General features: G+C 37.4%; 5 protein-coding genes and 1 long non-coding RNA gene across 10 annotated transcripts; 3 read left to right on the top strand and 3 right to left on the bottom strand.

Annotated features, from left to right (window-relative positions):
- The first annotated feature begins 20,950 nt into the window (after positions 1-20,950).
- LOC112285343 (uncharacterized) lies at positions 20,951-23,261 on the top strand. Its single transcript, XM_024526065.3, has 5 exons — positions 20,951-21,465; positions 21,689-21,749; positions 21,908-22,015; positions 22,327-22,684; positions 22,874-23,261. Exons 1-5 carry the CDS (start codon positions 21,325-21,327, stop codon positions 22,893-22,895), a joined length of 690 nt encoding a protein of 229 aa, XP_024381833.1. The 5' UTR covers positions 20,951-21,324; the 3' UTR covers positions 22,896-23,261.
- Positions 23,262-24,543: 1,282 nt separating this feature from the next.
- Positions 24,544-27,507, bottom strand: LOC112285884 (uncharacterized). Its single transcript, XM_024527215.3, has 4 exons — positions 26,806-27,507; positions 26,412-26,703; positions 25,920-26,269; positions 24,544-25,535 (listed from the first exon to the last, which is right to left on the bottom strand). Exons 2-4 carry the CDS (start codon positions 26,651-26,653, stop codon positions 24,928-24,930), a joined length of 1,200 nt encoding a protein of 399 aa, XP_024382983.1. The 5' UTR covers positions 26,654-26,703; positions 26,806-27,507; the 3' UTR covers positions 24,544-24,927.
- Positions 27,508-28,779: 1,272 nt separating this feature from the next.
- LOC112285883 (E3 ubiquitin-protein ligase PRT6) lies at positions 28,780-42,416 on the bottom strand. 4 transcript variants are annotated; one of them, XM_024527212.3, is made up of 20 exons: positions 41,647-42,331; positions 41,189-41,250; positions 39,022-40,158; positions 37,448-38,658; positions 37,079-37,219; positions 36,587-36,830; positions 35,570-36,385; positions 34,896-35,108; positions 34,140-34,560; positions 33,521-33,857; positions 33,201-33,252; positions 32,357-32,978; positions 31,821-32,029; positions 31,006-31,571; positions 30,655-30,762; positions 30,246-30,312; positions 29,991-30,068; positions 29,771-29,839; positions 29,279-29,490; positions 28,780-29,060 (listed from the first exon to the last, which is right to left on the bottom strand). In XM_024527212.3, exons 3-19 carry the CDS (start codon positions 40,036-40,038, stop codon positions 29,422-29,424), a joined length of 6,240 nt encoding a protein of 2,079 aa, XP_024382980.1. In that variant the 5' UTR covers positions 40,039-40,158; positions 41,189-41,250; positions 41,647-42,331; the 3' UTR covers positions 28,780-29,060; positions 29,279-29,421. The 4 variants fall into 4 exon arrangements, with proteins under 4 accessions (XP_024382980.1, XP_024382979.1, XP_024382981.1 ...); XM_024527211.3 differs by lacking the exon at positions 41,189-41,250 and having other exon boundaries at positions 41,647-42,416; XM_024527213.3 differs by lacking the exon at positions 41,189-41,250 and having other exon boundaries at positions 41,992-42,118.
- An 8,064-nt stretch (positions 42,417-50,480) lies between these two features.
- LOC112285826 (separase) lies at positions 50,481-60,356 on the top strand. 2 transcript variants are annotated; one of them, XR_002970841.3, is made up of 6 exons: positions 50,483-51,569; positions 52,147-52,578; positions 52,873-55,489; positions 55,821-58,946; positions 59,069-59,681; positions 59,825-60,356. XR_002970841.3 is itself a non-coding variant. In XM_024527057.3 (5 exons), the coding sequence occupies exons 1-5, from the start codon at positions 50,988-50,990 to the stop codon at positions 59,590-59,592; spliced, it is 7,281 nt and encodes a 2,426-aa protein (XP_024382825.1). In that variant the 5' UTR covers positions 50,481-50,987; the 3' UTR covers positions 59,593-59,784. The 2 variants fall into 2 exon arrangements, 1 of the variants encoding a protein (XP_024382825.1); XM_024527057.3 differs by lacking the exon at positions 59,825-60,356 and having other exon boundaries at positions 50,481-51,569; positions 59,069-59,784.
- A 4,294-nt stretch (positions 60,357-64,650) lies between these two features.
- Positions 64,651-65,217, top strand: LOC112285668 (uncharacterized). The gene is made up of 2 exons (XM_024526648.3): positions 64,651-64,927; positions 65,086-65,217. The coding sequence occupies exons 1-2, from the start codon at positions 64,651-64,653 to the stop codon at positions 65,208-65,210; spliced, it is 402 nt and encodes a 133-aa protein (XP_024382416.2). The 3' UTR covers positions 65,211-65,217.
- LOC149988416 (uncharacterized) lies at positions 64,730-65,160 on the bottom strand. Its single transcript, XR_016504372.1, has 2 exons — positions 65,019-65,160; positions 64,730-64,903 (listed from the first exon to the last, which is right to left on the bottom strand). It is a non-coding gene; the product is annotated as an uncharacterized LOC149988416 (long non-coding RNA).
- Positions 65,218-71,490: the final 6,273 nt, after the last annotated feature.

The raw sequence follows: 71,490 nt of genomic DNA, 5'->3' as shown, positions 1-71,490 counted from the left end.
ACGTATTTTTCATTTGAACTTGATTGACTTCCCACTAAGTTGGTGGGATCATGGTTTGATTACTGAATTATTGTTGCCTTTGTAAATGCCAACAGTTTTGGGTAGGGTGCTTTCTTCCATGAAATATACATTAAACACCCGTTTGTCTAGGTGATGGACATTCCATATCAAAATGACCTTGTCTCGTATAATTATTACACCATATATTAGGTCTCGTATTAGAAGGCTTGTGTTATTTTTTTTTATCTTTAGCTAAATTTACGGCCAATTCTTCCATCTTCTTTGTTAGATTTAATAACAAGGCTTCATTTGGATCTTTAATAGTCGCATTTGTAGACAACTCTAGTTGTTCATAGGTTGGCGATATAAAATAAGGTGTCATCATTATTGGCGCTATTGCTTGGAGTGGTGTAGCATTAATTGGTTATTGCAACATAACATTCTTCACATTGGAGGCAGTCATTTGTGGATAATTATCCATCGACATATTCCTCGATTGTATTTGTTGGCTTCCTGAACTTAGAATCATCGTGGCCCCCATTGTTAAGAATTGGTTATAATGACATTCTTCCCATACCTTTGCTCATGCCAACAATGCCTCTACCATAGCAGATCGAGCCTCTTTTACAAACATTTTCAATTCTGGTGGATGCAAATCGTTAATTAATATTTACAATATAAACGCATCTGGTATTTGATTATTTGACCATTTATGAAGTATATCTGTAATCCAGCCATAATAAGATTCTACGGATTCCTCTGCAAATAACTTATTATTTATAAAACTTTTTCAAAGCCGATCTTCAAATCCAATTGGTCTAAAATGAATTAAGAAGGCATTCCTTAAGGCTTCCCAATTTGGAAATCTATCCACTGGTTGTCAAATATACCATTCAAAAGCTGTATCTTTTAAAGTTGCTCGCAACTATCTCAACCAAATGTCTTCAGTTCTATCATTATTAGCCACGCAGGCTGTCAAGAATTGAGTTATATGGTGATTGGGAACAGAGCACAGCCAACCACTAAAAGTAGATAATGGTACCACACTTGTAGTTCGGTCTCCTACTGCTCCCATTTGTATTACAATTGGTACTTCTGGCACTCCCACGGCCATTGGTGTTATCACTGGTCTTCTTACTATTTGAATCTGAATTTTTCTTCTTTTAGTTTTTCTTGGACATGCAATTCTTTTTTGTCATTCTCATAGGATATTTCATATGCATAATCGCTCTTGTCTTTCTTTTGTTTGTCGATTATATCTTTGATAATCCTCCCTTCCTATGATTATTACTCATAATCTTTCATTCTTCTTTATAAAATCAATACTGCCTTGAATTAAAACTTACATATTTGTAATCCTAAAACTTGTTCTTCTCACGTTCTCATTCAACATATAATTCCATCTCCCATACAATCAATTTCTAACATTTCATATTATTATCATTTCCTTGACACTGGTGCCAAAATGTTGTTCTCGTTGCGTTCAAGCTTTAGTAGACCAAAGCAATTGAACTAATAGAAGTGGATTCGAATACGGGGAAAGACTGGTTATATGAATTGGGTCTATTAGTGTCATAATTGACTGTACTCTGGCTATCTGAAATCAATTATCAAACTATAAAACACCAAGGCTTATTACTTTTGTCTTAATTCAATCTATAATCCATTCTATGATTATCAATTCAACAATATTTCTCTCAATCACAATTCTTCATAAGCAAATAATAAAGAAAACAAAGAGGTAGTACCAAGCATACCCCAACTTACGACTTTCATAGTCTAGCTCTTAGTTTACTTTCCTCAACCTATTTATCCTACCAAAAAGATGATCCGTCGGCCAATGGATTCCAAAGGTTATGACCCTTTGAATTCTTAACCATTTATTCCACTAACAACCTATTGTTATTAACTAAATTGCCTAACCATCAGTCTAATTCTCAAAGTTATGAATAACCAACTAATAACTTACCACAAAGTTTATTTACCTATTCTACAGTGCTTAAAAAATTTTAGCCCAATCCAACTTACAGATTGTGAGAGAACTTCTTAAAACTACATTGATGTCACTTGGCTAGTAACTTGAAAGGTGAAGCAAAAGTTTCAATAGTGATTTTTCCTTCTCCAACTATTAACTTTAATTCAAATTTGATATGCACCTTGATCTTTAAGTCTTTCAACACTATGCCAAATTTTACCTTGATCCAAATAATAGATCTTTAGATATCTCAAAAATCCTATCCGATTTCAAATTGCCAACTTCAAAAATCTTCTTGTCCTAAAAACTAGATATCTCTAAACCACACCATTAGATTATCATAAAATTTTGTATACACTTAGCACATCTAATAATCCAAATAGTATCAAATTTTGAACTATAGATATTACACCAATTGCACGAATTAGCCAAAATTGCAAGTCCTAGTTATATTATATAAAATCCAAATGACCAATACAAATCCTAATTTTGAACAATAATTGCTCAGTCTTCAAAAATCCTACAAAAATAATTTTTAGGCCTTTGGAAAGAACTTCAAACTAGCTCTCTAATCCTAATCTTTGATCTTTAAATGCATCCCTAATTTTTCCTAGGCAGTCATTTTAGTAATCAAAGATCTGATTTTGATCTTGCCTCACAAATGGTCGACCTCCAGATATCAATCCAAACTATCCTGAGGATTTTTTAGCCTAATCTTATCCTCAATTTGACTCTAGTATCAACCATATCAACCATTTATCTCTTCTACCTTGATTTTAATAATTTATGGCCATACTAACTTTTATCTACTTGCAATTAAGAGAAGAAAATAGGCTAAGAGGCTTTCATAAAAGCCTTATTAAAATATTTTGAATTCTTGTTGAACTAATATAATAAAGTATTAATTAAAAAAATATTTTTAATCATATTTTCACCATATAATTATATCATAACACCACAACGTTAGACTTTGCTATGGATGATGTGTTATCATAAATGAGTACAGATGACAAACTCTACATAGTAGCTTTTTATTCTAAGAAATTTTAAGCAAACCAAATTAATTATGTAATCCATGATAAAGAGCTCTTTGCAATTGTGGATTCATTTCAAAAATGGCGTCATTATTTAGAAGGCACTTTAAGTCTAGTCACCATATATATGAATCATAAGAACCTCAAGTACTTCATGTCAACACATGTTTTGAATCGTTGTAAAGCTTTTTGGAGCATGTCTTTATCCAAATTCAATTTCAAGTTTACTTATTGACCTAAAAAATCACAAGGTCTATCAAACGCCTTTTCTACACTTTTTTATCTTGCACCAAAAGAAGGAGATGCATCTTTTGATCAACAAAGAATGATTATCTTGAAGCTCGAGAATTTTCATCTTTAAGCAATAAAATCAACATTGATTGTTGATTCAATCTTTGTCAAGCAAATTCAATTAAGTATGTCCTATGATCCTCTTATTCATAATATCAAAAATACTTCTTTTAAGTCCTATGTTACTTCAAAGTTTGAGTTCAAGAACAACCTATTATATTTCAAAGATCAACTATATAATCCAGAAGGTGAGGCACGATTACGTGTCCTTCAAATTCATCATGATTTTTCAATAATCAGATATTTTGGATACAACAAGACTTTAAAGCTAATATCAAGAAATTTTTGGTGGCTTCAAATCTAGAAGGATCTTTATACAATCATGCAATCCTTGTTTGAGATCCAAAATTCCTCGCTATTGAGTTTATAGACTTTTTCAAGCATTACTAATTCTAAAACAATCATGGTCCATTTCTATGGATTTTATCACAAATCTTCCAATCTCATATTCATATGACTTTATATTCGTAATTGTAGATCACTTTATGAAAATGGCACATTTTGTAGCATATAAAAAATCTATTTCAGGTGAAGAAATAGCTAAGCTTTTTATTGTTAATATCTATCGCTATCATGGATTGCCAAAGGATATTATATTAAAAAAGGAGAATCAATTTATATCAAGATTCTAGAGAACCCTATTTAAGATTTTAAATGTGGATATAAAGCTTTTTTTGGCTTTTCATCCTCAAATTGATGGACAAATAGAACGGATGAATCAAGTTCTGGAGCAATATTTGAGGTGTAGCTCAACTATCATCAAGATGATTGGACAATTCTTTTACCATTGGTAGAGTTTGCACATAATAATTTGGTATATTCTTCTACTCAATAAATATCTTTCTTTGCCAATTATGGTTATCATCCACATCTTGATACTTTTAACTTTTTAAAAGTTGATAATTTTACAACAAAAGATTTAGCAAATCATTTGTCAGAGCTATATGCAATAATGAAGACACAATTAAAAGAAGTTCAAGAATGACAAAAGATGAACATAGATGCCTATCGTAAGGAGCAACCGCAATTTAATATATATAACAAGGTATGGTTACTTTGTCACAATACCAAGACTACTTGTCCTTGTAATAAGTTGGGCTATTATAGGCTAGGATCTTTTCTATTTGTGAATAAATTAATCTTTTTGCTTATCAATTACATCTAATAGAGTCTATGAAGATCCACTTTGTATTTCACGTGGTCCTTCTTGAGCTGTATAAGATAGTAAATATCTTAAGAAGAATCTTGCAAATGCACAAAAGACAGTTGAAGCTTTCATCAACAACATCTATCAAAACCAAGATGAAGAATAGTAAATCTTTACTATAAAAGAAACAAGATCAAAAGAAGATAACATTCTATCTTCTATCTTTCTTTATAGCTTCTATGTATTTGTGATGCTAAAGAGATGGAGAACCAACAACGAGAAGATTCAACTCAAGAGCTTTCATTTGTAGACTTATCAGACAAAATATTTCAATTGTTATAACCTTCAAGGTGATGAAATCAAAATAAAGATCCTGAAGAATGATATTTTTTTTTTTTAATAGATGGCAAGAAACAATGTTTTTGATATCATAACTTTGAAAGAGGCTTCTGATGTTTGGTGATTTTATTAGAGGTATGAACAACTCCTAATGGTATTTCAAATATTTTATTTGAAGGAAGTTACGACGACCTCAACAATGACCAAATAACATGGTGGTCTTCTCACCTTGGTATAAAACACTATCAATGGATGTGAGGGCCTATCAACCATCTTCGAAGAGAGCAAAGATTGGAGTATGTAGCAAATACAATTTGCTACATCTTAGACTTCCTCAACATATGAAGACCACTCCTCATAGAACTTATCTCTAGAAAAGGAGATAATATCACGGGCATATATATTTACTCCAATAGTTACTTATGTGACTAGGTAGAAGTAGGTAAATATATATTAATTTTATAAAGTCTTCTAGAGAAGCTTTCTAAAAGCTTCATAGATGCTGTTTTAACTATAGGTATATTTGTAGGATAGAAACTTAGCCAACAAGTTAATCACATATTGGTAGCTTGTGGAAGAAGTTAACTCCATGTAGTAGCTTGTTGTATTACATATTGTCTTGCTCGAGAATGCACTGGGCACCTAGCTGTGAAAGGTGAGGTTGTATTTCACAAGTATTCAAAAAATCCTAATAGGTTTCATCCATACAAGAAGAATATAATCTGAATTTCAATTCAAAAGTACTAAAAACACTCTTTTTAGTAGCCTTAACCATACATAAATTCCAATTATCTTGTTACTTTCATATTTAAGTAATTTAGATTTTTTTTATAAGCCCCAATCCTAATCAGTGAGCTTTAACAAGTTGTAACATCCAATCCAACTGTCCACTTGATGTAAAATTTTGCATACAACTGTCAATGTAAGTCTTTTATATGCTCAAGAATTTTAGCCCAATTCAACTTACAAATTGTGGAAAAACCTCTAAAAACTGCACTAATGTCACTCACCCACCAACTTGAAAAGTGAAGTAGAAATCTCAATGGTGATTTCTCCCTTTTTAACTGTTAACTTTGACTCAAAGTTGGTGTGCAGCTTGATCTTCAAGTCTTTCAATACCATGCCAAATTTCACCTTGATCCAACTAATAGATCTCTAGATATCACAAAAATCCTATATAACCTTATACTATCAACTACCGAAATCCTCTTGTGCTAAAAACTAGATATCTCTAAACCGGTGTCGTATTATGTACTTTCCTGCTCGAGAACACGCCGGACGTCTGGCTGTAGAAGGTAGTATGGAGATTCGCCAATAGTCAAGCAGTCTATCAGTTTTTGACTACTGGAATATAAACAACTGCAAGAATACACCGTAAATCCATACGGATGCCCTTCGACTGCTTGTCGAAGTCCTTTTTGCCCCAGCCGGTAGGTCTCTAGACATTACAGAGAACCCCGAACAATCCAATCTGCTAATCTCCGATATCGCTTTGTACTTATGATCTTGTATCCACTGACTGTCTTGTTAGATTAACCTAATAAATTTCATTCACTCCGCATACTCAATCCTATAGACACCCTTTTAATTCTTCAATCACAGACGTAACTCGATTTCACAAAACAGTCAAGAGTAATCAAATCCACTTCATTAAAAAATCCCGATTCACGATTACAACACTGACTTCAGCAACGATTGCCTCAGTCTTTTCAAAACTCTATGAAGAAGAAAAATCCAATTCTCCGTCTTTTCTTCCCCAACCCAAAGCATGAAGCTCCTCTCCAATCCCCTTTGATCTTCAAAAACCTCCAATGAAACTGAATTAATAACCTTGAAAAAAAACTTGAAGCTAGCTCTTCGATCTAAACCCCCCCCCCTGATCTCATTCTTCCCCTAACCTTATCCTCTGAATTTCTTCAATCTTTTGTCTTGGATCTGGAATTTGCTCCCCCCGTCAGAGCTTAGATCCGAAATTGGCTCTCGTCATCAGAGCTTCTTCCTCCGTTTTTACCTTTAAGAGATCCATTTACCGAAAACAATGTTCCCTAAAATGGCACAAAGAATAAGACAGCCTGAAACAGAATCGAAACCCCGTACTCGGGTCCACATTGAGTCGCCCGACCAATTCAGATCTCATATTGGGTAAGATGCCCGTAGTAACTTGGATATTCTCGTAATTAGACTGCATTGGGTTGCCCGACCAATGCAGATCTCATATTGGGTAAGAGGACCGGATTGGATTCTTGAAATTGGATCCAATTGGCTCTTCGCGTCAGACTGGCTGAGGCTCGTAGTAAGACCTGGATTTTCCCGTAATTAGACTGCATTGGGTTGTCCGACCAATGCAGGTTTCATATTGGATAAGATGCCCATAGTAACCTGGATGTTCTCGTAATTAGACTGCATTGGGTTGCCCGACCAATGCAAGTCTCATATTGAGTAAGATGCCCGTAGTAACCTGGATGTTCGCGTAATTGGGTCAAGTTGGTCCTTCGCGTCAGACTGGCTGAGGCCCGTAGTAAGACCTGGATTTTTCGGTAATTAGATTGCATAGGGTTGGCCGACCAATGCAGGTCTCATAGTGGGTAAGATGCCCGTAGTAACCTGGATGTTCCCGTAATTAGACTGCATTGGGTTGCCCGACCAATGCAGGTCTCATATTGGGTAAGATGCCCGTAGTAACCTGACCACTCAGTATTTGCACAGGAATTGGTCGTTGCTCCCAATATTCGAGGTAACTAAACATTAATAAAAGTCCCTTTTCTTTATATTTTTACGGTATACTTGTGTTACAACACGACATCCACCCCCTCTGAACTTGTGCATCCTCCGATATGCACGAATTTACCCAATTGCTGTTTGATTCAGAATATATCCTCTACGTCTTTGCCTAATTCGTCTTCGTCACCTTCATTATCCAAATCACTTTCATCTTCTTGCTGCGGAATCTCTATACCTTCATTAAGGTCTTCCATATTCATCTCCGCATGTCTTCGTTTAAATATTTTTATTCGCTTCCTTGCAATTGGTATTTTCAATTTTGTACCATCTAACTCCCATAATGAGTAAGTCGCATTATCATGAACAGTTGTTACTACATATGGTCCAAACCAACGTTTTGAAAATTTCCGCAAAGTACTATGTTGATTATCTAGACTATTGTCATAAACAAGTACCCAGTCACCTTCCTCGATTGCTTTTGGTCTCAATTGATGTTGCTTATCGAATCGCGCCTTGTTTTGTAACCTTGCTCTTTTTAACCTTCCCAATGCTATCTGGACATCTTCCGTTCTTTGCTCCAATTGTCGAATCCTAATAGCCAGAAGTTCTTCTCTTGTCAATCCATCTTTCTATGGTAGCATACTCCAAGTAAGTACCTTTTCTTCAATCGGCATAATTGGTTTTTGACCTGTCATAAGTTCTACTGGCATATATCCTGTCACCGAACTATGTGTTGTTCGATCAGCCCATAATGCAAATGAAAAAAGCCGTGGCCACTCTTTAACTTTCCCATTACAAGCTTTAACTAATGCTTTCCCAATCGGTGGGTGACCGCGTTCACTTTTTGCATTCCCTTCTGGATTATAAGCAGTAGTCAGTGATAGTTTAACTCCACATCTTTCAAAGAACTTACGAGCTTCTTGTGCATTTAATTCTCCACAATCTGCAGTGATTTTTCCTACACATCCATAGCGACAAATGACATCTTCAAGCAAAAACCTACAAATCCCCTTTGTAGATTTTGTCCTCAATGCTCTTCCTTCTACTTGATTTGATAAATCTTCACGAGCTAAAATCAAATATCTCATCTGCCATAACCCAACCGACATAATAACCAAATCAACAACTTATTTAAAATGAATAGCCAGAGGATACGTAGGATGAAGACCATCTCGATGTCGGATATTAGAATACGATTGACAGATTTCACATGACTCTACAAATGAGAGCACATCTCGATACATATTTTTCCACCAATATCGTTCCTTGAGTTTAGCAAAAGTAGCCCAGATTCCTCTATGCCCTGTCCATAAACTATCATGAAATTCCTTTAATAATTATAGTCTTTCTTCCTTTTTGCCTATCACTCGTTGTGGCATCCCAATTCCTTTCTTCGGTCTCTTCCATAAGAATCCATCTCGAAATAAAAATCCATATGTTTTTTTTCTTATTTGTTTGAATTTTTCTGTAGACCAATTCCCCTGCTTAGTCAAGGTATTCAAGTAATGACCAATATCCAATAATTCTCCTTCATAAGATTCTTCAAGAAATAGCTTGTCTTCTCTGTTGAGATTTGATATTGAATAGAATTTCAATCCGATGTCATCAATGTCTTCAACCATTTCATCCTCCCTCTCGTATCTTGCTCGAGATAGCATGTCTGCTACTAAATTGTCCTTCCCGGTAATATGCTTAAATTCTGGATTTAGTGACTTAATATAAGCAATCCATCTTAACATTGCAATATCTGGCGTTGAACAGTTAATAATCATTCCAAGCAATGGCAAGCAATCTGTTTCAATTACTACTACTGCCCCAATCAAATAGTCCTTTTCAGCTTTCATAGTCGAAACGACTCCCCAAAGTTCTCTTTTGACTTGCGAATATGCACGCTGACGAATACTTAAAACTTTAGCCCCAAATCGAACTGCAAATCTACTGCCATTTGAATCATCTTCACCCACAGCCCATCCAATGGCAATTGGACTAGCGTCCACAATAAGAATCACTGGTCTATTGCACTTATAATCAACCTTCCTCAATATTGGAGGTGACATCAATAATTTCTTCAATCTTTGCATTGCCTGAATATGCCTTTCTTCCCATTCAAATCGGTAACCCTTGCGTAACAGTTCATATAATGGATCCGCTATGTAAGCAAAATGAGGGATCCAAATTCGATAAAATACACATGCACCCAAAAACCTGCGAACCTCTGTTAAAGAACCACAATCCTCTTTCATCCTTCCAATTGCATCAACTTTAGTCGGATCTGGTTTTCTTCCGTAAGATCCACATAAATGTCCAACAATTACAACCTCTCATACTCCAAATACGGACTTCATACCCGATAATATAAGATGAACTTCTCCAAGCCGAGTTAAAATCTTTTCACAATCTTGTATATGATCAACAACATATTTGCGACACCCCCTCGTATCTAAAGATTCATCCTTGTCTCCTTCTCTACACCCTTTTATAGGAACATCATCCAGAAAAGGCATAGTCTTTTCCAGAATAAAATCTCTCAATACCTTATTCATCCCATTCATCATATGCGCAACTGAGTTGGTCGTGCCTTGAGGAAGAGTGCACATTCTAACCAATCCAAGTGGTGTCCTCATTGTTGTCATATCTCTACTTCCTTCGGCAAGTTGAAATTGATCATAACCTGAATACAAGTCACCCGTTGAATAGATCGCCCTTCCAGCAAACGCCTCAGCAAATTCATCCACAATAGGCCCAATTCCTGCATTCCTGACAGTTACTGCATTCACCGGTTGCATATCTTGAATAAACCGTAGTGACCCATTCTTCTTAGGTACCGTAAATCATCGACTAGAATACGGCGCAAATGAAGGTTTCAATATTTTCATCTTTATCTTTTCTTTTAATAGTTCAACCAATTTAGGTAAATGTGCCCTCGGTACTGGAATCGGTCTTAGATTCCAAGGTACATGTGGTACAGTGAAGATAACCATAGGTGTTACAATATTTGGATCCACACACCCAATCTCATGAGATTCGAAGGCAAACGATCTACCTTATTTAGCCAACATCTTTTTGAAGCAAGTAATTTCCTCCGGTAATAAAGAACCATCAGAACCAATCTTCAATTCTTCAAAAGTTTCTCTAGTAAACTGGTATTCAATACTCATTAGATCTCTTAAACTTGCTTCTTTTGATGCTTCTCCCATTTGTTCTTTAGAATCTTCTGGTAATGGTCCAGCAACAGGCTTTTCCTTCTTATCTGCCGTTTTATATCTCGTCTCTATAGTGACTTCTGGTGCTTGAAAAGATTCAAGTATGGTATAAACCTCTCTTGAATGAATCTCAACAATCTTATCATTATCCCCTAACCCAATAGATGTAATCAATTCCAATGAATCTTCCAGTCCATTTTCTTCATAAACACCTAAAATCCTCTCATCATCTTACAATGTACCTAACTTATGTAATTGTCCTTCAATATCATATAATCTTTTTCTTTCTTTTCTTTTAAAATCATCAACTTTCTTATACATAATATTTCCATTCTCCAATATACCAATAAAACTCGCATCAAAGGCACCTTCATCTCGCGAGAGTACCTCCTCTTTTGTACCTCCATAATCTCGCTTTACAGTGGTACCTCCCCAAAATCCTTAAATCCTTCAACAATCTTTGGCAATGGTTTCTCCCTCAATCTATCTCGATTCCGTTCATGGTTAGGAGGTACTATTAGAAATTGTACAGCTTTCCTCCCATCTTCGCTCCGTACCCTTGCATAAGCGGAACCATTGTCAAGTACTTTTGTTTCCATCCGTGTTGCCGTGATATAAGGTTGTCCTAAAATCAACGGATAAGACGTTATATCTTGAACAAAGAAATGTTACTCCGTCGCAACATCCCCAATCCGAATTTTGACATTTGGACAAGCTCCATATAATTCGCCCCGTGTATTATTAGCTGCTCGAATTGCCCATCCATGTTCCATATCAATTGGCCATTTTTGTTTCTTATAAAGATCTTTAGACATGATATTTATTTCAAAACCATGGTCGACTAAAGCAATTATTGGTTCTTTTATATCTCTTACTTTCACCAATACCTCAGTAGTTGCCCTTGCCCAATGCTTTCGAGTATAATGGCTCAAAGTTTTTATTTCCTTGTCACTAGAATCTTCGAAATGTACTCGTTGATTATACCCATTCTTTTCATTTGTTGGTTGCTTGTAACTAATATCAACTTCTTCTTCATCTTTATTTATTCTTGCATCAATAGCATGACTCATCCCAGTTTCGCCCATTAATTGCCTCTTTCGCTTAATGCTGTCAATGATGACATCATGAAACTCCTTCTTTGCAATTCCCAAGACTTCTTTCAATGTGAATTCCACCTTAGCATTTAATATACGTTCTTCCAACACCCCTTTCAAATTTGTTGCCGCTTCAATGTCAGAAAGTAGCTTATAAGCAATTGATTTGCCCTTATCTTTTGTCTCCTTTGTTTTTTCTCCCAATGATGCTGAGATATCCTTTACAGGCAATTCTTGTGAAGCTGCCTCCCGAGCCTTGTCTCCTCGAGTTTGCCTCTTAGAAGAATTTCCTTCTCTAGTATCATCAAAATTTTCTCGTCTCTTTTCTTCCATCAAAGCTTCATGTTGGCTCTTAGCAATATATGCATGAACTGAAAGAGACTCAACAGGATCCTCCCAACCTGTTCTACTTCGTATTGTAGCTGCAGTTCTCAATAACGCTTCTCGAGGTAATTTTCCTTCTTGCGTTGTAAAAACAGCAGAAGCCCAAAACTCACTAGTTTCCGTACTTCCACCAAATTTATCATCTACTCTAGCACCATAACTTGCACTTTCTCATGCTGTTGTTTCATGCTCTTTTAGGTAATCTTGAACTAATGCTCTCATTTCTCCCTTACCAAAATTGGTTTGAAGAAGATCCTCTCTATTTTTCAATGCTATCTTCCCATCTTTCCAGCAAATAATTCCCTGCCGTATCATATTATTAAATTCATTGCAATCTTTTCTAGTGTATGAAGCATCATCACACCAAATGCATCTTTGTACATATCCTTATTTTGAAACATTCTTCAAATTATTTATAGAAGTATTCTCTTCAAGTCTTGCCAATTTGATTTGAAGATCTCGCATTCCTCGTATAATTTCTTCCATCCCCATATCTGCTTTCTTTGATAAGGATGTCGAAGGTTGAACTATAGGCATTGTTGGTGGTGTTGTACGTAATGGAGCTTTGGGTGCTTGTACTGTTTTCTGAATATTGCTCCTATCCTTCCTCCTTTCTCTTTTTGTAAGCAATCCCATGACATCTTCAACGTTCTTCTACTTTGTTGTCAATCCTTCATCTTTTTCTTTATCTTCAAGAAGAAGTTCTAATTTCCCTTGCAATTCTCCATCAGCAGCTTGAAGAAATAAATCAACTTTATTCGGCTCCAATGTCAATTTTTCTACATTCGACAATTGAGAGTATTGCCTCTCAAATTCCCTTAGTAGCTCTGTTGCTTACAAATTCTTATTGGGCCGTTCAATCTATTCCAGAAACAACTTCTTAGTAACCCGATCAGCATCTTCCAAGAAATATTCGTCTTTCAATGCATGTGAAAAAACCTCCCATGAATTTCCATAACGATTCGTAATCGATGTAATGTGGTCTCTTATCTCCGGTATCGTGGCAAGTCCAAATAGTTCAACCATTTTCTTCTCAGAAACCCGATTTAATTCCATTTCACGAACATAACATCTTAAATACCTTGAAATATTCCTCCCATCAAATTGATCAATTTTATTGACCACTGCTTGCAATGCTTTGGTTGCCAAAGCTTCCTTTCGTTCATTACTTTGCTATTACTGCATTGATAATGAGAAGGCTTCAAACATACTAGCAATAGACTGATCCATGTGCATACCTCGTCCTTTAGAAGAATCTCCACCAGAAACTTCTCCCAAAAATCCTTTAAAATTTTTATTTTCGTTTTCTATAAAATAAAGATAAAATCAACCGAAATCCAATACCTTCCACCTCAAGCTTTCACGTCGGGTTCACCACTTTTATCGTATTACGTGCTTTCCTGCTCGAGAACGCATCGGGCGTCTGGCTGTAGAAGATAGTATGGAGATTTGTCAATAGTCAAGCAGTCTATCAGTTTTTGACTACTGGAATATAAACGACTGCAAGAATACACCGTAAATCCATACGGATGCTCTTTGACTGCTTGTCGAAGTCCTTTTTGCCCCAGCCGGTAGGTCTCTAGACGTTACAGAGAACCCCGAACAATCCAATCTGCTAATCTCCGATACCGCTTTGTACTTACGATCTTGTATCCACTGACTGTCTTGTTAGATTAACCCAATAAATTTCATTCACTCCGCATACTCAATCCTATAGACACCCTTTTAATTCTTCAATCACAGACGTAACTCGATTTCACAAAACAGTCAAGAGTAATCAAACCCACTTCATTAAAAAATCCCGATTCACCATTACAACACTGACTTCAGCAACGATTGCCTCAGTCTTTTCAAAACTCTATGAAGAAGAAAAATCCAATTCTCCGTCTTTTCTTCCCCAACCCAAAGCATGAAGCTCCTCTCCAATCCCCTTTGATCTTCAAAAACCTCCAATGAAACTGAATTAATAACCTTGAAAAAAAACTTGAAGCTAGCTCTTCGATCTAAACCCCCCCCCCCTGATCTCATTCTTCCCCTAACCTTATCCTCTGAATTTCTTCAATCTTTTGTCTTGGATCCGGAATTTGCTCCCCCCGTCTGAGCTTAGATCCGAAATTGGCTCTCGTCAACAGAGCTTCCTCCTCCGTTTTTACCTTTAAGAGATCCATTTACCAAAAACAATGTTCCCTGAAACGGCACAGAGAACAGGACAGCCTGAAACAGAATCGAAACCCCGTACTCGGGTCCACATTGAGTCGCCCAACCAATTCAGGTCTCATATTGGGTAAGATGCCCATAGTAACCTGGATGTTCTTATAATTAGACTGCATTGGGTTGCCCGACCAATGCAGGTCTCATATTGGGTAAGAGGACCCGGATTGGATTCTTGAAATTGGATCCAATTGGCTCTTCACGTCAGACTTGCTGAGGCCCGTAGTAAGACCTGGATTTTCGCATAATTAGACTGCATTGGATTGCCCGACCAATGCAGGTCTCATATTGGGTAAGATGCCCATAGTAACCTGGATGTTCTCGTAATTAGACTGCATTGGGTTGCCCGACCAATGCAGGTCTCATATTGGGTAAGATGCCCGTAGTAACCTGGCGTAATTGGGTCAAATTGGTCCTTCGCGTCAGACTGGCTGAGGCCCGTAGTAAGACTTGGATTTTCCCGTAATTAGACTGCATTGGGTTGCCCGACCAATGCAGGTCTCATATTGGGTAAGAGGACCCGGATTGGATTCTTGAAATTGGATCCAATTGGCTCTTCGAACCAGCTCACCTATCGTGTGAATTGGTCCTTTCTCTTCTTGCTGACTCCTGTTATTGGAATCGAATGGAGCATTTCAGTATGCCCCGGCTGACTGTAATTGGGTGACTGAACCTGGCCACTCAGTATTTGCACTGGAGTTGGTCGTTGCTCCCAATATTCGAGGTAACTGAACATTAATAAAAGTCCCTTTTCTTTATATTTTCACAGTATACTCGTGTTACAACACGACACCGGGCCATTAGATTATCACAGAATTTTGTATACACTTAGCACACCTAATAATCCAAATAGTATCAAATTTTTAACTATAGATGTTATACCAAGTGCATGAATTAGCCAAAATTGTTAACCCTAATTATGTCATATAAAACCCAAATCACCAATATAAATCTTGACTTTGAACAATAATTACTAAGTTCTCCAAAACCCTCCAAAAACAATCTTTATGCCTGTGGAAAGAACTTCAAGCCAACTCTCAAACCTTATCCTCCAATCTTTGAATGAATCCCTATTTTGTCCTAGGTCGTCATTTTAGTGGCCAAAGGTCTGATTTCGATCCTATCTCACAAACGGTCAACCTTTGGGTATCAATCTAACCTATCCTAAGATTTTTTTAGCCCAATCTTATTCTCAATTTAACTCTAGTACCAACTATACTAATTATTTACCTCTTCTAATTTGATTTTATTAATTTATGGTCTTTCTAAGGTAGTAGAAAAGTCTCTACAACTTAGAAGGTAAAATTACTAAGTAACCTTCAACCTAATAACTATTAAGATAAAAAAATAACTTAAGAGGCTTTTATAAAAGCCATGTTTAGATATTTCAAATTATAATTGAACTAAGATAATTAGATATTAATTAGAAATTCAATTTTGATTATAATTTTACTATATAGTCATATTACATCATGACAACGGACATATATATTTACTCCAATAGTTACTTATGTGACTAGATAGAAGTAGGTAAATATAGATTAATTTTATAAAGTCTTCTAAAAAAGCTTTCCAGAAGCTTCATAGACGTTGTTTTAACTTTAGATATATTTGTAGGATAGAAACTTGGCCAACAAGTTAATCACATATTGGTAGCTTATGGAAGAAGTTAATTCCATGTAGTAGCTTGTGCAACAAGCTATCTATGTGGCGCATATATAAATAACTTGCCTTGCGAATTAAGACATGTGGCTAGCAAAGTCAACACATGTTGGAAGTCCTATAGAATATTGTCACATAGCTCTTAGTTAGAAAGTATATATGGAGGCAAGAGTGAAGCCTTCTTCACTCTTGGCAATGCCTTTCTAATCCTTAGTCTTGTTTCAAGACTTTTTAGTCTTCTTATTTTTTGTAATATCCATTCCAATTCAATATTCTATCATCTTTGAGTGACTTTTTAGTTCCTTTCAGCAATACAAGAATGTATTGAGGATTTTCTTTCTTTGAGATTCATATCCTTGACAATAATATAGCCATTAGGTAATAGAAAAAAATATATATTTTATTATAGAAGAGCCTAATTAAAAAGACATAGTAAAAAAATATAGATAAAAAATAGGTAACTAATAAAATCTTGTAATAATAAAAATATATATTTTAAAAATAGATTGCATTTATTTTTTATGGCTATAAATAAAGTAAAATAAGATAGATTTCAAAAATAATATAGTTACATGTAAGAGAGATTTAGGAATTGGTATTACTAAAAATTATTTCAAAAATAAAAGAATTGATACTTAATAAAGATTAGTTGTCAATCAAACTTTAAAGTATAAAATCAATCAATTATGCTATTTTTAGAGTAATTTTATAAATTAGAGAGTAAAGTTTAAAAAAAACTTTAAAAAAAAATTAAGTTAATTTTATATCATTTGAATTAATATTAAGGTTTTTTTCTATACCTAGGTATCTAATGAATTTTCAAGCATAATTCACATAATACAATGGTCAGCTACATTTCCAAAGAATAGAATAAGCTTTGTATTCTTAAAAATTTGGCAAAAGTTTTTAGTCAGATGTTGCATGCAAACTTCATGATATGTCTCAAGAAAAGTAGTCTCAACGACTTTAATAAGTCCATTTTATCTATTCGACAAAAATATAATTTTTTTTTGTATATCATTTTATTCAAAAATAATAAAGAATTCAAAAAAAATCAGCATCAATTTTCATTGGTTTTTGCATTATTGACACCAAAAACAATTGAAAACAATGCATTGTCTACATCTATTCTTGTAGCACAAAGAAGTGTTCTCAGATACTTGTTTTTTAAATGAAGTCTACAAATACCAATTACTAGATAATAACTAGAAATAAAGTCTTAAATTGATGCATAATAAATAATAAAAAGTCTAGCAAATTGATGCTTTGAATATCTAGTTGTTTATATACTAGCTTTGTTTTTAAGATTTGTTGTATTGATTTATTTATAATAAGCCTGCAAATATTTATAACCCTCTTTAAAAGTACCATGGATCATATTGGCTTTTGTTCTTTTTGATCTCCAAGCTTTTGAACATAAGATATTAACTCCATGCTCTTGTCTTAAGTCTTAAATAATCTCTTTTAGTGAATATCTTAGAGATTCTTTCAATTTATCAATAATATAAGTGGTTGCCAAAAAAGTAGTTGTCCAAAAATTAGTTGCTTAATAATTTTTTAAATACACAAGTCTTATATAATTATATTTATCATTGTAACTTTTGATAGTTGTTGTGTCATAAGTCACAAATCATGTCATATAGAATCTCTAGATATGGTTTTTGGTAGAATACTTGACACTGTATTTATACTTATTATATTTAATAGTGGCCAAATCAAAATTATCAATAATAGTTGCTATGTCAATAGATTATTTAATAATAGTCAAGTTTTCAAAGTATTAGTGAATAATAAAAGAATTGTCCATGGTATTTATGAAAAGAGAGAAAGAGAGATGGTAGGTAGAGAGTAGGACATGTTGTAATAAAATATGGAACAAAATGATAAGAAGTAAGACAAGAAGTGTAGCGAGAGGCGAGATAAAGAAGACAATGTCATGCTGAGAAGTAGCATAATATATTAAAATAATATAAAATATTATAAAAAATTGATTTATAATAAAGAAATAAAATAATATATATAAAATAAAATAAAATAATAGAAAAAAGAGATGGAAGAGATTAAAGGAATGAAGTGGTGATAAAAAATAAATAAATAAATAAATTATGATTACAACTACAGATTTTAAGTGTCACAACTCAAGGAATAAAAGGCTAGTCAATTATATTATTTTTTTGCTTACTATTCATACTAACAATTTCAAACCTTGTATTGCCCATGTCAATCAACAAGTTTAATAGGAAACAAATCCAAACCGACTCAAATAGCATAAATTTCACCAACTAATCAAATTTGTGACTTGATTTTTGATATTTTGTATATAAGGCTTTTATTGTCCTTGTCTTAAATTTTATTGGATTTCAATCCTTATTTTAATTTCTCTTTTTTTATCTTTTATATTTCTTTTAGATTTATAAGTTTATTTTGAGATAGTTTAAATCAAGAAGTTTTATTAAATAAATTTATATATACATATTTATAGATATTGATAGTTTATCTCCAAAGATAAGTTAAGATAAGTTCATATGACCTTGAGATAAAGTGATAAGATACTAAGGCCAAGAGATATGGACTAAGATGGAGTAATATAGGCTTGTATTGACTTTTAGATCTCTCTTTCCTTCTCCTTTGCTTAGACTCTCTTTCCTTAGATATAGCTAGTCACTCTTTTAAGGCTTTTTGATAGTTTGTTTAGAATTTGGATTTGAGATTTTGATGAATTTTTTTTTCTTTATAAGCTTTTTAGAAAGCTTTCATTTTCTTCAAGAAGTATTAATATAAAGTTGTGGTATCTTTTTTTGAAAAAAGAAAAATTAGCAACCTTGTGTTAATATGATCTATGGCTTTGTTTGCTCATAAAATATGTTATACAAAATTTTAAGATGTTAAATTTAATTTATATATGTATAGATCAAGTAGCTTTTTAAAGAACCATTACATATTCAATTCTAAAAAAGTATGGAGTTATGGCACCTAGTTGACTAAAGAAAGGTGTCAACTACTACATACCATCAAGAGTTATTATATACAATAATTTTGGTTGCTCATAAGATTTTGTACACAATTTTTTAGATAATAAGCTTTTATGTATATTTAATATAAATAAGTAGATTTATAAAAGAATATTACATGCTCTATTTTAAGATATTAAGGATCCATAGTATTTACTTGAATCAAAGGTGGATCAATTACCATAAATTCCATAAGCGGTAATTTTTAATGCTTATAGAATGTAATAAGTAGTGTTTTAGAAAGCAAGATTTGGTGTGTATAGAACATATAAAGGTAATTTTTCAAAAATTTATTACATGTTTTATTTCAAGATAGTATGAAGTAGAAGAGTTCATTTAAATAAAAGGTAGTGTTTGACCATATCTAATTGCAACTAAAAACCTCGTGTTTTCTTGAAGCAAACTCTCTGTCACGGCCATAATCATGTAAGCTAATAATTACATATAGAAATAGATAGAAGTAAGTAAAAGTAGATAAAAGTAAGTTAATTCTATAATATTTAATATAGAAGCTTCCTAGAAACTTCCTACACGTTGCTTTGACTTCATAGGTGTCTTTAATTGACTTTTTGGATTAGAAACGTGGTCAACAAGTTGGCCATGTGCCACACATGTTGTTAGCTTGAAGATCAAACTAACTATGTGGCCCACACGTAGAAAAACTTGCCTTGTAAGTCAAGGCATGTGTCCTACAAAGTCAACACATATTGGAGGTCCTATAGAACATCGCCACGTAGCCCCTAGTTAGATAGTATATATAGAGACAAGAGTGAAGGCTTCTTCACTCTTGTCAACTCCTTTCTTGCTTCTAGTCTAGTTTCAAGGGTCTCTAGTTTTCTTGTCTTTTGGCAATAGCCATTCTAGTTTCTCTTTTCAATATGCATACTTATTATTCATATTTTGTTACTTTTCTTTGAGTGAAGGCTTACTTGTGTGAACTGTTTTTTCATCGAGTTCTTGTCCTTGACACTCTCTCTCTACAACTACAACAAGAAGCAAGACAAGAGGAGAGATAGAAATGGACTCTATCTCCTTCTCTTTTAGATTTCCAACCACCTCATATCAATAACCAAAAAAAATATACTATTTATCAATAAAGATTCATGAGTCATACTAGATACAATAGTTCTTGTAGCTCCAAAAATAATTTAATTCACATCTCTTACATAACTAATAGGTGAATAATCTTTAGAGAAGGATACATTGTAGAGGACATGCACAAATAGCCAACAACTTTGTTCCTTTAATGATAACATAAAGAAGCAATGATGATAGTTTTGATGTTCTCATGTATTTTTACTTGAACTCAGTTCTTATTTTTATTGGAGACTTTTTTTTAGGAAAGACACCTCTAAATTATATAACAGAGAAATATTAATAATTAAAAATTTGATAGGAATATATTTGTAATTAAAAAAAATTTAGAGATATGTTTGCAATTAACAATTTGATAGGGATATATTTGCAATTAAAACTTTATTAGGATTGTATTTACAATTAAAAATTGGTCAAGGATATATTTATATTTTAAAAAATCGGGGGTATATTTGAGAATTTTTCAATTTTTAATAACCATAAGGCACTTAAGATAATTGGGATTTTCTTATTATTGCCTCAAACATGCACCCTCATAGACCATCCCCTTCATTGTTATTTGATACCGAAGCCAAACACGAAAGGCTTCATCTTCAATCAGTCGACGAGAATTACACATTCATCGATGTTGGAGATTGATAACCGGTTGAGATCCTACCTGCCCGTCCGGTTCGCGATGAAGGTAAAGGTTTCGACACACAGTCCGAGACACTCGAACTTCATTGTCTCTGAATTAGGGTTTGGTGGATCGAGACCTTGAACAGATTGTATGTTGATTTCTTGTAACAAGTCAAGTGTTATAAGTTACGATCAGTGAATTACGCATCAAACTTGTGGAAAGTTTTCTGGTCGTTTGATTTTACTTGGCATTGAAGTGCTTGCCGAAGTTGTGTAGAGATTGCTGTGCTTAGTGCACCTGGATGCCTCATGATCAGTTTTCTTCACGGATACTGGGCACTTTAAAGTCTCGATTGTTTCACTGAAGAGCGGTTTGAGTGATTTCTCAGTGCCGTGTCTTGTCTCATCTGTACACTTGCTACGTGGGTTACTCGTTGCGACATTCTCGTGGTTGGGTGACTGCAGATTTGGTCACAATCATGGTGGGTGCCAATGTCAAGGCGGAGACGGTCACTATGATGGACAAACGAAAAGCCATGGAGACAGAGATGGATGCAATTATCGCTCGTCTCACTGTGTCAGGAGGACCTGGTCTGCAGGATAACCTAGTTGACGCTCAGGTGTGTTCCTTATCGTTAGTTGGCTCTAAACTCTGTGGCCTCTAGAGGATTTAAGGGCATCATTAGTACTGTGAGAGAAAAGTATTTTTATTTTCCCGAATTGACGCATTGGTCAAGTTTGTAAAATCCTCATGTTTTGGAGTATGATTCTGTATGTATTCAATTAATGCACTGTTGGTAATATGAAGTGTATATACATATATTTTATTTTATTTTGTATTAGGGCTTTCCAAGGGCAGATATTAACATACCTGCGGTAAGATCCGATCGGCAGCGGCTAACAGGTGAAGCTTCTTCCTCCTTTGGTGTCTTCTTTGGGGAGATTTTGACATGAGGAAGTGACGCCTTGTTTTTTTGCACTTTAATTGAAAGAAGCGTTAGTTGATAGAATTTTCCCCTCTGGTTGTTATTGCTGCTATCTTAATTCCAAGCCGCTGTACAGCGCTTCGCAATGATCATAAGGAGATCACGGACGCGATCGAAAAAAATCTGGTTATCTTACATTCCGGAGGCTTCACGAGAGGGTCATCACAGTCAGATAAGCTTCCAGGTCTAACAGCTCACACTATCCTTTGATTATATGATGATCACTGTGATTGTTTAGCTGCGAAGGACTATTTGGATGTTATAGATGGAATATCTTGTTGCAACGGTGTATGCTGATTCTTGTTTGCAAATGAAAAGAAAAGTAAAGAATAGTGAGAGGCTACCGATCAATTTGTGAGTTAATACATGCGTTGAATTGCTGGCAAATTTGAGGTTGCGTTTTACTGCTCCATCTTTCAACAAACACTCCTGGAGTTTTAAGATATTCTGTTGCTCCTCTTCCACATAGACTGACTTTACAAACGTGAACCTCAGAGGCTGAGGTGGTGCGGCCATCATCAGGAGCATCACCCATGGAAATAGCACCTGGGACTGAAAGCACAACCGCTGAATCGCCTTCCCCGATGGATGAGGATCCATACGAATCCAGTCTTCCTTTTGCAGTTTTTGATGATGTTACCCAAGGCTCGCCAGCAGCGATCGACGGCATCTTGATTGGAGACCAGCTAGTGAGATTTGGAAGTGTGGACAGAGAGGAAAATCTCCTATCCCGGCTTGCACAGGAGGGTCTCACCAACGAGGGACGAGGCTTGCCGGTAATTGTGCTTAGGCGAGGTGAACGTGTATATTTGACAGTCACGCCCAGGAGGTGGTCAGGCCGTGGCCTACTTGGGTATGCCCTCTTTTAAAACTGCTTCCAATGCGATTTGACCTCTTCAATGTACAACACGTGTAGAATGTTTAGACATCAGAAAGTGAAGTTAGAATTCGCACACCGAGCTGTTACTTTGTGTAGTTGCTTTTTCTTTTTGTTTTTTTCTCTAAAATCGTTATTGATATTTGAAACCTGTGTTGTTGGCAGGTGTCACGTTCAGCCTCTATGACGATGTATTTTTGAGAGACACAAGTTTTTAATGCTACTGATGTGGTCTTCAATGTATGGAGAGGAAGTGCAAAGGTTGCAATTAGATCTACACATGAGTATCCAATCTGGGGCAACTTCTTGTTCTGAAAGGTTTAGTTTTGCTAATGAGACTTTTTAATGAGAGCAGGAAGCTTTTCTGAATCAAACAAATTTTTCATAGTTCACCTTTGCATAAACTATGCCCAAGTTTGTATCATGTAAGAGTGGTGAGCGTTAGTATTTATGGACTTCTCATACGTGTCTATGCTTTTAGTTCTCCATTGTTGTGTATCAAATTTAAATAATTAAGTTAATCGAAGGCTTCAAACCTTTGTGCAAGATGAAATTTATCTTGGGTCCAGACAATGAGGTATGCTCAAGTTGATAATACTTTAGAAAAAATCAAGAACTTATAAAAATCAGTTAGTGTGTAGTCGATGCAGAATTATAATGCATAAAAGAAGCTGGCAAAGATGGGTAAGTTTTAATCTCTTTGTGTTAAAAAAAGAATCAAGAAGTAGACAAAAACAATATTAATATTGAGCATGACAAGATAATAGAATGGATATATTAAGACAAAAAAACAATCTATATAATACAAAGTAAGTAAAATTTAAGTGCTAAATCACTAATTGAAGATGATGGTGGTGGTGTTTATTTATACCTTTGAGAAGAGAAAAGAAAATAAAGAAACGAAGAGAATAAAAAATCTAATGTATTAATGACTTGTCATACATTTTATTAAAGTTTTAAGAAAAAACTTTAACTATGATTATTTACAATAAGTTTTTGTAGAAGCTAGTTGTGAAGATTTGTTTCTGAAAATTTGCGGGACTTTTTAAATAATGTTTTTTTGTATTGCAAAAAAGTTCTGAATAGGATTTTATACGTACTAGAAAACTACAGAATATTTTGGAAAGAATTAAAGAAATTTGATTCTTCAATTGTATTCTATTAATCAACAAATTCCATGAGAAGAAAATTCTTATTATTCTCGAATTTTAAGACATTGGGAATGTGCATGTGAATATGTATGAAAGAATGATGTAAAGTATTTGTCAAATGTTTTGCGTTTTGGTCATTTTTGAAGTGCTTTGGGGGTTCTCAAAGCCAACAATAACATCCAACTTCAAGTTAATAAGAAAGAATTGCTAGGTACCCATCCCCATGCTGCACTTTTCTTATTCACACTAAAAAGTTTTAGGTTAAATTTAGCTATGATATCATACATACCCCTAAAATTTGCTGAAATATCAAGAATATCCTTGTATTCTTGATAATAGCAAATATACCCCCCAGTTTTGTGATAATATCAATTCTGCCCTTGATTCTAATAAGTTATCACAACTGCTTTGCTTTTAGGTTCAAATAGGCCCTTTCATCACTTTTCTCTCTTTGTTCTTGTTTTTGCAATTATCATGCAAATTTCAAGGGTATGTATGATATTTTCCCTTAAATTTATAATAAAGGTTTTTCCAAATGAAATTTTGGAGTTCTTAAAATTGAATGAAAGAATTATATAAAATGAAACAAAATAATTTTGGGATATGTACTGATTGATCGATTGTACATTTTGCCCTGTAAATCCATACAACGATCTTTTCCATTATCCCATATCTTGTACATCGTCAAGGAAAGCCACCTTTATTGATAATACCACCGAAGTATATAAACTTGTGACGAACATAATAACTGTGACTAAGAAACTAAAACAAAATTTGGGATTAGGATCGAAAATCCAACAAGGCCGGTATCACAATAATTACAAGAAAAGTGGCCATCGTGGGAGCATTGCGAAGATTCCATCTATCTGAACGGCAACGGCACCGATGTCTAAACAGCTTGTCCAGAGATGCTTGCTAGCGTTCTTCATCCCAACCTATGATCAGACAAATTCCTTACAAGTACAAGAAGACCAGTCATGCTGTTTGTTAGTGGTCTTTTTGTTGTTGTTGTTGTTGTTGTTATCAGCTGGTTTTGTATTGCCTGGTAAGCAGATGGAGAAGAGGAGCTCACGATGCCCAGCTTTCAACGAGGAGTAGCCGCCGATATGGCTTTCCATCCACATCCGCCTTGACGTGCCGGGAGATCCGGCGAATCTGGTGGAAGAGGTTGAGTTCGTCGTTTATAAGGCCAAAATTTGCGTCCGGGTCACCTATTTGTGAAACCTTGACTTGAGAGAATCCCAGATTGGGGAGAAGCTCTTCAGGCCAGTCGCTATGAAAGTAGAAGTGAGTTTTCAATTCGTGGGCTAAGTGGGTAGACGATTCATTCATGAAGTCTGCCAGCACCACGGTTTCGTTCATGCAATTCTGGGCAATGAACTTCAGTGTTTCCATCGCACAAACGTCCTGCAGGTAGTACAACAACCCCTCTAAGATCCAAACGGTGGGCAGATGTACCTCGAATCCAGCAACCTTCAGTTTCTCAAACCAGTCGTCTGTTGCGATGTCTGCGGCGACTCTGTTAAGGCTCTCTGCCTGAAGGGCGGGCAGGCGCTCCCCCGCTTCCACCATGGCTTGCAGGATCGACTCCTTCAAGTGCAAGGCTTTCGCAGAGTCCACTTCGAAGACAGAGCAGTTATTGAGTATCGGAAGTCGGTAAGCGCGAGCATCCATACCTTCAACACATAACCACGTCACAGGCAAAGAGCAGTGTTAACACCGAAGGGTCCGTAATTCCCATCGACTCAGCGGACATATATATGTCGAACGATCAGTGCACTGGCATTACGTTGCATTGTACTATCCAAAGCTCAAACAAATCAAGTAACGTTTCAAAATAATGGAGATTTACATCATCCCTGACCAATTCACTCACTTGCATTCTGCTCAACTTGAACTTGTAACAAATACTACGATACCAGAGACCCTACAGGAACTCAATGGTGAGCCTGTTGATCAAGTTTGGGACAGGGAAAATGACGAAAAAAAACTCTGAAGTAAACAGTATATTCTACTTGTATGCTCAGAAATGCTTGAAAAGTCATGCAGCAAGCGCTTACCAGCACCCAAGAGGACAACTTGGTGACCAGTCGTAATGTTAAACCGGGCTAGAGCTTCTGCAAGACGGGCATCAAACCAAAGCGTTCTCACAGCCATCATTACTCCCGCAGTCTCTCTACCCTTCTTTTCCAGATCACGTTGAACCTTCTCAAGCAGTCGTCGCAGAAAGACGTCCCCAGCGAAGACTTCTGCTAATGGGTCATGTATCACGTGGTTCCACAGTGCTCTCCCTGCTGCTGTCTGACATGCACTCCGCTCTAGATAGTCCTTCTCTGGGTCCAGAGAGTCGTGTAACCTCTTTATGGATTCGAGCTGGCACTGACTAGTCGTGAGATTCAGACTCAGTTTCCTACAGACAGCCACAGAAACAAGCAACACACTCACTGAATACAAACTGAGTAAATTTCTTGAGCTAAACCTGGATTCGAGGAATATCAAATTCGATGACCGCAAAGGTAGAAACGTGTGAAAGTTGTCATCATTCCACCCACCCTAGGCTGAGTTGTGCCATGTCGTCGTCGTTGTCTGCATTTGTTTCGACAGCTATAACATGATGCTGCTCCTTCCCCACGCTCATTCTGAAGAGATCGTGGGATTTGGCCGTGCTAAGCCTGGGGAAGAATCGTGACAACCCGGCTGGGAATTGAGACGCAGCCAAAAGCATGTATGCAGCAAATACACCTGCGCTGGGAATCAGACTAACATAGCCACTGATGCTCAAAGTCTGACACATTTTCCGATATGAGTTATCACCTTAACACAGCCGTATCTCCACAAGCCCATCTGCACAACAAGGTAGGCCAAGCATTAGCATATGATTGAGACTCATCTTCATGATGGAAACACGTGAATAAATTTCCAACTGTCAGCGGCACGTAAACTCACAATACTTTCGAATCTGCCTCGTATGGCAATCCCGTAGGCCCCCTCCAGTCTCTATGCTGTAGAATGAGCCCAAGCGTTACATCGTCCTGCAGGAATACTCAGTACCGGACTCGTACAGAGGTTTTCCGCCGATGTCAAATGACTGCATGCTGGTGCGTATTCTCTCTTGCCAGTGACTAAGGAACACTCCTGGTTCTGTAGTTGAGAAGAAAAACTGAGACTACCGTGTGAGAGAATTTAAACAATCTTTGTGTGAGCTGTCGACGCGACACCTGTCTCGCTCAGTCCCAACGTCACATCTACTAACTAAAATCCCATCAGCTCTGTCGTTGCATACCACTGTTACAAGCGATTAGCTTCCACTTTCAATCAAAACGCAAAAAACAAGGAAAAGTAGCCAAAAAAACCAAAAATCAAATCACAAAACAAAACTGAATCTCTCCCTTCACTCACATCTAACCAACACCACGCAACTCATACACGCTCAGATCACTCCCCCTCCTTCCACTAAAATCCGCGACGTTCAGCTGTTACTAGCAACACTGACGGCGAGAAATGAAAAATCGTTCACGGTAGATTGAATAGCAACGAAGCAAGAGAGCGAAAGGAAACATGGCGACAACGCGGAAGCGATGTAGCGGTGCAGTGGAAGAGGCCGAAGAGGGGGATCCCAGTTGGTGGAGGAGGAGGAATCGAGTGGGGTGGTAGCAGTTGGTCCAGACACCGCGCGGCCTTCCCTTCTGGCCCCGAAGGTGGCCACGATGCCCGCGTGGCCCGACACCCTCCCGCCTACTTCTCGCGTGCCGCATCGCGGGTCCGGGTCCCGGTAGGGGGGGTAAGGTTCGCATCCACGCCCGACCCGTGATTATTCGGGGTTGCGACCTCGAGTCCCCGCAATCGATTCGAGGTTCGGATTGATGGGTTCCACATCTAGGCGTGGAGTTAGGTTCGGGCTGTAGGCTCGAGGATCAGGTCTGGGTCCCGTCTTTTGGATCCTATCCCCGCTTTCTTTGGTTCGGAATTCCACTTGTCGCTTCCTGATGCTGGGTGCCCCAATTGACAACTCAGATATTTTTTTTCTTCTTCTTCTCTCCGGCCACTTTATTTGCTAATTAACTCTCTTCTAATTAACTCTCTTCATGAAGTATGATAGTAATAATTACATGATTATTATTTTTAGGGGAATGTTAAATAGACTCAGGTTTTTATTAAATTGATCCACCCATCATGAAAATACAAATGACCTCTAGATTCATTTCTCCACTACTGGATCTGAAATCAATAAAAATCAACCACATTCATCATGATTACCATATTCTTTATCATAAGTAGATCGATTTTGAAAAAACCTTGGTCTATTTAACATTCCCCTATTTTTATTATTGTTACTATCATTATTTTATCTTGGGATGGAAGGCTGTGAATCAAGATTCACTTAGTGATTCAATTAAAGTTTTGGTTTGTGTTGATTTTTAGCATGTTTAATTCCCTTTCTTAACAAGACATAATTCAGGTGATAGTTTCACATGCTGTTGGTTAACTTAATTTTGTACAAAACAAAAACATGAGTAACTCCGAGTTGCACTATGTGATTCTGATGTGTTTATTTTCAAGATCGACACTTGTACCTATCATAAACATATGCATATTATCTACATAGATTCCAATTGGTCGTTGAACTTATTTGAATAAATTCCCGTCACTTACTCATATTAATATTGCATCCATTGCCACCTAGGTGTAAATATCAATTACAACATGGAATGATAAATATCAAATGTTGGATAATGGGCATAAAAGTAATCATAAAAAAAGGTTTATGAGCATGTCTGCCCTACAATGGACTGACTGCATTCAGTAAGAATCACCACGGCAAAATCTAAGCATTTATAGCTCAATTTGTATCGCATGCTTACCTGAATGGTACAATTATTTGACTTGAGACCCAGAGAAATGTGCAACATTGTGGGAACATTTGAATCAGGATTGGGTAATTTATTCATGCAGATGTTGCGATTCCCACATTCCATGAGAAAAGAAAGTAACTTGCGTGTGAAACCAATGTTCAACAATTGTTTAAACAGCGTACCCTCGCATGTGGAACACATATTTTATGCTACATTTTTACAACTGAGGCAGCTTTACATCTTCTATGCCTTAGAAATCGCCCCTAATGCTCATGTAGACAAGGAATTTGGCCTGTGTACACCCACCTGAAGCTCTGTCATTGATTCTCGGGTTGGACAGATGGATAGCTGCAATAGAAAAGCAAAAGAAATAGTGAAAGTAAGGTATCTAAGTCATAAAAATGAAAGAGTAAATTTCGAACAAATTTTATCCTATGTAGCTAAAATTCTTAACCATCACTGACACTTCAAAACCACCAAGACGATGTTTACAGTAACATTCAAAGTTCGGAAATTAGGAAAGCAGCACTAACAAAAGACAGAGTCACAAGCAGAAATAAACGCACCACAGTATCACCAGCTTAGAACACGAATTTCCTCTAACCCGTTGATTATCAGGTGTTTGAGCAGCCTGAGGACCTCACGCACGATACCTTCCGTAGTGGACGTCCCAATGAAGCCGAGTGTTAATGGACCTTAGAATTAGAACTCAAACTGCACTTTCACGTGTTGTGTGAGACAATACTGGTGAGCTGTAATCCAGTCCATGGGCTGCCACCTGCGAAGTATCACAATCAGTCAGACTCCATTGCAACAGGAAAAGCGGATCAGGCAACACAAGTAAAAGGATGAAATTTGAAGGTACTCTAATTGTAAATAGTAAAGAGGAGCTCATATTTATGAACAGCGTAGAATCAGGTTACTTAATCTACTTTAAAATAGTCTCATTCGTTCGGAAAACCCAAATTAGAATTACAGCACAAATTTAAGGTATGATCCGTATTTTGTCAGGGTTGAAAAACTCTGAAAGCTCATTAAGTCACAAAACACCGCCGTACCATCGCGCTCAAGGCATGATATCTTTCTTGACTCAGAAACAAAGGCTTCCCTCTCCGCAAATCGATGTCCTGCCATGCAACAGTGTTCAAAAAATATAAATACTAAGAATACGCAATATGGAGGTGAATACAATTAACCAAGATATAGTGTGGGTGGAAACCACCCGTGCGCTAGACAAGAAAATTGAGGATTTTCTTGCGAGTCAACCAAAAGCCGTACCTCTTCTCCAAAATCATCAAGATACGGTGATGGCCACATAGCTTGTCGTTTGCACCTTTGCAAACGGATATTGGTTGTCTGAAAGAAGGGGCAGAAGCAGCTCGTGAAGTAATAAGGAAAATCAAACTAGGCATCTGAAAGCTAGGCTTCATGATACAAAATACAAACAGGATGATATATACTCTTGCTTCTTCTCTCAACCCTCAGTTATGAAATGCAGCAGTAATTATGAGCACAATAGACACAAAACCTTACCCGCAGCATCAAAAAGACGCCAATGCCTGCTCCGCAAACCATGGCATGCCTATATAACTCCCCTTGCCTATCCAAATTGTCACACAGAACAGTTCATCAAACGACGTCCGCAGTAGATTTTACGTGGCAGAAGTAACTACAAAACATACTCAGTTTGAGGCATCAACATGATAACAATCACAAATAGGTGGAAAAGTGCAAAATGAATGTTGAAAATAACGTTCACTTCTCATCAGTAAGTACTGTTCAGATCTACCTGAACTGTAGTCAGGAATTACAACCCGGAAATGCTTGACATCTTACGAGCATTGCTCATCAAGCCAAGTACAACTAAACATGCGAGATTTGAGTAACATCCAAAAAGTTAACTATCATAGTACGTAAAGAAGATGGAGGGTAAGGGAACAACCTGCAAATAGACTTCGGACAAGCTGCACAGTAGAGGGCTCCACACAAAAGGCATAATGCTGGCTTATCAGGGACGGAATTACATCGACGGCACCGCTCTTTGACAAATCTACACAAGATTATCACACGATTTTCAAATGCGCCTCATTTAAAAACAAATTTAGCTTAATCCTTCGGAACCTTTGGATTCAATGATAAGCAAATTACGACTTGGCAACTGCGTCACCACCATAAATTAAGGAATAAGAATACGCATTGAAGCCATTACCCATTTTGTTCCAAATTAATTGTAAGAACAGAAATTAATATCCTTTTGGAATCTGTTGCGATAGTTCCACAAGCTATTGCTCACCTCTGCAGTAGATCCTGAAACAGACGTGGTAGTTGCATCATCCTGAACGGAGCTGCTGTTGTCAATCGAGGAACGTCAGGAAAGTATCGCATCCCAGTATCAGTCCTCACATGCCGGCACCAGGTTAGTACGAGCTTTTGAACTGCATTCTCCTCCAGGATCTTTGCTAAAGGTGGAATACAAAAGATACTTTCCAGCTGGTCCAACTCTTCTCCATCTCCCAAGATCTGACTGTTTGCATCCCTTGCATCATTAGAAAACATTGAGGAACCTGTTGGAACCTCGTGTCCCTGTGGCAACTCCCATTGGTGAGCCCTAGCTATGGGAACTATCTGGGCTGAACCAGTGATCAAAGTTTTCAGCAAATAACAACGACGGAGAAAGGGCAACGTCAAGCGCCTGATTGCAACCAGCGCAGGACCTGCAGGAATAGCTATATTCTCATCAACTGATGAAGATTGAAGGCGCGTTCCAATCAAGCTAGCATGGATAGATGCTACGAAAGACACGGTTGTTGGTGCCAACTCGGTGTCTAAAGCTAATGATGTGCCGGCTTGCGCAATGATCTGCAGCCAAACACAACACTCCCAGTTAATGCACAAGTGAATATAATTTACTTATACAAACTATCCTAGATCATTCCGCAAAATACAGCCATCTAAATCGTTGACACAGGTGATAAAAAAATTCAGCTTCTTACAAATGACCTCGGAACACAACATAATCAGCAGAAACACTAGAGCTCCTCAAAAACATACTGATTCCCATGCTTCATACGGCCAATAAGGGATACCATTCTCAAGAGTAAGCGATACCTGGGTAATGGACACCAAATAAAAAAGATGGACGAGTGCTGTAAATGGAGCTCCGTTTGCAGGGAATGGCAACGGTAAGCAAAAAAGCAGCCACATGAACGATGAGAAGGAATCATGAACTAATATTGGATCTGCCATTCTCTTCCAAAACTGTAAATCTGCTGCATTGTGTCCATTATCTAGATTCTGCAAAAGCGAGGAGACATTCCCTGCACGATAAACACCATCTCAATAATGAGAAACAAAACCTCCTAAATCTGCACACACAAAGAAAGGAGAAACATGCCTCGAAAATCACCAATGAGATCTTGTCTTTTGACCAAGAACCGACGATGGGTGATCTAAAAATAACTTCAAGGGAGAGAACTGACCAAAATGGCATAATCTTATGTCATAGAGCCAGTCTTTAGCGAACAAAGTTTCTAATTTATCATATAGTCACGCAATTTACTTTATCAAATTACTACCAAAAAAATAAAATAGAGCAGAGTTATAAATGAATATATAAAATGATCGTTTTTATGCTCCTTCCGTACCATGTAAAGCCTTTTCCGCAGACAAGACCCTAGAGATGCCATTAGCGAGAGAGTCCATCAGCAACTGCAAGCCTCTCGCTCTTAGCAGAATAGCCTGGCGGCTCTGACTTTGTGTAGCTTTAGCAGCATGAAGCAGGAGAGGCAAAACTGATCCATGGGTTGCATCACCGACATTCACCAACGTAACCAAGCCACTGGAATTACTCACTATTAATTCGTTACTCCGAGCAGCCAACTCTGCAGACATAAGCGTGTATCTGAAGACGTCCCAAAGAAGTAGACCTTCATGTACTCGACCATGCTCAAGAAAATAGAACTGGTCGTTTCCAGGATAAAAGAACCAAAGTCGCTTTGCAAGATCGTCTAAAACTCCCCTCAGCATATCGGGGAGTTGTGGATCAACCACTTTCCGAAAACCAGACTTGGAAACCAGTTCTTCTGCTTTGATAAGCATTCGAAATGCATGCTCCAACTGTAGTGTTGTTGGACTGTCAGGAGTGATACGTACTGAAATTTGAGGTGCATTTGGAGTTTTGAATGGACTGTTTAATCCCGTATGGCCAGGTAGAACTGGGAAAACTGAATTTGCAAGCCGTCGACAAACAGGGCAAAGGAACTCCCCCTGCAACCAAAGAAGTAACATAAAGCCACACTTGTAAAGCATCCTCCCTGCTTGGTGTCTTCATAAGGTGGTGATAAATGTACTTGACCATGAAAAAATTGGAATTGGCTTGCATCATGCTTCATCACATGTATCAGACCTAAAACTTGCAAAGTGAATAAAGACATCCTCAAAAAGTGCTAAAGAATCATTGAAAGCTGGACATGAGTTAGTAGACCGTACAAGGTCTAAGTCCACAATCCGCTCTCCCTCAAATGGAGCTCTACTATTATATCTGTAACACCAACAGACAAAAAAAAAGAAAAAAAATAAAAAAAAAATAAAACACTGATGATTACGCTCAATACATGTATCAGTTTCATCCACAACAAATAACAATGCAAGCATCATTAAATGCATAAGAAATTTACATGGTAACAAAAAACTTGCCTAGAAAAAGTTGCGCGTAATTATATCCTTGCACTTCATAGATCATACAAAGTGTACTGCTTTACAAGTTAGTGCCAAAATTTTCGGACTCCAAAAAAAGTATACAATCGCACCTTTGCACGAGCGAAGAAAAGTATCGGTTGTGACAATCCTGATGAACAGCATGTCCACAGGCAGAAAGATAGATGCCAACGGGATCATTCATTCCAATCCTGCTGTGTAACATGGATTCGGTAGCCCTTCTCGCACTCGTCAGATTACCCTCCCACCCTTGTTCTGCAGGTGCCTGCACCGATGACTGTAATCCTCGACAAACCAATGCTTGAGGTCGAGAGACAACGGCGACATACTCTGCCAAGACAGTCTCCGCTGCAATGTCTCTGTTAGAACTGCTACCTTCTTTCTCAGTCCTCTCATGATTGTCCTCCCACCAGTTCATAAGTAAGGCATCTGCGAAATTTATCAGCCCAATACCAATCAAACTTAAAGGAGGACGAGGTCGTGATTTATCCAACCCGAAAGCAACACAAAAACAAACATAATTGTTTTGAGGAAGTATTCATGGCCTCATAACAGCTAAATACGACAGCGTTCTGCAGCAGAATTGTTCTTAACAACTAAAATAACAGCAGAATAGTATCAAAGAGGGTTACAAAAGAATCCATGAAGATCTCGAACAAATATCAACAGGATAAAGATCAAAGTCAAAGGTCTTGGATAGGAGTCACAAACCTGAAGTGTCACTGGTCCCAACTTCACTGCTGATTTCTAAATCGGTTATCTCACAGCTAGACTCTACTTCCTCGGATTCTGTGTCGCCAGAAGGTGCAACAGTTGCCTCTGAAGTTACGGCTGGGGTTGATGGAACTGCATTTCGTAAACCCAGAGGCAATCCATTGCGAAGAAGCTCAAAAAAGTTCTCTCCTTCAAGTAAACGTGTCCGAGTTGGAGCATCCACCAAAGTTTCCTGCATCCAACGCAATAGCTCTACCGTGCTTTGCAAATTTGGATGTGTTCCATCTCCAACAGGGGTGCACATGGTGCTTGGTCCACCAGGAGCCACACCCTCTCTTTCCGCTTGTAGTGGGAGCACAACTGTACGGTGATCCCATGATGGTGTGGTCCTCTCCGTAATTTCCAGAAGGTTAGATTTCTGCAGAGGAAAGAAGTCGGCAGAACCAACTAATAAGGAAGTATCCATGAGAACATGCATATTGCTAGTACACCCAAAATCAAAGGAATAAAATGTGAATCTTAACTTCTTCAAAACTGTAAACGTGGTCTTCAGAATAATAATAATGAAGATGAATGGAATGAGACAGGAAACCATATAGTTCATTGGAAAATAAATAACAATAATTTGCATCATGGAAAATTGGTGCAAAACACAATTTGGCAACGAATTCCACTTCAATTATGACTGGATAGCAGGAGCACACTTTCTCCGCATATGAAAAAACCATGAGTTTGTGAGGTAATTTGTGGTACCTGAATGAATGTCAAAAAGCATAATGGACTTGCACTTGCCGAGTCTAGACAAAGTGCACAGTGTAATTGGGTTTCTTTACATACATCATCACTTCCCCCTTCTGACTTTCTTGCACGTTTCGCATCTGCTTCTTCTTCTCGCCCTTGACTATTGCCCTCTTCAGCACACTGGTTAACCACGGCAAATCGCTCTTGTGCAGCTTTCATTTTTGCCTGCAATTCAAAACTAGCAGCTTAAGACTCTTCTTTAAAGTGCAATCAAGTACGTCAATTAACCTCTTAGTCTCCGAAGTTTGAATCAAATCAACCATTGAAAACCATCTAATTCTCAAACATTGGCCTTAATTCACAAGATGAGATGACAACATCTCTGTAAACAAACTAGTTTCTTCAACTAGATTGATGTTACGTGATCGAAATAAAAGAAATTGGGAACAAGCTAAGATAGAAGGGAAGGCCAACAAGAATCCGGAGACCATATGACTTCCTTGGAAGTGGTACGATCACCAAGGGATACAATGTTGCTTGAAGAGGCTTTAAAATGAGGATTCTGTCCAATAACGGTGCAGCGTCTCAACAAAACAATCCATTGAACATGAGCAACTAAGTGTAGTTCAGTGCGCAACATAAACGAACAGAACTTACATTAAAAAATCAAAGGCTCGGCCTCTTACCATAACAGCTGCCTGACGTTTGCGAACAACAGCTCTTGTTATGTCAAATTCAGAAACTGAAGAAACATCCTTACTTTTGTTGTCCCCCGAACCATCTGCCCAATGTGTAGCACCAGTAGCAGGAGTACGCTGGAAGATCTCAGGAGCTAGCAACTCAATTTCACCCAGACAGTTTTGGTTTAATTCGCCGAACCGCAGTAGAAGGTTCTTTATCAAACCTCCAACTCTAAAATTCCCAAGAGCGGATGTTGCCATATTATCTCCAGTGTTATTCTTTCGCAAAACCAGCACTAGTGTAGATAGCATACTCTGCTGCTCCTCCATCATGCTTCCATCTTCTCTTGCTACTGCAACCCTCTTCACAGAGTCTAGAAGCAGTGGTGGGGTATCCTCGCAATTTTTGTCAGTAGAACACATATCAAGACCAAGAGGTCTAGAAATTGTTGATGAAGCTCCAGGTGTGGCGCCCTCAGCTGACATTTTGTATGCAGAACAAACATCCAATGCCAAAGCTAATAGATGTAGAGCACTCAAGAGCAACCCCTCTGGTGCCCGTGATTTAGATGGGTTCTCAGCAAAGGCAGCATGGAAGAAGACAGAACGAAGCATGTCATGAACTCGACGACAGATGCTGAATTGACCCAAATTTTGAAACTGCTTGTATGGTTGCTTCCAGCGAGGTAATTGAACAAACATAGCAGGAACTTTACGTGCTCTCAAGTAACGATCTTCAGCTACTTGGATATTCCGAGAATTCCATCGTAGATGATAAAGGTCCAGCTCACACCAATAATCTTCTCTCAAAACATACTTCCCCTGTTGTAGGAAAAGTCGTGTGTAAGTCGGTGAAAATCAAATGAATCACCCATACAGCACTAATTTCAACAAAAATTACCTCTATAGATGCCCAAAGCAGCAAGGAGCTTCAGTCAAATGTGTATCTAAGATTCGTGAATGGAATAAGAGTAAAAGACATTTCTGCAAGAAAAACTTGGCAAAGTCCAGTACGAAATCAACCTGCTGCATCCCAGATGGATTACGATACGTTGCTACTGAATTCAAGATTTCTTGTACATGCTTGCTTCCTCGTAGACGTGGAGATAAAGCCTTCAGTAAGACACTGTGAGTAGCATCTCCAACAGCTAGTCTCCAGACAAGATCTCGCCGTATAGCATCGACTTCAGTGATTCCGCAAAAACCACGCTCTGAGACTAATCTAATCATTAGTACTAATAACTCCTGTGCCAGAGTCACTTCATACCTGCATTCATAAGTGATTGAAGTGTCACCAAGAGGTCATCATTTTAAGATCTAAAGACCTTTCTGCCGGAATCTTGCGAGCAAAGCCGGAACAGCATAAATCAACCATATTAAGATTACAAAGAAGCACCATTACACTTCACAAGTTAGGGCTATTCGCAGCTTCACTTTTACAGTTCACCCAGACTAAACACATTGCTCACTCACTCACTGCTACTTAAGTGACAAGGCTGATCGAGAAAAGCTTACTCGTTGGGGCAAGAGAGCACGAGTGTGAAATAATCAGACAGTAAAAACCGAACTTGAAGACGCTCAACAAATTCTTCAGGAGGTGCCATTACTGCGCAACACTGCAGTAAAAATAAATCTAGCTCGAGGCTGTCTTCACACCTGGTAAAACCTAGCAAAGTAAGCCTCATCTTTTCACCATTTTGGAGCACTTATATCATTAACCGCAAACCAACAAAGCAATTGAAACACAAATACCAGTTTGGTATCTACAGCTCTTCTCATAACATACAAAAAAAAAAAAAAAAAAAAAAAAAAAAGGGAACGAAATTCGAATGTCTGATGCGTTGCTCAAGTCATAAGTGACCTGTGCAATGACAAACAGCTTACCAATGTACAGTGTGATAGAGAATACTTAGATCATTGGATGAAATCCCATTGTAACGCCACATTCCGGCCTGAACTTGTGCACATAAAACTTGAAGCCGAAGAGGATGCTCCAAAAGCACAGACGTAAATCCTGGTGGAAACATTTGTGCCAGAAACCTCTCGCCAGAAGCATGGACATTTGGAGACACAAAAGCTGGACCAGCGGATGCTTCAGTATACAAAGCAAAATAATCAAGAGCCTTGTGGAGTAGCAGTCCAAGCATGCGATGCAGTGGGATGTGGAAGGATACCTCCTGACGGCTGACATCAAAATCTACAACTGCCCACTCATCAACTTCACAGTTTGCTGTAGGCGCTAGATGTACTGGTTCTGAGCCCATCCACCATTCTGTAACACCAGCTTTCGCCACTGGCTCTGCTTCACCAATATCTACGTCGACATCACCTTGATTTTGCGGAACCGACAAAAATCTACCCTTCCCATGTTGCACTTGAGTTGCACTCCGTTGTTCCGACTCTTGGCCACCTTCACAACCAGACTGCCCTGATTTTGCGACCTCTCTCGCAGCATCTAAACGAAGCCAAGTGTCAAGAACTTGGGTGCATTCAGAGATGAGCCACACCAACGAAGCTGGCATTGTCATCCGTGCAGGGGAGACAAACCCAACATCCTTTTTCTCGACTGGATGTGGTACAATCTCACTCTGGATACCCTCAACAGCATCAACTGTAACAGTGGCATCACGCATCTCTACGACTGCTTCAGAGGGACCACTGCCGCTAGCACCAGCTGTCTCGTTGGGCTCTCTCAATACACATCCAATTCTGACAGGCCTGCTGAAAGACTCTCCATTACCCAGAGCCTCCTTCACGAATCCAAAGCTACCACAAGGTTTAGACAAATATGTCTCCTCAAAGGATGCATTAGAAGCTGCAGCTGCTCCTGCAACAAATAGAGAGTGGATGGAAGCCATTTGACTCTCCAAGAAATAACCGGAACTCCACACCTCATTGTCTTCTTCTACGTGAATTCCTGTCATGCGCCGCTGCGGGTACATGCCTTGAACGAAGGCAAGCAAGTGAAGCCACGCTCTCAAGAGTTCAGGTTTCCTTTCCGCAACATACTTTGCCACCTCGAAATGATTCATCACATATCTTATGTCCTCAAGAATTCGATGGTACAGGCGTTTGACCAATAGACCCTTACTTCCCTAAAATAAGATCAAATATAGCACGAAACGATTTCAGGAATGACCATCCCTATTTGTCTACTCAAGTATCTCAGAACCCTTTGTAACTACACTTCTCCATATTTGGACTAACGTTGCGCAACCACTCCGATCCTAAAATGTCTTCCAAGAAGCATGATTTGAGAGATTAAAAGGACCATGTCATATGATTATTAAAAGTAATCAGTTTACATTTCCATGGGTGGCACGAAGGATCACGTAGAAAAAAAATATTCCAACTGGAGAAACTTCTTAGTGGATTAACAATCAATATTGTGACATCTCTCAGCAGATAGAGCTCCAAATGAATCTTCATTTCGTAAACTGAAGAAGGAAAAAGCTTACCAAAAGTCGACCATCCTCTCCGGCACAAGCAAGGAAGAACTCTTTCAATGTGCCAAGCAGCATCTCTAGAAGTCTCGACTCAATGACCAGTTTCGGTGTAAGTGTTGGAACTGTAAAAATCTGTACAGAAAAGCTGTTAAGAATGGCCTGTTCGCTATACTTGCTTGTTGACGTGATTCCAATTGCTGCACTTTCTGCTGCAGCAGAATCCTTAAAAAATTTAGGATAGTGAGAAATGAAAACTTTCGCAAATGACAGTTTAAAATTGCTGTCTCCAAGAAGCTTGTATAATAACTCGTGCAAAGATGCACTAACAGGCTTCGGTAAGAAATGTTCTGTGTTCATCAAAGTGTCTAGTATCCCTGATGCATTTTTACCCATGAGGTCTGCTATGAATGCCAGCATAGTTTCACCGTAACTACATAACTCCATTAATAGCTCAACACACACCACCGAAAGTTGCGATGCCACTTTTTCTTCCACTTTCAGATTTTTCCATATTTTTGACTTTCCTTCCGTCACTGCATCAGCTGCCTTCAACCATCGAACCCAGTGAATCAAGAGAGCTTCAAGCACTGGAGTAGCCGCTTCTTCGATGGACGACGGCAAGGAAACCGCTTGACCAAAACCGCTATGTCTCGAGCAAAATCCAGCCTGCTTCCAAGCCGTAATATCCCCACAATCACAACACCCCCCTCCAGTGCGCATTATATAGTAGTCGTGCGTGGAATGATTTCCAAGTTGAAAGCAGGACACACATATCGCACAAGTAGGATCATGTTCACAAGTACGGCATCTATAGGCAATGTCGTTCACACCCCAGACAGCTCCACATACGCCTCTTGCACCTCCACCACCTTGACCAGCCACTTCTAAGATAGCCTGTGGTTCACCCTGAAACATAACCCATTTCACCCATTCAATTGCATCCCTGCACTGACTCAAGAACCCTTTGCGTGTGCCGGGTCCTTGAGCCTCATCAGCATCTGTCGTAGAAACAGCCTCCAGTTCTTCCATGCCAGGAAGCAGGCCACTTATCACTCGCGGCAGCTGAAACCTGTGATTTTTCGCATAGTCCGCAAGCCCTGCTTGACCTCTTTCTGCATATTCCGCCGGTACTCCACAATTGATTAATCTCTGAGTACACACACAAACCATCGTTTCAGTTTGCAACTTTCTAGTGGCAAAAATGCCGGATATGCTAACCAGCATCTTGCAGCAATTTATCCACGGTCATTGGACAATTAGAAACTCACCAGTCGGTGAATGATAGATCGAGTCCAATATCAGCACACATCTCACTATCTTTAAGGTTGTTCGCCATTTAAATGCCACAAGAGGATTTCTATTAATGACACTGCATGCATTCATCAGGGGGAAAAGCTGTTGGTACAGTAAAACGAAGCTTGTTTAAATAAATATCAATCTAACTCGAAACGTTTGCGATAAGGGACTTAGATTGCCCAATGGTGCTAAACGGCAGAAAGCAGAGGAAGCTTTCATTCACACTCAACTGATACTGAAATACAGTAACAACTCATTCCTCAGAGTGCATCTCGTTTTCAGTGTTCGAAACCTCCATCATACACCTGCTATAAATGGACAGCATACCGCCTATTTAAAGCATCTAATTCACTTTTCATCAACTTGATTGAGGATGCCAGCTTTCACTAGATTATAGCAGCGGACTATCGCCCGGATCTGTAGTAATACAAGTTGTATGTATCTCATAGCGATCGTAGTCTGTGATCTTAAACCTACTTTAACGATCATTCAATCGTAAATCCGTTAACCACGTGATATATTGCACTAACAGGACGTCTCGTCCCCAACAACAGGATGCAATTTTCGCACATAGGCGTCCATCTGCTGGTGAGTTGTCATTTCATATCTACTTAGCCCTATCTATATTATGTAATTCCAACTAGCTCGATTTCGAAAATGAGCTTAAGTGAACAAGATCTGAAGAACATTAATAAAGCAACCTAAACTCACTAACATATTGCGCTGCCATAATCATTACAGAGTTCAAAGGTCCTACTAATGTCCCGCATCTTGCTGTAACTTGCTGTGACTTCCTTAGCGATCAATAAGCTACTTCCAATCAGACCAATGGTGTCGAAAAAAAAGATCTAAACAGTGCAAAGAAAGCGCAATCTCCACATACCGTCTCTATCCCTCGCTGACGTTGTCAATCTGTTATTTCAGTTCCACAAACACGACAGTACCCTGCTCAACGCACAACAATTGCTTCTTGACTAAGAATCACATGTATAAATCCGATTGCTAATAGATTCAAGTATTCACGAGTCTTGCAATGAACTCACAGACACTGGACAACACACTCCACCAGTTAACGTCGAGTTTATAAAATTTAGCTACAAGCGAAGGGGTTCCGGTAGTAAACGGACGGTGCGATGATGTGTACAAGAAGGGTACCATCCTTCATCAAAACAATCAAGAATCCTTCCCAATCTCAAAATGCAAAACAGGGATCAAATCAATGTGAGAAGACACTCGTTTGCGGCATAAATAATAACATGATCGAAGAATAAAATCATTCCGCAAATGTTGTAGCTTTTTTTCTTTCTTTCTTTCTTCTTTGAGCACATTTAAGAAACTAACTTGGATGATTGATTCCGTGGAGGTTGAAGTGTTGGCCGAGGTCGGGATGCTACCGGTGGTAGAGGTGTGGCCAGCACTGGTCCCCGCAGACGAACTACCCCCTGCAACGTAACCTTCCATGACGACCGACCCTCCTACCACAAACTACTTCCTCTACCCCTCATACATTGAACACAATAACTATTCCGCCTTGCTACCTCCTCCTCCACCTCCTCGCCTTCAAATCCTCGCCTCGTCTCTCGCTACCACCAACTTCCAAAAATAATTAGTATTCAACCAACGCATATATATATATATATATATATGTGTGTGTGTGTGTGTGTGAGTGAGAGAGAGAGAGAGTACGTAGAGAGAAGGATCCTGTTGCTGCTAAGATTGATATTCCTCTACCCCGTTCTGTTCACCTCTCTTCCTCTCCCCTGGTTTTCCACGCCCTTCACCCCAGCACGAATCCCTGTCTCTCATCACTCCTCCCACGCATCCACAGGCAATCCAGATCGCCTCCTGAAGCTCTCCCTCCATTCACAGTTTCCGCAACAATGCTCCCAAAACCTTCCAAACCTCCAGACCTCCAATAAAAATACGGGATGCATAAGCTCAAGCTCAACGGCTACCGTGAGCCCGCGCAACGATCGAATTCCCGCCTTCCACCCAAGGCACACAATCGAAACAGCAAATCCGGCACTCTCGCAAGCACAGAAATGCTTGCTCGAGGCTCCAAGACAACGACGGCGACAACGACGCTGGGAAACGCCCGGTTCAGGGTCCCGGACACGGGACGCCAGTGTGAAAAGAGTTCGCTGTGTGAACGGACACTGGCAACGCAGAATCTCTCAACCTCTCTGTGGTGTCCAGGGCCGGGTCAAGCAGTCCCAGCCTCAACCCGGCCCGGCCCAGCACAGCCCGGAACCAACCGGAGCTTATTCTTCTTGTTCCCCTGAACAGCCTTCCTTTTCTTCGTGAGAAGTATTCTATCTTTCAATCTCTTCTATCTGTCAGCCAGTCAATGCGTCAGTCCACATGGGTAATGGTGGTGGTGGCCCCTTCTTTCAGCCACAATTTGCAGTGGCCATTTGAAACATGGGGAAAGCCCAGGTTGTGGCACCTGAAGTGGCCACAACTGACGTTACAGGGAGAGGGAGAGGGAGAGAGTGAGTGAGTGAGACCAGGACGCACAGTGTGAACTAACACTGAGCGTGCCCTTTGGGTGTCTAAATTTGAGATGGTGCCACTTTGAGATGGTATCAGTCATTTTCTAAATGAAGCTCCGCCAGCCCCCGTGTGTGGCCCAATTGCACTGGCTGGCCCTATTCTATCCTACACTGCTTTCCTCCTCTTCGGGTTCCACTTGGCTTCTCCTTTTTTTGGTTTCGCTAATAGTTTCTTTACTATTACTTTTTTATTTTTTTAGAATATTAATTTTGCTGGTGGCAAAAAACTATCATGGGTCTTCTCCTTTCTTTTACTTATTCCTTCCATCACTTTTTCAAATTTTCCCCCCTTTTTGCTGATTTCCCTGATCTCATTTTTTATTTTTTCTTTCTTTCATTTATTATTTCCTCTCCATTCAAAGAAGGAACTTGTGATGATCATTGCGTTGTTGACAGGTTTCATTTCAAAAGGATGCTTTCGGTGTAGTGACATTAAAAAAAAGATGTCGGCCAAAAGAGACAAAAAAACATATACACAAAAGATTCAGGAGGCATTTACACATAACTGGCGAGGAAATGGGGTGATAAACCTGGCTCTCTCTCTTTGTGCACAAATATCTCACTTCTTTACACTTTTCACGCTTGCTAAATAATTGCGAGTTTCCATCTGGACAGATATTCCTTTTGTGGGTTCTAAGAAATGACTGAGTTACACTGCCATCACCCCCTTCCACCATGTCCACAACCCTAACTGTATTTTTAGACATGTGCAAAATCATGAATGAAAATGCCATATCCATAATCACGACTTCACATTGGTTTGGTTACAAAGAAAAAAAAAAACAAAAACAAAACAAAACAAAACAAAAAACAAATATGTTGTTTAAGCACAATATATCTTGGGAATTGTTAAGTAGACCCAAATATTTATTAAATTGACCCACCTAGCATAACCATCATCAAAAAAATCTCCACTCACATATCTGTATTGGTCAAAAACCAATGATAAAATGGTTAGATCTTTAACCAATGATAATGGGTGGGTTGATTTAGTAAATGCTTGGGTCACTTTAACAATTTCCTATATCTTTCCTCATTAAGATTAGTAGTCACAATCACATGTCCATTTACATCAAAATTAAATCCTATTTATTTCTCACATTAATGTATATATATATATATATATATATATATATATATTGATAAAATTATATTGTACCTATATCATTTTTTATTTAAATCTATTTGAAATCTCTTGTTGCATTACTAAGTTGGATACAAAACAAATTGTAAATAGTTTTAATACCTTCTTATAGGCATGCTTGTAGCTCTAACAAAGTATTGGTTAGAGAGAAAAATTATCTGTAAATTAATCATAAGAGAGGATAAATATCTGTAGTATATGAACATATTGTCATTTCAATAAAGAAAACATATAGTCACTTTAAATTTTTTTAGACATGTCCTCTTAAGTTTGTGGCTAAAGCATGATCAAGATAGTCCAAAAATAGTTCAATTAAATATTCATTGTTTTAATAAATTTACAAAAGCAATAAAGCAAGTCTTTTATGCTTTAGTTTTGATTTGAATCCAAGACAAGATGAGCACTATGAATGATTCTTATTAGGTATAGAAAAAGCCTCTTTGGTATATTTTCTTCCATTAAAATCCAAAAACAAATATTCACCAGTTGTGTACCTATTTGACATATTATCTATCTAAATTTGACCTCTTGGATAATAATCTACATGACAATATTCATCTATAGTCTTTAAAATTCTAATATTGAATATAATCAATCTTCTATTCTTATTCTCTGTGATGTTGTGAGACGTCTTCAATTCATGTTATTTACTACAAAAGATTGATATTGTTCTATGATTTGTTTCCAAAAATAAATCTACAATATGTGTTTTTGGATTCTGATAATCACGTCCAAACTATTTGCTTAACTTCTTTGTTGTTTCAAATTTTATCTTTAAAACTAAAAATATTATATTGAGTTCATGTAGTCTTTAGATAAACATGGCCTTTAGGACAAGATGGTATCAAAAACATATGTTTTTTTTATAACTTTGGTTATATCTACTTATATTGACCACATTTCTAAAAACTGAATTGAATAATTTCTGGAACATGAGAAAAAACATAATCGACACTAGATTTCTTCTTCTTCATCTTTTTCTTTTTGAGATTGTGTTTTTTCTTTTCTTTTTATAGAATTAATTATCAGTCTTTTGTGCCATGCTAATTAAATCAGCATGATGTCTTTCATTTGTCTAATTCACAACATTTGCCATCTCGATCAATCCAATTTTAATTATGTCTCAAAAAGACCTATTCCTTTACATGCTATTAAGTCTCACTTCCTTCATTTGGAATTAATTACTTGTCTTCCAAACTCACGCAACAGACTCGGTTGAGTATGTACATTTAATCTTTCAAATTGTACAAACACTGGATTCACAGCAGTTGCGATCAGTGCATATCTTATACGCAAACATAGACATATTTAATTACTTATCTAATTTGTTTGAATAATTTTTCTGGCATTCTTCAACCTCAAAAGTTGGGAAGTATGAATGAAAAGATAAATAAATTGAGGATCAGAAATGTGAAAATATATGCTTGATAAAGCTGCCAAAGGCTCTTTTCCATGTTAATATGCACCTCATCTTCCTTCTAGAAACTTTGAATGGAAGTTCAAAATAATAATACATGTCATTAAAAGATGAGCCTTCTCAAAAAGTAAGCATATGTTAACTTTATTTGTGGGGGGGGGGGGGGACTTCCAAGACCCAAAGTGAAGGCAAAGGTTACGCAACTCAATGCTTTTTGAAACCCAGCAGTGCTTTCTCCTCCCTCTTTTCCTCTTTTTCTTAATTTTCTTCTTCATTAAAAACATATATATATATATATATAATTAATTAATTAATTAAAAATTGGTTTTTCCTGAAAGACCCATGTCCATCAAACAAAATGGAAGCTTCTACGGTCGAAATGGGAAATAGTCTGCGGTTTGAGGACCTCGTGTCAGAACCCCATGTGGGTGCCTCCTCAGGTGTCAAGGCAAAACCCTATAAACTTCATTCATCCACAAGTTCGTTATGGATGAATGAAATATCCAACATGCATAGTCAGTGCATGAATAATAGCATCCATGCTTACACGTTGAGCATGTGTGGCTCAATTGTATGAAGCCAGTCAAACCTTCTGATTCATGAATAAAATAAAAACAATATTCATTAAAAAGATATTTTGCAATAGGGAGTGTAAACAAAGCCCTTTTAGAATCCCCAAATTAATTCTTTAAGAATTAATATGGATCAGTTCATTATGAAATAACATGCATCAAAGTATTCCTCCCCTATTATTATTATTATTATTAAAATTATTTTTGGGGATGTGCAGTGTTTATTAATTGACACCATGAAAAGACTTCGTTTGTTCTTTTGAGAGTTGCTTGTTCTTTAAGTATAACTTGTTATTATTTCTTTTGAGTTGAATTGGATTTTGAAACATCTTGCAAAAAGTATACATGCCTGAGATTCATTTATGTGAGTTCCTCTAAAAATATTATCTTTATACGTTTTTATTTTTTATCATACTTTAGAATTTGTTTTTAAGATTTTCTGTAATTATTGCTACAGATTTTAGTTACATATAATGAGAAAAATATTTCTTAATTTTTTTCTACATGAGATTTTTTTTATTGTAATTTTTTAATAGTACGAATGATAAGCTATAATAGCATTCACAACTTATTTTTGCTAATATATAATTGAAGAAATCTAATCTTACAATCTAATCTTAAAAGATTTAATAAAGTCAGTATGCAATTAGATTTTTTTTTTCATCCATGTAGAATAATATTGTTAATGTTATTATTTCTATGCTGTAAATTATCAAGCCATTGTGCAGAATTATTTAATTCCATCTAATTTTTATGTTACCACATACAACTATTAAATTATTTGCTATCTATGTTCCATTCCACCTACAAAAAAAGAGTTATGTGGGTATCTAGTTGTTTAATTCATCTTCTAAAATTTGACCCTCCATGTTATATGATTCTTCTCATGAAAGTCACACCAAATCAATTGCATAGTTTATATGTTGATTTATTGTTATTATCATTACTACTATTTTTTTGGTTGCATTTGCCATTCATTTCTAGCACATATCACTTGGAACACGTTGGGGTTAAACCGATCAGAAACTTGTGAGAATCAACTCGTTCAGTGCAAAGAACCCACAAACATCAGCATGAAGCTTTGTGAATCTATAACTCTGGGAACACGAAGGTCCAGTCATTGTGCTTTCGGAAGGCGAACCCAGCTCACGTACCGACAACAAGAAGACACTCTAACTGACGGACAATCTCAATACCCAATTGCGGGAATTTAGGTGCCGATTTTGTACGAGGAAATAAACTCTTTTTCTGCATATTGCGTAGAAGAGGAGGAGTAGAAATGTGATAATTGGTTGATGCACATGGCAAAACAAGATTATGGTGATTGTAAAAGTGCACAATTGTTACTTGGGTGCTCTTGCTTGTGAGATGTTTGTTGATATCTTACACTAGAATTTGAACGAGGCCACAATTACGAAGGCCATGCAGTGTTTTATTTTTATTTTTATTATTATTATTTTTTATGATGGTGCATAATTATGTAAAATCACTTTGATTTGATTTTGTGTTTTTATTTTTAGTTTTTTTTTGAAAAAAACTCAATCAAGACCACACATAGTAGCATGTGGACACAAACTATGTATATAGTTTTTCAAGTATGAGATAAGTTGTCATGTGGTTTAGCAAGGGCAATTTCAAAGTAAAGATGAGAAATAAAGCATAATATGACAAGGTATTGTGAATCAAAGTGGAAGGATGTAGTACATGTTTTTTAAATTGTTGGGTGGCAACAATAGTGTCACTATTTTTGATAAGTCAACTTTAGTAGTTGATTTCTTATAAGAAAAAAAAAAAACAAAAACAAAAAACAAAAAACAAAAAACACACACACACACACAAATGAAAATTTTCAAAATTAACAATTAATAACACCATAGATACTACCTTATTACACAAATGAAAATTTTCAAAATTAACAATTAATAACACCATAGATACTACCTTATTACAAATGTCATGTATTTAATATGACTATATAAATTTTAGCAAAAAGAAGATAATATATATATATATATATATATACTACTACTACTACTACTTATTTATAATATTATGAAGAATTTGTAGATATTTAAAACACATATGATAAAGAAAATATTACATTATGTTATGTTATAAACTAATTATGGTATAATAAAAAAATAATTTTATTTTACAATAGTAATATTTGTAGCTACATACTTATTGTAGTAACTTAGTTTCTTATTATATGTTGATGATAATTTATTCATAGATTATTTGAAGTATCTATGTTCATGTTTATAATTTGTGTTATATATATATATATATATATATATTCAAATAAAATATATTACTTTCATCATGTAATATGCTTATATAATCTTGTAAACATAATAGTTTAAAATTGATGATTAGATGGTGCAGAACAAATATATAATAGATAGATGTAATTTAGATAAGAAGTATTAGACAACATCATATTCTTAAGGTCATGTATTAGCATTTGACTTGATTTATTTTTTATTCTTACTTTTAAAGTTAAAACTATGTTCAAGTCTTTAAAATTGTATAATTTTTACTTTTTTTTATTAGATTTTGAAGACTTTGTTTATTTTTTTGTTTAAATAAGCATCATAAAATATTTTTGACACATAGAATTAAATCTTAGTATATGTGTGTTATTAATATTCAATCTTTAATCTTTTGGAAATGTTACTTATAAAATCCTTCGGAGGATGTTGTTACATAGTCATAAAAACATAGAAATGTTTAATATTACTAGGTACTTAACTTATGTTATTATTTGAACTCATTTTGGTTTAAAAAGTACATTATTAAAAAAAATTACTTGTTTATATATATATACATATATTGTAATCTAAAAATATTACAACAAAATCTATATTATAAGTTTTAATTTTTGATTTTTGATTTTTTTAACATTAGTTCAAGTTATCAAAAAAAATCTTTGTATCAAATCACTTATATTATTTAAATGAATAGAAGTACATACAAATACATTAGGTAGATAACATCAAAGAATATTTTTAAAATTTAAATTATTAATATTTTTTAGTCAAATAATTATTGCTTCCAATTATTGAGTTTATGTTAATTAGATTTAATGATGTATTTAAAAGATGTTTTTCAATGATTTTTTGATTTTTTTTAATAGGTAATAATTTTTTTTAGAAATGCTTCATATAAAATATAGTAAAACTTAAAGCCATGAGTAATATGTTTTATAAAATAAACCTTGAAACAATATCAAAAATTAAAAATTTATGCTTTATTTTGCACATTAATAAAAAGAAATCATGAAACAAAGAAAATAATTAAAAGTAGATTAACTTGTTAGGATTCAAAACGGGGGAATTCATCGAACATCTACTCGACGATAAGCTCTTCAGACTACGATTCTGTAGAAAGAACCGAATTGAAATTGACATTGGGTTTTTCTTTTACGCTTTCCCGTATATTCAATCATTTTCGTTTTCTTAGTTTTGTGTGCATCCTCCTGTGCTTTTCCTCTGGTAAAGTGTACTGCTCATATTTGAAGATATACTTGTTTGACACGATGTTATTCTGTCTTCTGCGTACTTTCGTCAAAATTGTGAGGCTTGCTCAGCTTTACGATACCTGTGCATGCTCCTTCTGCCAAAATTCGTGCGGCGTACTTCAGCACAGTAGTATTTTGTGTACGTTCTGGAGTGGCTACCGAGATATGGCGAGAACCCTAGTACAGTCGCTGGATTCTTAACAAAACGACACCAGCGCAGGATCAGCATCGACGAAGTACTGGGCACCACTTGCACATCAAATACTATACATTGACTTTCGCTTCTACAAGCTTGACTTACACTATATTCTGAGGAAAAATTACGTTGCGAATACGAAAACATGCATTGGTCTAATCAAATGCTACGTGAGAAGAGATCTGTGCCAGAATCTAATTAATGTGCACCTGTTGATCTTTTTATGATGTTTTTTCGATAGTCGGTTTGATTTTCTTTTGCAGCTTAGTCATAATACAATGCGTGTGCTGGGACTAAGACAACTGTGGCATCCTGAAGGACCTGCTTCGGAACAAGGAATTTTTCACCCTAGTTTCCAGCTTTGCGCTGTCGCTGATGCTGAAAGGACAGTCGTAGAACTCTGTTCGTTGATCATATATGATGGAATACCGATCACTTCCCGAAACATCTCGAAACTATTGCAATCCTGGTTCGTGCAACAAAACCACTATTTACTAGCAACACACTGTGCAACATGGGTCCCCACATTCGGCATAAAGTTTCCAACTCGCTACAATTTCATTGCACACCTTCGATCGCTTCGTGTAGGTTCCTAACAAAGTCTTGTAAAACTCGCCTCGTTCTGAAATCCATATGAATTAACGGAGCAGCGAAGGTCGGCAATCTCCGGAGCTTCGAAATAAACGCATTTCATGTCTCACATTTACTGACGCGGGAAAATTGAGATTCACCCCGCTGAAAATCTACAACCTTCGGCGCGTAACTCTGAACTTTAAAGTAAACGTCATCATGTAGTCCAGTTTTTTTGTCCTTTTCCGAAGTTTACAGATGAAAAGTAATAATACTTTCATCCTTTATTTCATCCATCTATTATGCTCTCGGTCAGCGGTGGCCGTTGGGCGCTAGTAGATTCAAAATTCTGGAGAGAGTGTGTTCGGTGTTCTCTCTCTCTCTCTGGGAGGTCTCGCCTTGGCTATGGTAGTGCATTCAATTTTGGGTACGTTATTGCAGGGCAAGCGAAGCGAAGGAATTAATAGGAGAAGTGGTGGTTGTGTGGGGTTGACAGTGTGGGGTGTAGTTGTGATTTGGAGTGAGTAGGATGCTCGGTTGCTTATTTGTTGAAGTTGGAGGTGTTTGGTTGTGTGTGACGGGGATGGAATTAATTGCTGGTTCGAGTTTGCAGCATTCGTGTCCTGGGGGTGTAGATTAGGGTTTTGTGTTCGTGATGTAGATGGAGGTTGACGATTGGAGAGGGAGACGTAGTTGAGTAGAGGCAGGAGGATGGGGTTGAAGGAGCCCAAGGGTTCACAGGTGAAAGAGGGGAAAGTTACTCGCGCGAAGGAGGGGAAGGTGTCTCAGGCGAAGAAGGTGGCTGGTGATTCGATTGATAGGAGCGGAAACAGTGAAGCGCTTCTGGAATTGTTGCAGGGGGAGAATGTGACGGGATTGTGCAAGCAATTGAAGGTGTTTGTGGCGCCTCTCATTGCTGTGAGCGGTGGAGGGAAGGAGAACACGTCACGGACAGAGTTACATAAGCTTGCGAAGCAGTTTGTGCCATTTCTAGTGCGGCTTCTGAAGCTCTGCTTCGTGAATGTGGGCAAAGTTCCAGATGAGGAGCAGGCCCAATCACAGAGTGGAGGCGATGAGGTGTTTTTGGCCATTGAGATTGCTCTGGATGGTCTAGATGTGCTGCGGTCATTTATCACAGGGTCCCCTTTTGAAATTGAGATCCAGAGGTGTTCGTTCGTGCGGCGCTTGCTGGCCTGGCGACGTCATTCAGCTGCTTTAATACAATGCAGGAAAAACCTCAGCAGCATTTGCCTCAATTTCAGTGCTTCCGCCGAGAAATGTTCTCGCAAACAGGTGAAAATACATATCAACTTGCTGCAAGTTTCAAGGAATTTTTGCAGCTCCTCATTCGCAGGAGAAGTGGAATTTGATTCAATTACAGGAGATTCACTCCCTGATCCGTAGTGTTTAATGTAGGATGGAGTCTTATCCACTAATGGGAATTTCGTTCGAGACTTGTCAGTTGTAAACGTAGATCGCATTCTTTAACATAACAGTCTCTAAACTGATTCACCTGTGGTTGCAATCTTTTGCTGTCAATAGCTGCATTTCTTCTTCGTACTACTGAAAATTCCCACTGACTAACCTTGAATAGTAGCACGTATTTGTTAACACTCCTACAGAATCAAATTGCATTATCCTAGAGTGTGATGAGCTACCTATGCCCTGTTACGGATGACATGATGAGAAGAATGATACAGTTCAATAGTCTTGTTCAATATTTAGATCGCGAGTAGTTTCTTTCCTTTGAGTCGCGTGCTTCATATTTCTTCAACCTCAAGCTTGTGGTTGTGTCGAAATACTACTCTTGGCAGACTCTATTAGCCCCTCGATCTTGCTCTGTACATTGAATTACCTATTTGAAATGCAGGTGCAAGCTCCTGGTGCTGCTAAGGTACAGAAGTGCGCTGCTATAACAGTGACCGAGAAGAAGAAGAAGAAGCAGGCCGGGCCAAATTATGTACTTCCTCACCCTCAGGACGTGGAGCTGACATTGGGACTCCCGACCTTGGTTTCTGGAATTGTTACTGATCTGATATGGTGTACAGGTGAAAGTGCTCCTACGTCCGTCGAGAGCTATCACGAATTACTTGCTCTTCCTGGGCAGCTGGAGCCTTGGCTGGCAGTCTTGGACGCAAGCGCTGCTGTGAAGCAAAAAGATACTTTATATAAAGGTCTATACAAGTGTGTTTCAATTCTGGTCACCAACCCCAATCGTTATGGTGTCCAGCTTGTGCGAGAGTTTTCTATGCTGACGCTTCAAATTTGTGCTGCTTCGTCTTTATGGAAGCAGTATGTGAAGGTACAGAAACACTTCCTTGACTTTCTGCATTCCGCAAGCATTCATTACATTTTCTCCTGTACGTGTATTATTACGTTATCAGGGCTGATCATTCTGCTTGTATTTCAATATCGTATTTCATTTATAATAAGGAAATTATCGTATAAGACAGTACAATGTGGAGCGAAAACGTTTGTTTCATCCCAACCGCACGCTCTGGCGCTTTCGCGATTCCTAATCATCTTTTCTACGGTCTAATACGCCCATATTAACAACTATGTCAGGAACGTTATTGACAAACTTTTCGGAATACAGGTTGCTTGCAAGCTTTCTCACTGCCTGAGTCACAATAGTGCGAGCGACATTCGCCTTGGCTTGGACGTGAGTCAGGCTGCTATGAAGGGCAGTCTTGAGAACATCGAACTCCAAGGTTTATGGGCCAATACTGATATGTTGGAACTCGTATCTTACTATGCACACCTTTGTCAAACAAACAAATGTTCTGCCGAAGGCTCTTCCTTTCTAGGCGAACTTGTGCAACAACTATTCAAGTTATCTCCTCCAGTAGCCACTGTCGTAGGGTTCTACGTAATTGGATTGAAATTTTGTTGCGATGTAGTAGATTTCGATGCAACGTGTCACAACTTGCTCTGTGATGGAGCAGCACTTCTGGAGAGTTGCCTTCAGCAGGAGTCAGAAAACGACAGACGAAATCATGCCTTCGGGTCACTAAAAGCTCTTGAGATGGTTAAGAAGAATTCATCAAAGTACATACAGGGTGCATGGACATCTTTTATCAGTGAGTGCAAGACTGAAACAATTGTAGTATCTGAGACAGGCAGCATTCATTCTATCTTGCGAAGGGTCCTTCACCTTTGGTTTTTGTTGTTGAGTAGAGCCTCGGTCTACTGGAAGCTGACGCGTGAAGAAGACCTCATCTTAAAACAGGGTTGGAGTCTAGCTTCAGCTCCTCTAGTATCACTTCTTAGGTTATCCTTAATGTCGCTGCAGGGGGTTCAAGACTCTGTGAATTGCATCGATGATCTGCTGAAAAGAGGTAACCTTCAGATAGACGAATTACGATGGATAATTGCTTCTGCATACAACATGGGAATACAGATTTACAACAAGAAGGATTATGAGTTTGCTTGTTTTCCGTTCAGAGTAGCTTATGATGCTGCGTGGGTCAGAGTTGAAGTGAGCAGACACCTGTCTTTGGCACAGCCGACTGATATTCAAGTCTACGACTTTATATTGGACAGCTGTATCAAGTGTATTACATTAGCGGATTCTCTCAAGCGCAGTGGGAAAAGTCAGGCAGGTTTTGAAACATTGAGTGATGGATTATTGCGCTGGGCAACCATTCATTCAACACTGCAACCTCAACCCTCAAATATCCCGAGTTCGCTTGCTTACACATGGGTCAAAACGCTACACACTGAGGATTCTGCAATCCTAAAGTCTGGCACTCATGTGTATGAATGCCTGTACAGCTTCTTGGAAACTAGATGTCTAGCCTTGCACCACCGCACCTTAGGTCTCCTACTTGAAGAGGAGCTTTCAGTGCTCCACGATTTGGAAATCCAGGGATTCGATAACATCCAATTCATAATGGAACAGAATTTACAGAGTCTGCTTGACAATGTTTACATTGTGGACGATTTTCCTGTTGAACGATGCAGGATTCTCTTGGAGAAAGGAAGACTAGCTCGGTTGAAGGGAAACCATGACTTCGAATCCTTTTCAGAGGTTATTGCTGTCTTGAACAAGACCCTAAAGGATGTGACGAAGAAAGGTATAGATTCGACACAAATTGCAAACGTTGAAAATCAGCTGGCAATGGCTTACTGTGCGCATGCCTTCTGTTCGTATGAATCCGAACCTTCTGGACAGGATTATCTTGAGAGCATATTTTCAGCTCTCTCAGTCTGGGAAGATTCTGCAAGAGGAGGACGCACCTGGATTGGATTGGATGCACATGGAGAAGCTCGGATTTTGGGTCAGACTGCTTCTTGTGGGGTTTCACTGCTGCGTTTACTTCTGAGCGTGAATGATTTAATGGCATTGAAAGGCTACTCTCTCATCCAAAATAGGATCCAGCAGCTGGTAGTATCTTTACTCTCTCCCGTGCGAATGGATTCTGACTCCAAGCTTTTCTCATCCCTGTGGGCAAACGCACGTCTTAGTCATGTGTTATGTCCAGTGCCATATCCTTCAGGTTTCTTCACCTTGTTAACGTCAAAGCTGGGAGCGGATTGTAACGCCCTGCAATTCTGGGAAGATTGTGCTCTTCTATGTCCAGGTAGTTCACTAGATGCTCAACTGCGACTCATGCATCAGAGGCCTCACTACGGACGCCGTAATACGAATATTGATAAAGCAGCAGGTTGTTGCCAGGCTTTTGAGGTTGTGGAACAAATTGCCATATCTAAACTTGGGACTGGACCAAAATCTTCTGGAGAGGTTTCCAAGCTAGCAATCCTCTTCTACATGCTAGCCGAGCACGCTCTTGACGAAGGGAAGCTGAGGGTAGCATGTAAGTATGCGAAGGAGTCGTTGAACTTGCGACTCAGACTTGTTAGTCGTATGTTTCAGACTAAGTACACGGGAACTGTGTCCACTGATTCGGACAGTGACAATGTTGAAATTGAAGCTGCTGGTCAGGGCAAGAGCAAAACAGGCAGGCTTCATGTTTTGGACTCAGTTGCCACCCGTGCGTGGCCTAAGCTGTCATCCCACGCAAAACCAGTGGACTTCGAGCCAAATCCTTGGCGAGTCTTGGGTGATTATGTCGAAAGCCTTATGCAAAACGGTGTAATCAGTGAAAAAGTAGGGGCTGTAGATGATGCTCTGGCCAGGTTCTCTGAGGGATACTCCGTCTCCTTAACGCAGAACTTGCCGTTGGCGCGAGCTGCCTTCAAATCTTGCTTGGGTAGGATGCCAGTTCATTTTCTAGTACAAATGTTGAGGTTTCAAGCCTTTGTTTCATTTTACCTTTCATGATTCTGCTTTTTTATTGCTATTATGTTTTTCATTATTCTTGTAGATCTTCACGTCAATGTCAACTACTTTTGTAGATTGCCTGAAATACTCATTACAGAATTTTCTTGTAGATCGCTCATCCAGACCTTTGCAACTTACTGTCAACTTGACCTGAGATGGTAGCTGCTTGTCAGCACTTTGGGATTGGTTAAAATGTTTCTTTGAAACGCTGTTTTGCTGCGAATTTCAAGGCTGATTACTTGTGGAAATGAAATCTGCAGGCGAGGTACAGCGCAAACGTCACAACTGGGAAGTAGCTGAAAGTGAGCTGCTTCTTGCTAAGGAAGCATATGAAAACTTGGAGACTTTGTGGATATGCAACTGTTGTCACCGCGCTGGGAGCGCTGCTGTTCTTTACAGGCTTGGTGACTTGGCGCGACGCTGCAGACAAAGTGGGGATCCTGTATCAGGCGGCCTTATACATCATGAAGATGCAATGTCCTCTTACATTTCTTCTCGAGAGTCGCTGACTGCCGTTCTGAGCAAAGTAAACGAAGGCTGTGATTGTAGTAGCTGTAAATATTCTGCATCAACTGCGCTTCATGGGACTTCACAGATTATCTTAACGGAGGACTGTCTCAACACTGGTGTAGCTAGGCGACTTGAGGAGACTCTACAATGTGAGAATGAAAACAATAAGGAGCATTCATCAATAACGCCTTCTGTAGTGGGCGGTAAATCAGTGATGATGCTGGAGAATCACAAGCTCAGCACAGACCCCAGTCCTGCTTCCAAGCAAGTGGAGGTGGATTTGTCAGCTTCTCTCTCAAACTTGAAGCTGACTCACAAGGAGAGCAATGCATGTGATGTGAAAGCCCCAGCACGGCGGAACAGTAGGCGCAAGCCTAGTGATGACGCTGTTCCGCTAGAGCAAAAGAAATTGATCGAGAAACGGTCAACTAGGAGTGGCAAGTTTAAAGTTACTGACAAAATAGAACTTGTTGCTTCAACAGAAGTTGCACCAGTGGTGAATGCAGTCAATACAGCAAAAGTTGTCAGAAAGAGATTGGTGAAAAAGTCTACAATTGAGGATCAAAAGGCCATCCTCAACGATATTTTTACAATTGTTGAGCCTGAAGGACATGATCATCACGCCAACTTCACTTCAAACAGGGAGGAACTTACATCATGTGTTGTCAGACAAGCTTCGTCTGAGTCGATGGACAATTGGATAACATACAAGTGGGTAAACATTTTCCACCAACTGTTGGCTCGAGTTACTGTGCAGATGGGGAAGTGCTATATGGAAATGGGATATCCTGATAAAGCAGTGGTGGTATTTCAGCATGCTTCTTGTTTACTCAATATTCAATTAGACCTGGTAAATCCCTGTGCGGATTATACATCCTATTCTTTCATGAACCGAAGCAAAAGTCTCTTTCCCATCGAGGAGGCTGCGTTCTTCTATCATAAAAGTCTTTTCCAACTTCAAATGATTCAGTCGAGTGGAAGCGCGGGAGGCGTGGAATGCGTCTTGCCTATGAACTGGCTTGCTCATGCCTACAGCCTCTCCACTCAAGCACCGCCCCTCCTCCGCAAAATTTCAAGACTTCTGTCAATTTTGCATGTCCCAATCACATGTGGAGGTCTTGGTCTGGTTCACAACCTAGACTGTTCTATGAGAGAACGAGCCGCATTCTTCCACCAAGTTTCAATCGGTGCTGGATGCAGACAGCAGCATCTGTCTGTGTTGGATTCAAAATTGCTGAGCCTCGCTTCCGAAACACAGCAGGAGCCTACACACATTTCTTCCAGGAAATGCTTTGAAGAAATGCAGAATGCCCTTGCTGTTGCTCCTTTAGACCTTCTGACACAGGATTTATCTGTAAGCAAATTAGTGAAGGGGCTTCCTATCAGTACTCTTTGCTGTATCAGTCTTGTGGATAGGGAACAAGCTGCTCTTTTGAAACGGAGAGAGTCTCTGAGCGGATCTAAGCCAGCTAAAGCCTCGGTGTGGGTCCTTAGCACCCGGTACTGTGACACTAGTGGACCAATATCAGTCATACTGCCAGCTAATCCTCTTGTCGACGGTGAAGAGCACCTTTCAGAGCGACCTGGGAGTAGTGCAAGCTGTCCTTACGACCTTGATGAACCAGAGCCCTTGAAACTTCCTTCTACTGCAATCAACACCGGAGTGATTGTCAATAGCCGAAGACACAGATACCAGTCATCTCTGCAAGAAATTGCAAGCGCATTTACATCAATTTTGGATGAAAGTAGGTTATCAACCTCGGGAAATGTTGATATTGAGACTGTAGAGGAAAAACGTCAATGGTGGCGATGGCGGTTGGCATTGGATACTCGCCTTTTGCAGCTTCTCGAATCAATGGAGAATTCATGGCTTGGCCAATGGAAATGCTTACTTGTTGCTGAACCCGCTTCCTCTTCCAACCAAGAAAATTTGCAAATTCGCGCGGAGGAACTTGTCTCTTGGCTAAAATCTTCATATGGAGTCCTTCAGAAGAGCGGAGCTCACTGGAATACCTATGGTGCTCTAGTGCGTATGTTGCTACAAGGCCTGGGAAGCCTCACCTCTGATCAAGTCAAGGAAGGTATTTCAATGCTTCAGAAATGCATGGAAGCCTTTCTTGATCAATTGCAAGATTCAAAGACTATGGCACAGAACGGCCGGAGGAGTAAAAGAAGTATTACTTGTGGTCAAGATCTTAGCTCTGAGGCGATGGATCGGTTCTGTAAGGCGTATATAAATCTCGTTCAATCGCAGGAGTCCGAGAATCCTCAACATGGAGAAGATACGTGTGCTGGTATTTCGGGAAGTAAGCGGACTAGAAAGGCAAAGAAAAATATATCTGCGACATTTATGGTAGGATGTGGTGGTCCAAGCGAAGCCCGGCTGGATGTACGAGACCTCGTTGGAACTGCACGGAAATCGATAACTCTTGTCTTGGACTCGGAATTGCAAGGCCTGCCATGGGAGAGTTTACCGGTGGTGCGGGGATTCGAGACTTATCGCATGCCATCAGTAGCTAGCATTCGAGCTCTGTTCATTCATCAGCAACTAATCTCTGCAACTGTTTCTTGTAATTCGTCGACGCTTGACCAGACTAACGAGCAAGCAGGTTTGTGGGTGGACCGTAGTGTGCGCAAGAGCACTCTAGAGATACCATTGAGTATAGTTCCGATTTCAGAACCTCGTGTAAATCCTTACAATACTTACTATGTGTTAAATCCAAGCGGAGACCTTGCGAAAACACAGGAGGCATTTGAGGTTTGGTTCAAAGAGAACATCGGATGGGAGGGTAAAGTTGGTCAAGTGCCAACAATTGATGAGTATGTGGCAGGTCTACAGAAGCATGATCTCTACACCTATCTTGGTCACGGCAGTGGTAATAAGACTAATCCCATTGAAATGCTTTAAAGTATTCTTAGATCATGAGCAAACATGCTTGATGATATGTTACATTTCATGTTCTGCCTAGGTCCTGACGTGTGTCACCTTGTTATGCAGGGGAGCAGTATCTGCCAGAAAGATTTGTTCGCAGATTAGATCGTTGTGCAGCTTCTCTGCTCATGGGTTGCAGTAGTGGCCGCTTTTCTCCAAGAGGAGATTATGAACCTGTTGGTGTACCACTTTCCTTTCTCATGGCCGGATGCCCGGCTGCCATCGCAAACTTGTGGGATGTCACAGATGGTGACATTGATCGCTTTAGCCGATTTCTGCTACATAAATGGCTTGGAACACCCAATGATGTTGATTCTGTGACATTAGAAAGGAAAGTCCAAGATGAAGCGAAACAAACCATGGATGTAGCAGGTCAGCATGGTTCCAGAAAATATAGTGAGATTATAGAAACTGTGACCCAACGCGATCAACAAACAATTCTAGCCAAATCGAATTGTGGAGAGAGGTGGTCGAGGATGGGGTCCTTCATTGGGGAGGGCAGGAATATCTGTCGATTGCCCTACCTAATTGGTGCCTCTCCTGTTTACTATGGAATACCCACCAGTATCATCAGGAAGGAAGCCCATTAGCTGCGTCTTTTGGTTTGTACGGAATGTACATTTGGGTCATGCTACACTGGAAATAAGCAAACTCGTACGGATAAAACTCAAGAAGTCTGGTATTAATCGCCTACCTATTTCTTGTTCTTGCACCTATGTTGAGTTTAGCATATTTTGTGTATTTTAGAATTTTGGTGGCATTAAAGACATGCTTCTGCGACAGTGTCTGTGGTCTCAGCTCGACTTTGTGATACCGTTGCAGGTGACAAAAAAATTGTTCACTGTTTATTGGTGGCCATCTACATGTTGGTTTCTCAAGCTTGTATCGGCCAGTTATTCCGTAGGCAAGGATCCGAGGTCTTGGAAGTTTACAATGAGCAGGATTGGCCATCTACGTGGAATTTTATTATTTCTCAGGTAGCCCTGGGGAACAAGAATTCGTGATGCCACAAAAATGCAGTTTGATCTGTACAGCAGGTCTTTAGTGTAGTTTAATGTGGATCCTTTCTATTTTTGAGCGTTGCTGGAATTGATTCGACAAGTAGGATAAGTAAATGCAAGGACCACTAAAATGGCTGTCCTAGCTGAGAGTGCTGCACAAGATCAATTGCTTAAGTAAGCAATATCCATTTTTCAATCTGTGCTGCAATACTGCAGCTGATTCATTCGACCTTATGTTTTGGCTTTTACGCCGCATCTGGTTGTAACCTTTCCAGAGCATTTGGCTGTAACACATAGTCTGGCTTAATATTGTACTTTAAGGTCATGTGTACCACTGCCATTTCCCTGCTAAATCGTTGGATGTTGCTCGTGACCAAAATACACCCAAAGTATGTCTGTTGGACTGAGCCGCAAGTATTTGAGACTATTTTGTGTCTAAGCAATATAATCACTATTATGATAACAAATATTATTTATTGGGTATATCAATTAAATTTTGTTTGTCGACCATATCTTTTCTTTTTGCCAGTTTTATTCAGCCGATCCGAACTCATTCAGTGCGGGCTTTGCAGGTGAACGAATTAACATTTCTTTGTTAGCGACGATTGTACCTTATCCATGTTCTGAATTACTCGATCGATCCAAAGTTGGCATGTGCAACTATGTCATGTTTCTTATGGTTTGTTAGATATCGATTTTTTTCTGCTGGAAATATTCTGGAAGGCAATAATGAGTGAAACTTTTCAAATGCGATCTGTATTCTTTTGCGTGCAGGGGTAGAACTATATCGTTACAATGTGAATGAAACCGTCCTGGTCGCCTAGACGATGAAACTCCTGGCTTGTATTTGAAGTCATGTGAATTTTACTTACACAATAATAGGCACCCCTAAAACATTTAGCTTTTTTGCCTTAAACCTGCCCACTTACAAGATGCTCTCCATTTTACAGGGCTGCAGTCTTCTAGGAATAGGGATATCAGGATTACCATGAGCGCATCAGCATGCAGTTTTATGGAGTTGTGTAAATTCTGGGCTTGACGCTGCATCTACCACATGGAATGAGGACTGTAATATCAGCCTACATACCATGTTCTCAACATGAGCAATCTTCACCAAGAAATGTACCAAGAAAAAGCAAGGGATGCACTTAAAGCAAATTTAACCAGGTGGGCAATTTGTTCCATACCTTACAAACACCTTAAGCAGCTATTATTGCTTGTGTTACTATTAAGTACTCTCCCACTCCTTGTTGGCATGCTGGGTGATTGAAACAAAATTGACTCATCCATAGTGGAGAATCACAAAAGGAAAACTTGTACCTTAAAGTTTGTAAGGTAGCATTACGATCATCCCATGGAATGAACATTGTGAACATTGATTAGATTAAAATCTAGACAGTACAAATTACAGTCCATTTCACTAGACTGAATTTGCAGGTAGGCAGTGGGATGTAGACATTGGTCAACTATTCTCAACAAACATTTGATCTTTGATAGGCACTCTACTTAAATGAGATATGTACATCTTTACACAGATCACACTATCAATATTAGTTTCTGTGTGTTGCACCACCTTCATTCTTTCTCAAAGATTCTCCTTGCTATTGCTCTCTGATTGTATGGATTTAGTAGTGGTTTGTTTTCAAGTTTACAAAGTGATGTTTTGAAAAGTAATTAGATGATGTATTTGTTATCAAACAGGATTTTTTCACAAAAAAGTTATATCATTTTGAATGTTGGTAATAATTAATGAGGCACTTGAAAAGCAATTAAAATTAAGACTAGTAAAATACAATTTTCTCTTAACAAACAAATATACTTAAAACCTTATTAGATACTAAGTAAATAATAATGATAAATTAAATATTAAATCTGAATAGTATGTAAAAGATTTACAGGCTATTTTAAATTCCCGATTAGTAGTTGTTTGTTTTAAAAAATTATGTAAAACTCATCCAAACTTCTTAAGGAGAAAAATAAAAATAAAAACAAAAAACATCAAATAAACAAATAAAAACAAAATCAATGATACAAAATAATTATGTAAATGCGAATTAAAATAATAATAATTTTAATACTAATAGTAAGTTTAATTTAATTATCTTGAATTAAATTAAACTTTATGAAGTTATTAAAAATTATTTTAAAGCAATTCATTAAATAATAAAATATTATAAATCAAAATCAGAAAATTAAAATATATTTAAACACAATTTCATCACACAATAATTTAAAATATAGTAGATTGTATTTAAATAATATCACACAATAATTTAATTTTAAAATAACACGTATTTATGAAAAAAATATTCCAATAAATGCCAAATAATAAACTTTGACAATAAACAATAACTGAAAGTCTAAAAGGAATAAAGGCTACTTAAGTAGATTTGACTATCAAAATATAGATGATATATTATTTGTTTTATTCTAATGATATAAATAATATATTGATGTTTAAGTTAATAATTTGACTAGACTTTTAACCAAAAAATCCTTAAAAATTTGGATATGAAATTGCTACAAGAAATTTAAAAACCAATTCATTTTGTAAAACAAAATTTAAAAATTGAGTGTATTATTTGATTAATATTTTTATTTTTATACCAAAAAATGTTTTTGTATAAAAGCTTTATCTTTAAAAATAATTTTATATAAATAATATCTATTTACAACAGATTATGTCTATTGCAAGTAAAAAAATAAAGTTCAAATATAAATAAAAAGAATACCAAACATCAGTTAGTATTTTCACAATTTTATTAAACATTTTAATATCAAGTATTCTAATTTTTATAATCTTGCTTGACATATTATTTGCCATCAATATCATTCTATTGTTAAATGAAATGTAAGTATAAAAAAAAAAAAATTAAATACATATATGATATGAAAAATCATAATCAAGGATCTATACATTTTAAAACCTGTTACTTCAAATGGTTACAATTAAGATAATTTTAGATAATTTTTAATAAAATTTACAAAATTTACTTGTTCAAATATTTAAATTTTTTCTATTATTGTTATTTTTAAAATTTTATGCAATAAAAAATAATAATAACATAAAATATCCAAATTTCTATGTATGTAGCTTTTAATCTTTAAATAGTCGAATTGGACTCTAAATTTTAATCTTTTCTATCCTATTTTATATCTTTTATTTATGGTTTTGTTTCTTAAAAATAATGTTTTAGAATGTAATGCCTCATTATTTGGTTCTTCACTCTTCTCATAGATAAAAGAACAACAGTGACTTCTTCTGATTGTATTGTTTTATATCTATACAACAAAGAAGTGACCAAATTCTTAAATGATAGAAGCAACAAATCAAACGCATCAAAGTTTTAATCTCATAACTTATTTTTAATATCAATATTTGTCAATTTCCATAGGATTTTTTTGAGGGTATTAAAGAAATCCAACATGCTTATCTTCTCTTTTATGTGCAAAGTACACAATTTCTACTTCATATGTAGTTAATTGCCAATGCCTTTGTAATATATGAGTTCATGGATTTTTCCTGTGGCTTTAGTATTAAATTCTTTTTCATAACATAGTATAACACCTCAAATTTAAGATTCAAACAAATTGTGCTTACTACTCTTAGGATGATTTCTTTTTTACTTTATGTCAGATTATCTATGGGCTCTTTTTTTTAGTTATTTGTGGTCAACATAGAAATTAACTCGAATTCACACGAACTATCTCTGCGTTCAATAGGACATGTTTTTAATAAGAATTGGTGATAAGCATGCAGGATAACAGTTTACAATAAATAAATATTTATATTTATATTTATTAAGATTTCTATTGAAAAATCTCAAAAGAATACCAGTTCGAATGTACTCATTCCAGCTCCTTCATCGCCGCAAACCTTCACAGATCCTCGAGAATGCAGGAGTTGACAACTGGTGAACAATCAGGCCAAATTCGGCGTCACTAACCGAATCTGCTTAGTTGGCACACATTCTCTTGTGAAAAATGCCAAACATCGACGATCTCTGCATAGTTTTGATTCCAGTAAGCTGATAATTTTCACACTCTCTTGTCGAATGCCCACATCGACGATCTCCGTGTGGGGTTTGGTTCCAGTGAGGTGACATTTACACTCATACACACACACACGCACACTCCGTTGTAAAATGCTACCATTGTCGATCTCGGTGTGGTTTTTGGTCAGTATAAATGAAGACCAGAGTTCTCTGAAGTTGTGCCCTGAATTCGAACATCACGCGCGGCTTGCACCCATCTATTACCGGGCTGGGATCCTGCCTCTGCGGAAGACCACAGCAACTTGGCGATCGTTAACATGGAAGAATATGAGAACGATTCATGGTCATACTGTTTTAAGACAACCAGGAGTCCCCTCTATATTCCCTTCCAGATGATTCGGCAAACCACTTTCAGGGGTTGCAGCCCCAGGTTAGCTTCATTTTTTAAGTCTCCCTGGTTTCTTCGGAGCCCACTCTGCTTGCAGAGCAGGATTGTGATGCATGTCGTAGCTGGAATCCACATAGCGCAAAAAAATTACAGCGATTGAAACTTAGCAATTTTGGTGAACACTGAGTATCTGATCTGCATCCGCTGGGTCTTTTCCTCAAAGTTTCATCAAGTTTTCAGTACATTTCGAGTGAGTTGATCGGCATGGTCTCGACAACTCCTCGTGCTCTGGGCGTGCCAATGAGTGTGGCAATATGTCTGATTATCCTCTTCGTCTCGGTGCTGAGAGGGTCTGCCGCGGAAGAGTCCTCGTTGCAGGAATCGAACTTCACGGGAGTAGGTTTAGGACTGTCGGTCTTCGCATACGTAGACACCATGGATGCTCCAGATCAGAGCAGTGCCCCATTGGCTTCTCCAGCTCTAGCTCCCGAAGGATCTCCAACTCCTTCTCCACAGTCTGCTCCACCAACACCATCACCAGGTCTTTTATACCTCAACCTGAGCAATTTCAGTGTGTTCGCATGGTTCGTATCCGATGCTCTCATGTAGAAGAATACTAAGTCGCTACTTACCTGATAGGGTTTTGAGCCTGGAACTAAATCAGATGAACCATTGCATCTGTGGACGTGACTGTTGCAGCTTTCACAGCGGGCGACGAAGCACCAGGGCCGAGTGCACTCAACCAGAGCGGTGACGCCAGTAACGTGGTCCCAAGTTTAGCCCTGCTCTTCACCATCGTTGCAGCAACTCTGCTCCTGCGATGATCTTACGTTACGCCTCTTGAGGTTGCGGATCACGATGCACGATCTTGGTACACTTATAACCAAAACTTAACAGCCGGTGGGTGTTCCGTGTGTATCTAGATATCCTGAGTTACTACAGCAGCAAGGGACACACCAGCTGCATCGCGGTGGGCACGTTGATGATCTGGCAAGCCGCACATGTAATGGTGGTACTACACAATCAAATCTGCAGCAAATTCTGAACCGCATTCGACCTGTCGCTGTATTTGGGCACTTGAGGATATTCCTTTGTTGGCGTCCAGACTGGGACTCATGTGGATGACTAGATTATGCGCTGGTGCCACTCGTTGTCACAGTGGATCTTAACTCGGTTCAATATAAAAATCCCACAAAATATATAAATATTTCATGTGCTTGCTGAAGTACTTCACACTTGGAACTCTCCTCTCACATGTAGATGCCGTTGGAAGGATTCAAAATGTTGCACCCTTCATACTAGTAGTGATAACTCTTCAGCCTGGTGTCAGTATTCGTTTAACAGTTCTCTAGTTCGAAATGGATACAGTCCCCGACGACATTGTCGGTAGTTTGTGATCACTAACCTTCGGAAGGAATCCTGACAGTAATATACCTGTCACATGGTCTTGAAGTCAACTCTCGCATTTTGTCGGATCGTGTAGTTAGCCCAACTATTGCCTCCTTCGACTCTGTTCCGTCGGTGTGCCGACTGTCGGAGGTCGAGCCTTTACTATTCGTCTTGCACGAGATGCTGCAGTTTAGAGTTGGAGATCTTACAGGGCTGGAGTTGCATTTGTATCTTCAGAGCTTTGTTTGTATTGTGTGTGTGTGTGTGTATATATATATATGTAAATGTATGAATGTATAGATTTAGTTTGAATGAAAACGACATGTAAATATCACAGTAGTATCCTTGTTAAAGATATTTACATTGCAATTTATGATGGTTCTAAACTGATGTTGTAAGTGGGATTCTTACAATAAACAAAGAATTAAAAAGAGAATATTAATAACACTACGAATAATAACAACAGCAACATAAAGGTTGTTCAATATCAGTTTCTAGGAAAATACTTATTCCACCGACTTCAGGCTGATAAAAAAATGGTTATACAATAATAAAACTACTTATTTTATTGTATTACAATAGACACACATCTGTTAACAGTAAAAATATATAAACACACACAAATACTAAATCTAAAGTATTAGTTGACATTTTTTTATACATCAATGAGCTTTAAATTGACTAGTAGTGTGATTTTTTATCTGAGATGTGAACCATGTTGTGAAGCAGATATTTTATTTCAAAAAATGAATATTCCATGATTCAAATTGCATAATACTGAATACGATATATTCTTTGAAACCATATGGATGCTACAATGAATCCATGGCAGAACATCCATCCAACAACACAAGCCAATAAATATAGATAAATAATGTTTTAATTCATCCAATAGATTACAGAATGCCAAGGCTACCTTAGATGAACTTATGCAGTTGGCTTTATCTTAATAGTCACTACATTGTCATGTTGATATTTAAACAATCATTTACATTCCACAAAGTATAAAATATTTCGTATTCCACGAAATGATTTAATTGCATGTGTTTTATGAAATATCTAAACAACACAATATGGTGGAATACTGGTTTCAAAACAATGTACTGAAGATTAATAGAATAAATTCTAATAGATATGCAAATAGAACTTAAAATTGAAGCTATGATGTTAAATTTGAATCACATGATGTAGAAAGAAATAAATTTATGTTTTAAAACTATGCCAATGGCTACTACATTTTTACATTTAGTATGCAAAGGTAGTATAATGCTTGGGAACAATTTTCAAGTAATAATTTTATGAGTGTTATGTTTGGTTGTCTGCTTGAAAAAATAAACTGTAAAACCATTGTGTCATGCACACAACTCAAAAGAGATGTGTACAAGGCATTATGTGTCATTTGATGCATTTATGAAAATAATTAAAATGAACACTTGAACCAAACAAACATGCTAATTAATATTGAGTGTGCATAAAAGAAACTAAAAGTAATCATTTTATGTAAAAATTAGTCAACACATGGTTCAATGTTTTTTTATTTGATTGATAATGCAAAAAAAATAAATCATAACTTTATGCTACTTATCTGTGTATCATGCACAATTGTAGTGTTAAGAGAAATTAAAATACCTACATCAATTTATTAATTAAACACAAAATCCTTTAGATTTCAGATATTTTATATATAACTATTAGATTACAAAAATATTTATTGTACAACATACAGGTATTTTTTTAATGTAAAAAACGTAGGTACAAAATTAAATAAAAAATTTATTAAGGTACTGTTATATTCGAAAAAAATTATTAAATCATAAATCAATGAATTTGTAGCAATTTCAGTAGATTTTGTAGTTCTAATTTTAAATTCTACTGTTAAAATTAAATATCTTTTTTCTATTTTGACAAATGTACACAATACAAGGAAAATGAAGGATATCAATTGCATCTTTATGCAACTTTTAATCTGCACATGTGATGATTATATTTTATTATAATTTTGAAATAACTGAATAAATGTTAGATTATATTGAAGTATTTATTAATTTTTGTAGTATCATTAATCTTCTACATTTGGCTACTTATAGTCTAGCAAAACAACCATATAAATAATGACATTAAAAGATACTTATCATCACAAATTTCTTCAAAAATAACTTTTCTTTGCACCACATAAATAACCAAAGCTTATCAAAGTTGTTGTACTTGGTATCTCTATCAAATTTTAACATCTTGTTTCTAGTATTGGAAAAAAGAATTAAACTTATGTTTAACAACATCATGTTTTAATGTTATTATTATTATTATTATATATATTTTATATTACGGATTTCTCTCACATGACATCAAAATTTTAAAACATTGAAGCTTTTTTACAGTGATTTTGTAACTATCTAATTTTATTTCGAGTTGTTTTTTTAAGCACTGTTCCTCAAAGAATTTAGCACAATAACAGAACTGTATTTAGCATCGTGTAAAAAGCTAACGTATTCATTCTTATTACTTTGTTCTTTTCTGAATTCATTTCATCTAATTCCAAAAACTTCATATAAGCACATTAACACACATCCACCGAAGTTCATATAAATGATTTTAAATGTATGGATTAAAATAATCAAAATATGTATGAAACATAGCTTTATGAGAGGTACAAAATGGAGTTTTGGTGAAAATGTTTCTTTGAGAATACCAACAATCTGATGGCAATTTCTTATTTACATCATACATTCTGTTCATTCTATTCTTGATGCTAATTATTTATAGATCCTTGAGAATACTAATTAAAAACCATTCATCAAAATCATGTTCTTCTAAGGTTAGACTTTAAAAATGAAAATTTGTAATATTTATTTGATAAACTAATGACAATATTCAATATCAAACAAAAACCAAAAGTGTTTAGGAACTTTCTAGAATTATAAACTCTTTTACTTCTATATTACTATAACATTGCAGCCACTTTGATAAGGTGCCTGCATCAAGTGAGAAAATGAATAAATAAATAAATAAACCACATCTGCATTGAAAAATATTTTATTTTTTCAATGCCAAGAATTTTTTAAAATGAAACATCACAAAATAGAATTGCATCACTCTTGTATTGAAACATCTGAATCAAGAATTGAACAAATATCAAAATGTACACAATTTGACCATAGTACAAATTGATGAATTTAAATTAACAAAACATTTAATTTTTTGATTGGTAATATAAATATATTAATATAGCAGAAAATGGGTTGTCATACATACATACATATATAGATATATATATATATATATATATACACACCTACAAGTTACCATTAGATGCATAATGTCCCACCGTACATGATTTTTGAAGGCCAATTTTACAACATCACTTAACATGATCTTGTCATTAGCAATGATGTTCTAAGTACCATCCCATGACCAAGTCAATCATACTCTTGAGGAGACTTAATGCATAATAACACTCTACACCAAATCACACATGTTTGAGATTCTGCTTTCATAATCAATATTTTATCCACAATATCACCACTTCAAGGATTAACTTTCTTTCGTCCTATATGTACATGTGTGTATATATACATGGATATATATATATATATATATATATCCAAATGTCGATATTCTTTTTTTTACTAGCATAGAAAAGAATTAGAAAGATAACAATGATGGCACAACACAACATTTTGAAATTTTATCTAAATTACAAAGGTCCAATTCACATAGTCACCAAAATAAAAATATCAGCCTTAAAATAGGAATAAATATATATATATATATATATAAGGAAATGTTAAAAAGACCCAAGTTTTTACTAAATAAAGCTACCCATGATGAAGAATATGGTTATTGTGATGAATGTGGTTAATTTTTATTAATTTTGTAGTGGAGAAATGAATGTAGAAATCTTTTTATTTTCATAACAATTAGGATGGGTGGGTCAATTTAGTAAAAAATCATGTCTATTTAACATTCTCCTCTTTATATATATATATATATATATATATCTTATGAATAAATGAAAGGGTGTAGGGAGAGTAAGAGACATTGGGGGGGGGTCACATCACGTCATTGCACAAGGAAGGGATGATGTTAAAAAAGGCTCACCACAATATATGTATGAAAGTGCATGCATTTGTGTGGTGCCTTCTTCATTCCAAATAAAAAGCATTAAAAAGGTGGGGTTTTCTGCAGTGTTTGTGTTCAACATCACTCCAATGTTTCTGTCCACTGTGCCTGCCCCAAAGGCTTTTTACTAGAGGTCAAGCAGTCAACTGCAGTGAGTGAATGCAGTAATCTGCACCTCTTTTTCTTTTTCTTTTTTCTTTTTTTTTGCTCTTTAATTTAAAAATGGGTTTACAAGAATGGAACAAAAAATACTGGTCCTTTTCTCCTCTTTACTTGTTTGTTTGTCCATGTGGCTTGCAGTTGTGCAACATGCATTGGCTTGAGGTAGTCTTCTTTTTTAATCCCTTTTTTGTTTGAAAAATAACACAAGAACTATACATCACTGCCTATAAGTTTAGCTTAAAGCAAAAACCAAACAAAAAAAGATCAAAAAAATTGAAATTTTATAACTTGAGTTGATTCAAGTGAACATGGTTGGGAAATAAAGCAAGCACGTCTATAACAAAAGAAACCAATAATAGATATCTTATAATCTAAATTTAGGAAAATTAAAGCCATATCCATTACTATCTGTTTGAGCCCCAGTTTATAGCACCACATTTCTTGAATAATTCATAGACAAGCTCATTCCATCATTCACTACATTCAAACACATATTTTTACAAGAAAATTAAAAAAATAAAAAATAAAAATAAAAAAAGGGAAAAGAAAGAGAAGAGACTATAATCCCATTAATGATCCAATAAAATATAACCTTTGTTGTTGTTGTTGTCGTTGTTTTTATGTGCGAGCTATTTACTACGAAACCCACATGACCGTATTCAATAATCACATGAGTTTGGTGCAAATACGCAACAACCCTAAAACCACGCACATTCTCATGACCGGCAGGATTGTATTCAGGAAATCGACGATCAAAAACACCATTTTATTTTGGTTTTTTGGATTTTTTCGTTTGTTTCGCTCCAGCGACGAGTGGAAAGCGGAGCTTAGGAACTGGTAAAAGGGCGCAAGTCAAACACATTCTACCGGAAGCTGCAACATTCGGCGTGTTCCAGGAGACCAGATAAGATCATCAGAAGAGCTTCGCAACTAGCTTTTTCCCTGGCAGCGTGTGTATTTTTGCATTGCTCGCTGCCTGGATTCGTGAAACTAGCTGATGACGATCACTATTACTTGAGTTGCTTTTGTTTGTTTGTTAGTTTGTTTTTTTGCTATTTTACGTTGTGTGCATGCAGAAACTGCGTGCGATTGGAGTCGCGAGGTGCTTGAGTGGGCGCTGCAACCCATTAGGTAGAGATATGAGTACTGGATTACTGAGACCGAGGTGGTACTTGGTTGTTCATGACTTACCAGGGAAACGGGAAAAAAGGAGAGAGAAAGGGAGAGAGAAGTGGCGTGTAAGAAAGGGGAACACGCATGATCCATCGCCGTCGATATGCGCCAGAAGGCGTCAGTGTCCTCCCCAGAAACACTAACGCTACCAGTAGTGGGCCATTAAAAACCAGTGTGGAATGCCGGAACAGTTGACAAGCAGCCATCGCAAGACAAGACGAAAAATAAATAATTAAATAAACTGAGGGCAAACTAAATTTA

Source organism: Physcomitrium patens, chromosome 8 (genome assembly GCF_059467195.1).
Source record: "Physcomitrium patens ecotype Gransden chromosome 8, ASM5946719v1, whole genome shotgun sequence".
Taxonomy (NCBI): Eukaryota; Viridiplantae; Streptophyta; class Bryopsida; order Funariales; family Funariaceae; genus Physcomitrium; species Physcomitrium patens.
This window is presented reverse-complemented; position numbering and strand designations above follow the sequence as displayed.

Excerpts from the sequence above, each read along its gene's own strand:
- LOC112285343 (XM_024526065.3), top strand. The coding sequence starts at position 21,325 with ATGGTGGGTGCCAATGTCAAGGCGGAGACGGTCACTATGATGGACAAA. Across the intron at positions 21,466-21,688 it reads ATAACCTAGTTGACGCTCAG|GGCTTTCCAAGGGCAGATAT; the intron begins GTGTGTTCCTTA and ends ATTTTGTATTAG. Across the intron at positions 22,016-22,326 it reads ACAGTCAGATAAGCTTCCAG|AGGCTGAGGTGGTGCGGCCA; the intron begins GTCTAACAGCTC and ends CGTGAACCTCAG.
- LOC112285884 (XM_024527215.3), bottom strand. The coding sequence starts at position 26,653 with ATGTGTCAGACTTTGAGCATCAGTGGCTATGTTAGTCTGATTCCCAGC. Across the intron at positions 26,270-26,411 it reads ATGGCACAACTCAGCCTAGG|GAAACTGAGTCTGAATCTCA; the intron begins GTGGGTGGAATG and ends GGCTGTCTGTAG. Across the intron at positions 25,536-25,919 it reads AGTTGTCCTCTTGGGTGCTG|GTATGGATGCTCGCGCTTAC; the intron begins GTAAGCGCTTGC and ends TATGTGTTGAAG.
- LOC112285883 (XM_024527211.3), bottom strand. The coding sequence starts at position 41,766 with ATGGAAGGTTACGTTGCAGGGGGTAGTTCGTCTGCGGGGACCAGTGCT. Across the intron at positions 32,030-32,356 it reads TGCGGAAAAGGCTTTACATG|GGAATGTCTCCTCGCTTTTG; the intron begins GTACGGAAGGAG and ends TTTATCGTGCAG. Across the intron at positions 30,313-30,654 it reads TGTCCGAAGTCTATTTGCAG|GCAAGGGGAGTTATATAGGC; the intron begins GTTGTTCCCTTA and ends CAATTTGGATAG.
- LOC112285826 (XM_024527057.3), top strand. The coding sequence starts at position 50,988 with ATGGGGTTGAAGGAGCCCAAGGGTTCACAGGTGAAAGAGGGGAAAGTT. Across the intron at positions 51,570-52,146 it reads AGAAATGTTCTCGCAAACAG|GTGCAAGCTCCTGGTGCTGC; the intron begins GTGAAAATACAT and ends TTTGAAATGCAG. Across the intron at positions 55,490-55,820 it reads TGCCTTCAAATCTTGCTTGG|GCGAGGTACAGCGCAAACGT; the intron begins GTAGGATGCCAG and ends TGAAATCTGCAG.
- LOC112285668 (XM_024526648.3), top strand. The coding sequence starts at position 64,651 with ATGGTCTCGACAACTCCTCGTGCTCTGGGCGTGCCAATGAGTGTGGCA. Across the intron at positions 64,928-65,085 it reads TCCACCAACACCATCACCAG|CTTTCACAGCGGGCGACGAA; the intron begins GTCTTTTATACC and ends TGACTGTTGCAG.